At 40.5% G+C, this 72089-nt stretch overlaps 1 protein-coding gene across 1 annotated transcript; it reads right to left on the reverse strand.

Annotated features, from left to right (window-relative positions):
* Window positions 1-7789: 7789 nt before the first annotated feature.
* On the reverse strand, window positions 7790-44205 carry ABCB5 (ATP binding cassette subfamily B member 5). The gene is made up of 29 exons (XM_075417458.1): window positions 44126-44205; window positions 43362-43459; window positions 41596-41683; window positions 41437-41485; window positions 40239-40392; window positions 39719-39785; window positions 39293-39484; window positions 38026-38197; window positions 36870-36994; window positions 33298-33472; window positions 32210-32323; window positions 31228-31338; window positions 28737-28862; window positions 27266-27469; window positions 25880-26050; window positions 23156-23317; window positions 22428-22673; window positions 20600-20746; window positions 20005-20109; window positions 19139-19216; window positions 17932-18015; window positions 15724-15927; window positions 14760-14860; window positions 13296-13436; window positions 12673-12829; window positions 10793-10990; window positions 9659-9865; window positions 8506-8652; window positions 7790-7987 (listed from the first exon to the last, which is right to left on the reverse strand). The coding sequence occupies exons 2-29, from the start codon at window positions 43408-43410 to the stop codon at window positions 7790-7792; spliced, it is 3972 nt and encodes a 1323-aa protein (XP_075273573.1). The 5' UTR covers window positions 43411-43459; window positions 44126-44205.
* Window positions 44206-72089: the final 27884 nt, after the last annotated feature.

Consider the following 72089-nt stretch of genomic DNA (forward strand, 5'->3'; position numbering starts at 1 on the left):
AGTATGTGAGTCAAGAGTAATGGCTTAAGTGCCTGACTAAGCTGAAAAGAGAAATTGCATCATCAAAGCTTGATGAGTGTCAGAAGAAAAACTACTTTTGACTCTGCAAGATTGAACTAAAATGCTGAAAGCAAATGGAAATTTCCCATGATTTATTTGAATTTTTGCTTGGATTCTTTCCAAACTTCTTATCATGAAGCAATCTCTAATGTATTTAAATATATACAAATACAAATTTTATAAATATAAAACTATATAACTATTTAAGTATACTTCTATACATTGCAAAGGGTATGCTTTCCTGTCTTCCACAAATGGGAAGATCAGACATGTTGTCTTAGAAAAAGCACATCCATAACTGTTTATTTGTGAGAAACAATTAAGAAGTGATAGATGAAAGATTATTTAATGATGGTGGATGCAGACAAATTTATCAGATAATATAAATTATCACATTGTGCAGCTAAATGTATAAAAGTAAAATAATTATAGCAAGGTACTAAGATATACCAAAAAAAAAAAAAAGAGAGAGAGAAAGAAAACATTAAAATGTAACACTGGAAGAGTCCCAAAAGGATTGGCATAAATTCATGGAAAAAGTTGCTCCAGGTCTCAAAGTACGTGTGAAATAAGAAATTGAAGAAAATAGTCAAGTGAGTCTTTATTGGGAGCCTTATTTATTCCAACTAAAACTACATTACTGAATATTAAAAACTAAGTCACATTACAGATATCTCTTCACATTGCTCTAGCATCATAAAAATGGCCTATTAAATTTTAGTTTTCATATTCAGTGTTGCTGAAATACACTTCATTTACAGTAAATAAAACACATGTACTGGGTTTATAACAAAGACCATTAGTGCTGTCTAAAGTGCTAGTTGTTTTGTTGAGTTTCCTCTGAAGAAACACACACACTACATTGCCAGGTGTATGTTCATATGAATAGCAGATGTGAAAGTGGGAACTCCACTTACCATTTTTAGCATGGTTTCATAAAAAACAAGCAATGTATGGGATTGTCAGAGATACCATTTATTTTGTTTCCTGAAATGTTAACTCCTTGTTTAAAATTCCCCTCATGCCACCCAAGAGGGAAAAAAAATCCAGATTCTGCTAATTCAGTCATTATTATAAGCCATTTTGGATGCTTCTGCAACCTGTAAATTTCTTTTCCGTCTTACACATTCAGAAGAAATAATTCTTGTTTCCTGAATGTTTGCCCTTCACTCCAACCTTCTTGCACTGCTGATACCTACACGAAGAAGCTTCATCCTCCTGCACTGCAGAGGCCCCTTCTCTTCCTCAAAGCACTCCTTGTCTGCAAGAGAGCCCTCCGCAGCAGCTTTCTGGTTGAGACCTCCAAATATTATTTTCAGGGCTGATAATCTAACCCAACAAGCTCTTTAAGAAAGATGAAACATTTGGAGTGGAACTCCGTTTGCCTGATGTAAATGTATAATCTGAACAAAACCTGAAAATCCCCAGTTATATTTCTGGCGAGAAATAGGTGCTTCCCTGGTGTAGTCCACTATTCTCAGGCAGACATCTGGAAACAGATGAGTCACATCGTAGAGGCGCTTTAAAAGCAATCTGATTGATTGCTTCAGCCCTAAATGTCTGCGGTTGAGCGGTAAGCATCCTATGGCAGTGCCTGTTCCCCCTTGTTTTGGTCTTGGTAGAATACTACGTGCATTCTCTGGGAACGCAGCCTATGGTGGATGAAATACTGAGGGTATCGTTTTGCAACCAGAGTTGAACTTGAACAATTATTTCCACAAAAATAGCCGTATTCAGGTCATTCTTTCAAATCAAGGACCCTAACAAAAGGAACTATTCTAGTGGTGATTAACCGCAAGGTGGTTTTGCTCTGGACTACATAGGAAAAGGCAGTAGTCACAGATGAAGTTCTTAATGATTAGAAAGAAATGAGGGTGTTACTGCTATGGAAACAGCAGAGCAAGGAAATATATAATGGTCAATTAAAACAAGTCCACAAAATCTATTTGCTGAGCTGACGCAACTCTAAAATATCTTTCTGTGAAAGCATTCAGTGAAAATAAAGATTGGCATCTTCAGGAGAGTTACAGGAAGGCTTAGCGAGTTTGCTTTGGAGCATGTGATACTGATGTCGTTGGACAGGCTGGAGCTAACTAGAGCGGATGTGTGAGCTTCCCTAAGGGCACAGCAAATTATTATTTCCAGATGGAAAGACATGCTTCAGAAAATAGTTTCTGGACATAACTGCTGATGAGCCAGGTAGGCAATAAACTCTAAAATGAGAAGATGACTGTTAGGGTCTCAGGTAGATGCGAGCTGCCTGCAGCCTCGATGACAAAGCACAGCACAGAGGCAGAGGGAAGCAATCCAGTGGAAATGATTCACTTACTGAGAGCAATGACCAGTCTTCTGCTGAGAAATTTTTGTTAATTTTAGAAAGTAATCCTTTTGCATTGCTATTGCTTTTGGCACTTCCCCTCTCATCTCTGTCTGTCCTTTAGCATCAATCACATGGTGCAGCATCTGCTGTGTGTGCTAGGGAAGGTGCTTGAAGGAGCAAAAGCAGCCCAGGCAACTGGAAAAGAACAGTCATGGAGAGCTATAACCCTGGAAAACGTCAGGGCGATGGGTAACCTGTGATAAGGCTTAGAGGGCAGCTGGAGGCTGATAAAGAATAGTGAGGCAACTGGATTCTTCTACCTTTGCATGGAAAACTATCAGTCCTTTACAAGTACCTAGGGATCAGGACTCAACAAAATAAGAGCTTCAAGTATATTTTACAAGAAAAACTACATGTATGCTCTTTGTGGCCTCGTTGCCTACCTGTTTTCTCTTCTTGCTTGCAACTAAGTTGAAGATCTTAAAAACACCTTACTGTCTCAGGCATGAAGAAGAAAGAGGTCAAGTAATGTGCTTTCATCCACTGTCTTGACCAATTCATGCACAGTTTGTATATAGCTACAGTGATTGCCAAGCCACATTTCTCCAGTATAATCCAAGTCCATTTGCAAACAGAAGAGCTTGGAAATACCTTGGAAAAACTGTCACCTTATTTCTTTCTTCAGCAAGACACAGTCACGGCTCCAGATAAACTCTATGAACTGTTCTGCTTTTGGTTGTTTCTCTATAGAAAAAAATGAAATCCCTGGGTGGAGCGTCCATGGTAGCAGGCAGCAGGTGAGCCCTAAAGGCAGGCAGAGCTGGAGCATTTGTGTACCAAAATGCTTCTTCATCGAAGGGGAGGCACGAGCCTCACCCAGAAAAGATCTTTAACCCTTGAAATCCAAATTCCATCAGCACTAGGTTACCAGCTGTCTTACCAATATCTATCTGGTAGGGTCTAGCAGATCAAGATCTGTCTTTTTTTTGCTGGTATCTACAAGGGCAGATACTTTCCTAGAGCAGACACAGTCCAGGAGAGCAGTTTCACGTCAAACCCTCCAGCAAAGTCAGGTGAACAGACCTTAACGATCCTGCATAGTTTCATAACATTTCCCTTACTAATTAGGTGAAATAACAGACCATTAACATTTAAACAGACCCGCTCCCTAGTGTGACAGGAATTTTCCTAGAGCTCAGTGTGACAGAGCCCTGCGAGCTCTCCCTCAGCCAGACACATTCCCAATTACAAACACATATGTGAGCAGTCAGCGGTACAATGTGAGTTGACGGTAGCCAAGAAGGGACAGGTTAGGTATCGCCTGCCACAGACTGTTTAGCAGAATTTTGCAAACTCTCCAAATTTTAATTAAACTCATAAATCTAATCCAGGTGAAAAATAAATGAAAAGACATGTTGATGTAGTGTTTCCCCTGACTGTAAAAAACCTCCAGTTGTTCTTTTCTCTCCACTTTTGGAGGAAAGAACATTTCTAAAAGTACAGGGTTTGTGAAATGCAATTTTAATGAAAGCTTTCCTTCTGCCATACAACCAGCACTATTAAATAACTTCTTTATGAGGATACATACTTTACAGGTTTTAGATGAACATAAATTGAAATTTTATAGGCTGCAGAGGAAAGTAGATGTCTGGGGAAAAACACATGATGATAGATGTTATATTCATTTACTCTTTCATAAACAGCATTATTTGTGAGTTGCTGACAGGTATTTCAAACCGAAATAGCACATCCAGGAATGGGAAACACCCACACCCACCAAGACTGGTGCCCTCCAATGCTCAAAAAAAACAAGAGGACAATTAACTCTTTGAGGCCATAAAGATAATTGGGTCCTGTGCCCTCTAGTTAACATGTGTCTGTCAACTACTTATGCCATCTCTGGGGCTTCAGTCTGCATTAGTAATTAACGTTTTAACTAGACTAATGATTGCAGAGTATTAATCAAATTGAACAGTTATGTATGATACTACAGTGGGGTCAAGTGGTTAAGCCACTCTCAACCCTTTCTCCAAAATCCCTTATGAATGCTTTCTCTGAAGTCTTCACTTTCTTTTTTGGGATCATACCTTAACAATTCCATAGGCAGCTTACATCAGTGCTGGCATAAAGCAAGCGTAGGGGCTAAGTGCTTCTTTTCTAGCCAGGATCAAGGCTTTTGGTGTTCCTTGACGAGTACAGGCTGTTGTGTTTCCTTCATCACTATCCTTATGGCAGTCATTTCAGGGATGAAGTCCCCAGCGACGCCAGCAGCAACTCACCATAACGTGGGCACGTTTGAAGAACACTAGCCCCTGCTTGGACAGGGATAAAGTCAGTCTTTAACTTGGGCACCTGGGGTAGATAACAGCACAGGACAGAAAGAGATGTGGCCTCACGTGCTTTTCTTTTCTGTCAGGGCTGATCCTTTTAATCTCTGTATCAGTCTAGGGTTTGGTGCTGAAAAATGTGCTTTTACCATGCATTTGTCTCTGAATTTAGGTCTGCTTTTAATTGGAGGCAGCCTGCAAGCTGTATGGACATATGCAGCTGGGAAGGTGACTTGGATGAGGATTTGTTATTAGTGCCTAAAATCTGAGCATAAAAATCTATTTATATCTCATAGAGTCAGTAGTCATCCAGCTCAGTCAGTCTTTCAGCAGGCATGAAGCAATGTGTTTTTTTGTCATTCTTAGAGGTCACCTGTTTCCTTGCTCACCATCTCTTTTGTGTTGGGTAGGGCTTGCTTTTGCCTGGTGTTTTTCTCAGATCTACAGACTGTCTTTTACATGGGCTGCGATATGAGTGGCCTTTAGTATGTCTGTATTGAGGTAAATCAGTAAAGTATATTCTTATGTTACATAACATCTCACTTGTGAACTTTAGTAAATCAACACTATTTACTTCAACTGTGCTTTCTATTTCTCCTTTTTAATCATAAAAGAGCAAATGATGTTCCTGAGGCACATCTGTCCAGCACTGCTCTTTCCCCACTTAGCTGCCACCGCTCAGAGCAGTGCACACACTCTCCCTCCATCACAACCTCAGCACCTGCTCCTTCTGGTCGCTACCAAAACCCATGCCTACCTTTCCATAAGCACTGCTGAGCATCTTACTTCAAGACCTTAATCTGTTCATCCATAACGTACCTAGCTGGTGCTGAGTCTATCCACCTACTGCAGCATGAGAATGCTCTGTGTAAACAAGGATGAGGAACATGCCAAAAGGGATGCAAGTATAGTCACTTTTGTTTCCGTAGTAGGTAATGTTGACCTCCAAAAGGGCAAATAAGGGGAAACACAAGTCACAGAACTTATTTTTCTAGGATGACCACACTGCAGCTCTTACAGTTCCTTTCAGGTCAAATAGTGCATGTTACCTCACTACTCTTGCCTCTGTGCTAGTAAATAATTCCAAGCTGATAGAAAGGAAGTATGTTTTGGATTCTGCTCCATTATCTGCATGGATATGAATGCAGTATTTTCCACAAAGATGCTCCATTAACTATGCAGATGTTAGATAATTCATTATGTTACAGAGTCTGAGCTTAGTGACTGTTATCTCCTATTTATATATTTAAATCGATTTCCCATTTTTAATTCCTCTTACTTGTTACTGCAACAGGTCATATGAAGAGTAGTATTATAAAAATTTATTATTCATTGCAATTGTAACAAAAACCACATAATACATCTAACCCAAAAGCACAAAAATAACTTTCCCCAACAGTTTTCTGGATTAAGTAGGAAGATATTTTATTTTCAAAACAGAGAATCAAACTGTACTGCTTTTTAACTCCAGCGCTGAAACAAAACAAGGAAAAGGGAATTAACTGGAGCCCATGCTGAATAATTGGGAATGTAATGAGGTCAGCAGCTCCTATAGTATCTGCCTATCATGAGAAAATGAAGAGGTCACACAGAAGGGGTGCCTGAATGAGTAAAAACTGCTCTTGTAACAGTCCCTGAGAAAAATTGTGTCAGGGAAAGCAACTGTATTTATTTTGGCAAAGCTGAGACTGGAATTTGTTTTCCTTTATGTGTTTTATTCCCCTCATGGATCCTGATGCCGGAAAACAATTGAAATGAGCAAAGGAGATAGTCATTACTGTAAGTTTTGTCTGCTACAACTGAGCAAAATTATTTGGAAATTATAAAGTACTTCAGGTTTCTCCAGGCTATAAATCCTGACCCAAAGCCACGTGCAAAGCCTTGGAAAATTAAAGTGCTGCAATTGGATTTAACCAGCCAAAAAAACCAGCTGCTGAGTCACTCTGACTACACAGTACATGTTCTTCAACTGTTGAATGATGTATTGCAGCAGTTTTAGGAATATATCAGAGAAATAATTATTAAAGTGCACATGTAAATGAGTTTTGCCAACACTTTATACAATCTTTAAAATTATTCATAGAACCCAGAATCATTTAAGTTGGAAAAGACCCTTAGGATCATCAAGGCCAACTGCTAACCTAACACTACCAAGTCCACCACTAAACCACATCCCCTAAGCACCACGTCTATTTAAAAATAGAGGAACTCGTACTGAAAACCACTTTTTTTTTTTTTTTAAAGGAAAGCTTGTTACATGTCTGACATGAGTTCACTCCAAAAGAGGCCATCCTAGCTCCTCTGCAAGACTTTTGATATTACTCTGATGGATGCAAAGAGTGATTAAACTCTGTTAGATCAGCAATTGAAAAATACTAAATAAAACAATGATATCTTTTATGTCAGTTTATCACTATATGGAAAGCTTGTAACTTTACTATCATTGTCTGAAACAGAATATTGAATCTCCAAGAAATGTGTGAAGCATAGTAATATTATAAAAAGTGGCATAAAGCAGGGAACACACCCCAACAAATACACACATCCAACCCTTTCTCTCTAAATTTAATACAAATGCCTTTACTTGGAATCTCAGCAGTTAGTAAGAATTGACAGTCATCCTTAATTAAATAGACTTTATGGCTGCATCTGGCTGGCAAAGAAATCCAAGGGGCAAACACAAGCACCAGTTCACTGCTTATCCATGACACTTAACCACTGCCAAACTCTGGTACCACCTTGGGCTATGGCACCTGGTGTGGGCGAGGATTTAGGGGGGCAGCGAGAGCAGGGTGCCCATCTAAGCCATGGTTGAGGATGAGACTGCTCCAGGCCTGACTTCCTTCAGATCACGAGATCCCTGCCACTGCCCAGCAGATTCAGCCCCAGGGCCTGCACTGCTCACCCCCATGGGTGCCTGAGGCAAGGGCTACACCAGATACAGCAACCAGGCTGCAACACATGGTCCCTGCTCCACCAGCACAGACACAGCCAACCTTAATTCTCTGTAAAGTTTTCATATCTTCCCAGGGGAAGGAAAAAGGAAAAAAAAAAAAAAAAAAAAAGACATCTGCAAACTGCACTAATTAGAGACTTGTGCATTTACAAGGGCATAGTAGAGTCCTTCCTTTGCCAGTAACTGGCTGTGGGTGCCCTGCTCAACCACTCTGCCATTCTGGATCACTGCAATGATGTCTGCAGTCTGTACGGTCGTCAGGCGGTGAGCAATGACAATGCAGGTTCGACCTTGCCGGGCGTTATCCAGAGCTTTCTGGACGATCTGCACACAGATGTTGTGAAAACGTTGTTAGCACTTGAAAAGCCTTCACTGGTAACAGGAAACACATTTGATTTCTTAATCTTTTTTATCACCTGAATATATCTCCCACAGACATACAAGTCAATGCATATACAAGACTCTTACTCAAGAGGGTTTCTCGCTGGTGTCAGTGAGACTGAGCAAATGAGCACAAGGCATTAAGAAGTGGATTCATGGGCAGCCAGTTTGGGTAAGAACACAAATTCAGTATTTATCATCTAATACAGCTAACAGGAAGACAGCTGAAGAGTATCAGCTCCCCATACTGTTTTCTACTTAAAGTTGGGTTTTTTTCTACTTGTTTCTTTAGTAGATACACATAGCTTCCTAGAATTTTTCAGTTTGCATCTTGCAGCTGGAAAAGCTACCGTGATACACCTGTCCTGCTGTTTAACAGCTGAGCATTTTGATTTTATTCTACAGCAAGCAACTAGCCATGTACATAGACATATGTATTTCATGTAATAATCATTACTCACTTTTTCACTTTCTGTGTCAAGAGCAGAGGTAGCTTCATCCAGAAGCAGAACGGCAGGATTACGAACCAGAGCACGAGCAATGGCTATTCTTTGTTTTTGACCTCCAGAAAGTTGTGTTCCCTTCTCACCCACCTGGGTATTATATTTCTGGATGTTAAAAATTGAAAAAGAAGGCTGAAATCCAATACATTTTGCATGTGAATACTCTTAGAGAAGGAAAATTAGAGAAGTTAAGCTTTATGCTTGGCTATAAAAATGATTAGGTATTTCCATCTTGAAAGAAAAGAATAGTGCAAGTGGTTTTATAAACACCTCTAGTATAAACAGTTATGTATACAGCCACACATATTCATACCTGGTCTGAAAATTTACTTTCCCAAAGACTGGAATAGGTCTTGAATGATATCACCAGTGATACAGCAGTAAGATGCCCACAGATATCTGGCCATGAGCATACCATCATAAAAGTAACTAGAGATTTAATGTTCAGTGACATATACATGAAGAATTTGATCCTAAATTACTCGTGAAACAAAGAATCCTAAAAATCATTAGTAGTAATGAAGATGAAATATTTTTCAGTATAGTTACATCTTTTTCAAGTTACACAGAACTACAGTGAAAACAAACTATCAAAGCATTTTTTCCTTGTTAGAAACAAATTCTTGGCAGGTGTGAAGGTCAAATGCCATGTCATTCATTTTTGATTTATTGCTCCTTTGTATTCATTAAGAAACACTCCCTATGCATGGCTCACCCAATTAGAAATAGAGCATTTAGCTTTACTGAATTATTTTAGAAAAAAAAACCAGCCCATCTTTCTGAGAATAACTTGAAAAGTTTAAGCTGTCAAAGGAAAAAAAAAAAATGATTAAGGACCTGTTTATAAATCGAGTGTCCTCTTATTTTTTCTCCTTATATTCTGCTTTGTCTACTACTACATTAATTGGAACATTGACTTTTTTTGAACAACTAACAAGGATTTTAAACTTCAAACACACCAGCGTTTTAAAATATAACTTCTATGTTTTTTTCCTATTAAGGGAAACAAAAATATGTATTTTCAATTTGATTGACGTGAGCATTGCCTAGATTTTTCCATGTCGCTCCAAAAATCTAATCTCACTGTGAAGAGATGATCACTATCTCTTACCTGTGGTAGTTTTTCAATGAAGGTATGAATATTTGCTGCTTTAGCTGCTTCTTCAATTTCCTCCTGACTAACCACCCTACTGTTGTCTCCATATCGAATATTTTCAGCAATGCTGCAGTCAAACAAAATGGGCTCCTGTGACACCAGGCCTAGTTTGGACCTCAGCCATTGTAAATGCAAAGATTTGGTATCAAATCCATCTGCTAACTAGAAAAAGCAACAGAAAAATGATGTCAAGTTGACTACAGAGCTCATCCACAGATACACACTGTAAACAGGAAACACAAATTGTAAGAGGAAGCCTGCTTTATGTTAGATACCAAGCTGAAATCCAATATATTTTGCATGCAAAACGGAAAAGAACCAGCAGTATAGATTACATATTTCCTTTTATTAGTTTTTAATTTTGTGTGTGTTTTTTGCTTCCATGGCCCAGCAGACAGAAACACAGAGTGCAGATCACAGGCTATTCCTGCCGTCCTTCCAGCCCTACTGACCACAAGCAGCACTGGGAACTTCATGGGAAAGCCTATTCCTACGAAGCTGCACACAACAATAAATACTCACAGCCATAGGCCTTTAACTTGATCTTAAAACCTCCAAGGAGCTTTCCTTGGACTTTCTATACCCATTAATGGGGACTGCATCCAAAAGCCCATTATGACTCTCTAACGGTGACACAATAGCATCCCTGCGGGATTACATTTGTTTTAGCTGAAGCATGTATCTATGTCTCCAGTGTGTGAATTCATATTAATGAGATGACTTGCACACTGACAAACAAGCAACATGAACATAATGCTCATGTGCGACCAAGCTGTGAGCAGCTTTGGGGAGGAAACGCAGTCTGACCCTATCATTCTTTTCCGCAGCGAGATCGGCACCCTAAGCCACCGCACCATACCAACACAGGTGCCAGCGCTGGCATGCGTGTCTACTGCTTGGGGCAGGCAATGGCAGAGGTCTTGATGTTTTCTACAGCTCCACTGGAGCCACAACCCCAGTAACCCACACCTCTTAAAAAGGCATCTCTCCAGCAATATTGCTAGGATTGTTTAAAGCCTCTCAAACCTTGAAAGATAAACAGTTCTGTAGATTTAATTGTTATTGATAGCCACACAAATCTATTTTTACCACTTGTCCTTCCACGGGGTCATAAAATCTCTCCAAGAGCTGGATGGATGTGCTTTTGCCACAGCCGCTGCTTCCTACTAGAGCCAGAGTCTGTCCTTTGTTCACCTTCACGTTGAGTCCTTGCAAAACTTGAACTTCTGGCCTTGTTGGATACACAAAGTGGATGTTTCTGAATTCAATGTTGCCTTCAAAATTGCTCTGAAAAGTAATAGAGAGTTCACATGCTTATATCAGCATTTGTTTGCTTTAACTCTAGTAACACTTTCAAGACTTGGTTATTAAAGTGAGAGAACTGACAAGAAAGTTTGGGAAGGTATTTTCAAAACTGCTTTTGAAGTTCTTTTAAATTACATATTGGATTGAGTACAGTATCATTTATAGGATGATCTGCAGATGTAAGTCCTAGATCCTTCTGGAGAAACAGTTTTCTGCATCTCTTGTATCTATTTTTCACTTCACCTTTGAAAAGAATATCTTTAGACAAATAACATTAATATTTTTCACTTCTGACACATGTATTTGAGGCACTTCTACTCGATATAACCCACAGCATTTGCTTTCCTGATCTCACATTGCAGATAGCACAATTTGAACGAGTGTGGCACAAGGTCAAGATCAGCTTTTAAGATAGCAGAGGTAAATTCTTTGCTAGGTAATTTACAGGCACATAGGACAACCTGTATTTTAAATGGCAACGATAGTTGTCAATTAGCAATTCTAGCCAGGCTGATTTCTAAGCACAATTGGAAGGAAGCAGGCACACATTAAGACTGTTGCCTCTCTTCTCTTATGGGGTGGGAGCCAGCCCTACGTGTGTACCAGCAGCACTGGTAGTCCAGTGGTATCCCAGCAGCAGATGATCTAATTTAATAAGCTCAAAGTTTTGCTGAAGTCACCGGCATTATTAGTATTCGAGTTCAGTCTATAGAAGAAACGTTTTTGTTTAAGTTTTATTTTACCAGGAACCTTCTGTAAAATCTTTCAACGTCTGTGGCCCTGGTTCAAGAAGATACATAAGTGTGCTCATAACTTTAAAGGCTGAAAATCCTGTGTATGAGCTCAAAGTTATAGAAACTGGATTATGGCTTCCTGAGTAGGGGCTACCATCTAAAACCTACACGGGAAGTTCATTTTAAACTTAGATGGATGTGCAAATGTAATCCTTCCAGATCATGTAATGCTTTCAGTAGAAAGCATTTAATGCAGAAATTTGACAAACACTGAGGTCAGTTTCCTTAATGATAATTTTAGCTTAGAGCTGAGGGCTTTTGGATTTTTTTGAGCGTGTTTTGGTTTTCTTTTTCTTCTTGCTGGTTTCTTTCCTTGTTGTGTTCCGCCCCGCCTCGAACTTCAGAGCTAAACAGATTATTAGTTAAGTTAGTCACGATTTCACAAGAGCATATTTTGCTTGTAAGAGTTTCCACAGTTGTAACAGGATGGCTTTTGGCAAAGCTGTTCTGTCTTTGAAGGAACTAGTCTCTCTCTTATCTATAAAAAGAGTAGAAAAATGTATTTGTATTTTCTTTTTCCTGTAAAGCCTTACAAACACAACTGTTAGTGGAACCGACATTGTCAGTGTTTTGCTGAAGCCATTTAAGATGTGGGTCAGCAGAATGACAAGTATTTTTTTTAGGTCATTCAGAGCAAAACTACATTTAAGTCTACATACTTATGACTGAAAAAAACAAAATAATATGGTCCATTTAAAAAAAATTGACGACTCAGTACCACTATTTTATATGTCTGTCTTGTATGACACCCTAAAAATTATGAAGCTATGCTTACAGCTGCAGACAGTAAAACACTACTAGTTTCTTTCAACATTTTTCTGGAAAACAAAAACAAACAAAAAACCCCAAACAAAAAAAAACCACCCTTACCAATTTTTCACCTTCTTCACTGTAACTGTCAATTCGAGGTTTTCTGTCCAAAAGCTGAAAGATTCTTTGAGCTGACTTTGTAGCTTTGCCATAATCTGGTGCCAGGGATGCAGACTGACCAACATTCATAGCTGCAAATATGACAGAAGAGAAGACTCTAAAAACAAAAAAAAAGCATTATTCACTTCAGGTAGAAACCTGATACAAACCTGCAGAATAAAGTTTTTCGTGTCTTTAGGTTATGATATTTCTGGAGCTCCTCACCCCCTAAAAATGTCATCCAGTATTAGAAAGTTCTATTTGTTCCTGTAACGATTTTATAGGCGAGCAGTGGTGTTACATCACTTTTCTATGTAACATCCTCTGCCTGGAAGGAACGTCAAACAGCAAAGACTCCAGCAGAGGTGCACTGAGCACAGCCACACACTTGCTGCTTCACTACCCACATACACCCCTTTCCCTGAAACAGTCCTTCTTCCCAAACCGCACTCCCAGCCAGACTGAATTCCTGAATCGCTATCCCTCCATTAACTCTGTAATTCGAGGAAATAGTCTGTATGCATTGAATCACTAACATGTATATAGATTTTTTTTTTTTGCTACATTTTATAAAGCATACTCACATAAATACATTTTCAAAGTTGCTCAGACAATGGGCAATGAGCCATGCCCCAAATCTGAAGACCGCTGCATTAATAAAGTAGTTTGCAGACTGAGCTACTCCATAGGTAAATCCATAGAAAGGGGCTTTTGTCAGAGAATCTCTGATAAAGGAAGAGATAAGTTGTAAACAGAAACAGCAGATACTGGCCAGATTTCTGGGTTAAAGCTTTCAAGCAATAAAGTTCACTTCCCGAAAACACAACAAATTAGCTCTGAATACGTATGTGCCCACGAACAACCCCTGCCAGACCCTAAAAGCATCCTGACACGGAACCGCCCTCAGGACAGAAAGAGCAATAAGATCCTTCATCCTCTGTTATGCTATCTTGAATCTCTTCCTCTGCTTTTCTGTAGAAGGGCAGGCCACTAGAAGAGTTAAAAAAATAATAAAATTTAATAACTACCACACATGACCCATTCTACTAAGGAAACAAGCAGGCTCCAGCTCATGCTAAGGGCTGCCTGGGGCTTCTGCCAGGTCTTCCCATCTGAGCTGAGACGTTTCATCCCGATTCAGAGCAGGGACCTTTCCCTGGGTATCCCTTCAGGGATTCAGACTAAGCCTCTATTTCTCAATCTGTCCTTCTGGAGAAGTTTCATTTTGTGTAGCTAATGGAATGCACACTGAATCAGAGTCTGGAGGACTCTCTGCCCTCATGGTTTAGGATGCTCTCTGAGGAAATGGAAATCTCTTTTCTAGTTCGAGCTGTAAGTCTGAGACCTTTGACAGTCCAGGCGAGCATCCGGCCCATATCTGGGGTATAATCAGTTCACCGGACATTGAATTTTAACACTGTTTTGGCAGAGGACAGAGTACACAAAGCATAATTTTCAATTCCTTTTTTACATTAGTTACCTTCAAGGAGGAAAGAAGCAAATTAGATTAAAGGCTATTTTGTTTAAATAAAACGGAGCTAGAAATATCTGGCATCCCTGATCTGACTGCATTTCAGTGGAGACAAGTCAGTGGGATGTAGTGGGTCAAGCAAAAGAAAGGTACGAATTTCATTTCAAGGTTTCAAAGTCATATGAGGGGAATAAAACTGGTTTATGTTATAAAGGGTGTGGTATGGCAGTTAACTGCCAGTTCCTGAGTTATCTAGTATCAATCCAATACACTCAAATGGAGCGAACGTACTATATTCCAGGCATACACAAGAAAACACAATATTCTGTAACACATATGCAGAGAATACAGTTTATAAAGTGTTTGCAGAACAATAAGGCAAATCCTGCAAGTATTTTTTTCACTCTAAATTTAAGAATGTCTATTAAACTATACCACGTGAACAAATTCCAAAATTGTGTAAAATATTGATATCCTTCCCAATATTCTGGGTATTGCATAGTTTTCAAGCAATGTATTTACAATAAGTCTGAGACTAAAATGTATAAAGAAAGAATTATTAAAGAAAAAACCTCACCTATATGGACCATTCAAACTTGTAATGTATCTTTCATAAAATGCTTCTTCCCTGGTCAGTGAAGCTACAGTTCTTATGTTTTCAACTGATTCTGTTGAAATCTAAATTGGGAGATAGAACAAATAAGAGATAATACCTTTTGACTGCAATTTACAACATATCTCCTAAACACAAACACTCGATCTCTTCTCTAGCATTTATTAATTTAGATCAGAGAACGTCTTACTTATGAGAAGAGATCGAGGTCTATAACCAGGAGAAAAAAACCCTAGAGCAACGTGATTATTTATCCCACAGTCACAAGGCAACGGGGGGTGGCTGAAGCCAACAAGATATTTGAGTTCAGAACCTTGGGCCAGCATGCAGGCAATGTTAGCAGCCCCTGCCCTAACCCACGGGTTGTGATCTCAATGATTTAAACCCGATTTCATAAAACAGGAACAAACCCCAGTCATCTGGACACAGCTTGCACTTTTGCATGGACTACTTCTGTCTCCTAGACGAGTGCTATCAGGTGAATGAAGACAGTACCCCAAAACTCTTCAGCACATTAATGGTTTGCATTTCATGATGCAATAAAAAAGTAGCAACGTCAGGGCTTGGTGGGCTCAGCCCTTCAACACTTCTGGCCACAGCATAGAGCACTGCAGAGCTGTGCTGCTTGCCCTAGGCATCAGGCGCACCAGTGCCAAAGCTGCTGCTGTTACAGCTGTCCCTGCCCAGAAATCCATTATGGAGGCTTTCAAATGCATTTTTATAGCCTAGTTTACAGATGTTTTATGTTATCTGTGTTTTGCTTTTCTTCAGGATGTATAAACATTCCCTTCATCTCCCACCCCGTCCTCTCCTCTCGTCTCTCCCCGTAATTTATCTTGGATAATTGAGTCAGCTGTAATATAGCTATAGTGTTGTCCTTAGAACTGATCTCACACCATAACCCTGTAGTTAAAATTGGAGGACTTACTCTTCCAGCCTCTTCCAAAGCTTTTTGATCTTTTGCGGCGTGACCAGTCACAGAGCTAACTCTTGCAGCATTTGTAGCAATAACGAACGGAATGCAGGCCAGGATAAGCAAAGTTAACTGCCAGCCATATACAAAAGCAATAATGATGGCAGTCAGAAGGGTAAAGACAGTCATAGTCATCAGTCCAAGTCTGCTTCCAGTTGCCTAAGAAAACCCCAGAAACCCCCAGATATCCATCATTAGATTCTCTTTTTGTTACTTATGTCATCACTTCAAATTGCTGTATAGTCAAGGCCAGCGGTTCAGCTGAAAAACTAAATCACATGTGGTCATGTGCGTGGACATTATGCACCTACTTCTGTAACTGTTCCTAGATGTTCCTTGTACCTGCCAGCGCTCGGGCCTTCTAGCGAGGTTAAAGCAGTCTAAATTGTCAGTCATGGCAGTTGTTTAACAAAACATGTGTCTGGGACTTCCCGCACTACCCAAGGCACAGAAGACTGAGGCCACTGTCACAGTAGGACAGGTTGGGAGTTGGGTGCCCAGTATTAGGTAAGAGAGGCTTCGTTCCAGTGACAGCCATCCATTGACCTGTCCCACTAATGGTGGTGGAAAGTATTCATCCTCAGGTTCTCATGCACTGCTGCACCTGGGGTTGGGTTCTCGGGGGGGGGGGGGGGGGGAATAAGAAAAAAAAATCTGAATTTGGTCACCCTACAGAAATGCTTCATCTCGACAGGGATAATGACTGGGAAAGATGAACTCATACTGAAGAACTCCTGTCTCCTCCCAGCCTGCATAACATTTTAAACAAGAACTTTTGAAATGAAAGATGATTAGCATCCAGCATCCGGGTGGGCTCCGATCTGCAGAAAAAAGGTCTGAAAACAGCCCTGTGGAAATAGTTCATCTTCCAAAATTTGGCTTGATGGAAAAAAAAAAAAATCCTTGGGCGGGAAGCAAAAATTCTTTTCTCTTTTGCCAAAGACTTTCTTGCCCTGAAAAGACTTTTCTTGTTCAATAAAATTTAAAATAGTAATTATTAAACCAATGCCAAGGTGAATTGTTGCCATATGTTCTAGAGGCTGCACGTAAAGATGGATTTGGAAACTTCAGCCAGCGCAGCATGAGGCACGGTACTTACTGAAACTCTGTAGCACTCCAGAAAACACAATAGCTTTGGAGAGCAATTCATGTCCCTAGTTGGCTTTTGTAGTTAGGGGACCCTGTGCATCCCTCATTTCTACTGCCCTGACAGAGTGATCTAGAGTTCAGTGCCACTGAAGCAAACTGGAACTTTAAAAAATCAAAAAAGACTAAGTTTTGTCAAAGTCTATTTTCTCACTACAAGCCCATAATGAAGGAGGGCAGGAGATAGTAACAAAATTCTACTGGGACTGAAAAAAGTAGAAATTAAAGGGGTTTTGATGTACAAATTTTAAGGACATAAAGACATCTTAAAACAAACCAGAAAACTTTTCCCCTAAAAGTCCTACAGTGGTTTTTTTTTTTCTTTCTTTTTTCTTTTCAGGTAGAAGGAAAGAAATGACGAAACTTTTGGTAGATCATCAGGGACTGTTGGTGAGGTGAGCAGTAGGAGAAATTGTGCAGAATTTGCCATATTCTGCTGCTAGTGTCCAGTGGCCACCTCTCCCATACCAGCACCTTAAGTCTTTCTCTCCCTTGGCCATCGCCCTCCCTGATATTCTTTATTAATGCTGGGCCATTTCTTGCTGTTTGGTGTGCTCATGTGTGAAGCACATTTGGTAGGGATAGCAATACGAATTATCTTGATTAAGGTCAGTTAAAGTTTGTATCATCTGCAGATGGAACATCTTCATGGTACTCGGGTGACACCCATCATAGGGTATAAAAACCCAGGGTCCACGGATTCTGGTCCCCAGCGCCTACAGATTTCACTTTGCATGGTGAAATAGTCTACAGTTATTATATATTTAGCTTCAAGACTTGCAGGGAGGGAAGCAAAAGGCACATGAATATGTGCTGGATTTTTCATAGTTCTCAAATTACTGGCTGGGAAGCCCTTTTCAAGGTGTCAACAGCGTGCTATGTAAATGCATCTGTCAGTCTGGGGGCTAGATTTACTACCTTGTGTTCTGAAATGATTTCAGTGTCCCTTGCCAATTACAGTTAATATTTGTAAGGAAAAAAGTATTTAAAAAAGCATACACAAAAGAATGGACATACCCCTTTGACTTGGGAAGCATCTGTGGCAAGCCGAGTTAGGAGAACACCGACAGCATTTTTCTGATCATCATACCATCCAACCTCCTGCAAGAAAAGACACTACCACTAATTTTTGTTTTAAAAAATTACATGTTCTTGCCATATTTCAGATTTATCAGGATTATTCATAAAATGAACAAGCACTGCCAACTCAGGTAGTATGTGGGGAAATGGAAGTACAAGTCACGATGGCTAACTGCAACATTCTTCCTCTGTAGTCAGGGTCTTCCAAGTAAACTACATGAAAAAGCTTAAAAAGCATTATTCTGTTGTGAACGTCTAATTGTTCACAATCAAAATGTTACTAGCTGTAACATTCTTCTGAATGTGACTATTCAGAAACTTTTATTATAAACCCCTTTTACTCAGTCTTTTGTTGGGCCTGAAGAGGTTAACTACTCTGTTACTGCAAGTTACCCATTCCATTAGCCGCAAAAAAAGCAATTGCTCATCTATATTTGTACATACAGAAAGGAAATGAGTGCCTTTTACCTCTAAAGCTAAGGCTTTTTTTTTTTTTTAATCATCAATTTTCCCTCTCCTAGTCCCTTTCAGATGTTTCTATGGACACAGTTTCTTGTCCCCAGTAGGCGTTTAGGTGCCAAGTTACACATTCTCAAATCTCCTGTGCAAGTAACATGAAATCGCACAAATTAACAGGAAGGGTTTAATATAAGTAACTACTCTTCTTGTGGGTAATTCTTGATGCAATAGGGCAAATTGAATTTTTTGCAGTAAAAAATTATGAGATTGTGTACTTACTATGGATTGCAGTACGTAGATTTAAATCTAAATCACCAAACAGATTAGACTTAAATCTATGTATTACATACTTGCATCATGACCACCAAAACAAGGGGAAATTAAACTTTTTTGGTCATTCTTGCACACAGAGACAGCTGCAAACTGTGGGCATATCTGCATGTCAAAAGTGTGCACATCTGCAATGACACTCCTTCAAAAATAGACTATTTGCAGTAGTAGCACCAAACCAAGTTCCACCTGGACAGGAGACTTTCAGAAAGTTGTCTTTTTTCCCAAGTTGGTGGTAGAAGAGATTTGTTTTTGTTTTCTTTTCTCCAGACTACACAATTGAAACCCAACTTGTACCTTGTAACAGTCTGCAAAAGCCATCTGGCTCTCAATACCCTAGCGGCATAATTCATACCTGCTGAAGTAACGCTTTGAAGGACAAAGAGCGCAGTCTCATTGTTAGTATTTCCCCAGACTTCCCAAACATGAATCCCTGGGGGAGCAGAGAGTGTCACATTTTCTTATCTGGTGCTTTAACTCTGTTTATAAAGCTGCACAACAAAAGCAATGACACCAAAAAGTCTCCTACAACCCCCTGCACATATGTAAATCTTGAGAAAAGTGCCATTCCCGTTCCTAGAACCCAAAACTCTATTTTCCCACACAAAGGAAGAAACATAGCAAAGAAGGTAGGAGCTTTGTTGTAATCTCTTATTCGTATGACTCAGCAGCATCAGATGATAAATCAGACTATCTAGTCATCGTCCTCTGTAATCTGACTGCTACCTGAAACATTTACTCACAGCAATCCTATCAATGGATTTTGTGATATGGGCATCAGTGTGCAGTAACTGTTTCCTGCAAGCTGAGGAGCAGTCATAACAGGACAGTGAATAACGGAGCTTATTTGATGGTATGAAAAAGACTGTCTGCTATGGAAAGAGTCTGTATTCTACTTACTTTGGCAAGAGCCTATAGACTGTCAATGAGAAATGTCAGTTTTAACTTTGCCTTTTAATGCCAGACCCTCAACTTTGATTTCAATCATGCTGAAGCCACATTGCCTTCAGTGGCTTATTTAAACCAACAGCAAATATGGACACATATCTTTAAGTAAACACATCAATAAACCCCACATATGTCAGGCAGAACCCTGGCACTTCTGCATGTTTTTGTAAGATCTGATTGTCATTTTGCTTCTCAGACTGTATTGATGTGAGTTGTACCTGCAGCCTGCTGGGATGTTAAGAACGCCTAACATTTCAGTGTAGTGACACTTACTTGGATTATATATGTTGCTAAGGTAATCACTCCAAGTAAAAGAAACATTAAAGAAAGCACCAAAGTGTTTTTACTCCTCTTTTCTGGATCTGTTTCTTGAAAAGCCTATGCAAGAAAAAACACAAAAATTAGTAAGTAGACAACAAGTGCCAGTTACGTAAGCCAGCCTTCATCTCGAGAAACTTGTCTACTTCAATTTCTCTTCGCAAATATCCTGGATCCTGAAGTCAGTCTTGCAGTCAACTTTCTGTTGAGGGCCGGAAGACAGTCCATCTTTCCATTTAACCTACATCTAGCTAATGTGTTCCCCCAGCTCCAACTATTGTTCCTCCTTTCCTATCTGCCAGTCAGATGCAGTCCCACTGGGCTTTGCCTCTAGAAGGTCACTTCACAAGCATTCATCCATTTTTCATTGGGTCCATTTACATAAGTGAATCTCACCCAGGGTCTTACACAGGGAGAACTGAATGAGCAGGAGGGAGGCTCAGGAATGCAACATCCATTTGGAAAAAAAAAAAAAAAAAAAACACAACCCAACAAAAAACCCCTCTCCCAACCCCCAAATAACCCAAACCTACAAAACCCCCAAACTTACCCCAATGATTTTTCCAAATATAACAGCGAATGCAGGATGGACCCCACCTGAGATGGCAGCAGCAATCACTCCCAGCAGTACATACAGCCACTCGGGCTTGTTCAGAGCCAGGATTCTTGTGTAAGGCACAGCAGGGAGATTTTCTTCCTACAGGAAATGGAAAGCTGCAAGTTTTCCTTGGAAAGGTGCAGAACATGAAATTCCCCAGACAGTGGATGTTCATTAGGCTTTGAGTAGTGAACTGTTTTGGTAAACTACTGAAAGCCCTCTCTGTGCTCTCAGACAGAGCAAACGTGCTGGGTATCTGCAGCTTTGCTGTTTCATATCCTAGAACTTCAACTGCACTGTAAAAGTTTAGAGGCAAAAAACTGAACAAAAGGCTAAGTCATAAGGGGAGAAGGGCCAGGGCAATTAATTGAAAGTCAGATAGGACTGGTCACCGTGAATGCCAACTAACACTTGAATCTTTATAAAGAACTACAAGTCTCACTGTTCAGAGCACAGAAGAGATCCGTCTGGTTCAGCTAGATGCTGGTGGGCTGGCAGTAACACAACTGGGTAGAGAGGTCAGCTTGCTCTTCTGCAAATTATAGCCTATGCATCATTACAAAAAGCATGAAAAAGGCACATTTAACAGTCAGTTAGCCTGCATCTCCTTTGAAAGTACAAAAAAATGCCCTGTTCTACTTTACCAAGTTATTCATAATAGGAACGGATCCAGCTCTTTCGTAGTACTTGGAATATGTATTAGCTGGAAGCGATATTTTAGTAAGAAGGAATATAGACAGACACAAATCACACTAAGGCTTCTATAAGTATAATAATCAAATGCTGTATTACGGATGACATCCTAACTTCTATAGATTTAAAAGGATTCACGGTTTTACTTCAGAATATACATTTTATTACTTCACTTCAAATGTCCTAAAGTCAGGTTAAAAACAAATAAATATATATATATCAAACCCCAAACCAAAAAAACTACTAAATAACTCCTCCAATACATTTCATTAAAAAAATGCTGTAGTTCAAGCCGTACAAAACAGAAACTTGACTTTCTTTTTTCCTATTGAGCTGTCTACCCAAACCCTGATCCAGTCTAGAAATTTTCCACTAGAAATCTGCTCCTATTGATTTCTATGAGTTTTACTCAACTTTTCTGAAATAAAATTGTTTCTAAAACCTGAACTTCCTATACGACTTCTACTTCTACTTTTGTCAAATAAAGGGTTTTATCTGAATAAAAACCTCCAGAATTAGATGTTTAAAGCATATACTAAGACAGAGAAAGAGAGAGAGAAAATAATAGTTCTTTTATGTAGAATACACTTCAAAATGTTAGGGTTTTGATTTTTCTTTTTTTCTTTTTCCTTATTTGACATAAATGTAACATGGTATTCCAAAGCGCCTTAAAACTGATATGCACACTCAAGGTATAACATTATCCACCAGTATTTGCAACAGTGAGTACCAGGAGGTAAAGAATCCTGAAAATTAAGTCTCACTATTCATTTTAATTAGATAGAATTAAAACATCTGTAATGCTGAAATAATACACTTAATTTTATGATGTATGATGAATCAACAGCACAAGTATTTTCCAGCTACACACTAAGTCAACAGTGTTAAAATGAAGTTTTTTGGTAAGAAGTACACGATTGCCCCCATATTCCTAGAACAAATGCTGAGCCTGGTGAGTACTGACTGTAATAGCACTGGATTAAAGGTTGTACGGCAGCCAGTTACCTAGAAGTAATTAAAATTACATGCTGCGTGCTTATGCTTACATGTTATCACTAAAATTCTAAACTAAAGTTTTAATACCAACCTCCAGCTCTTTTCTTTTCTTCTTCTTTTTTCCAGAGGACTTTTTCTTAGAAGAGCACCGCTTGCTCTTATATCTGCTGGATCTTCTTCGAATGCTGCCTCTCCCAGAGATCACCGATTCTTCAACATGATCTCGAAGAGTCAGGTCCTCCACAAGATCATTTCTGTCATTTTCCTCAGATTCATCAGCCCCTGTGTCTTCACTCTCTTCCGATGTCTCATCATCTTGAACATTATTGCTACCACCCTAGTGAGAATTTAGGATATAAAATCACAAGCTATTTTGAGCAGGGAGAAGGAAGAGGAAAACTTTCCTTCACGAGTACTGCTGCTTCAGTCATGTGATCATTATTGCCTATAGGCCACACATATTTCAGTCTGTAATCGCAGAGCAGTAGACTATTTGGTCTTGATTTTTTTTCCTTCCTCTTTTCTTTTGAGCAGTCTACAGAATCCACCTGGAATCTAACAGTTCCATGGTTATGCCATAATTGTGTAGTCTGTGTCTTCAACTTAGTTACATTTTTGACATATTCAGTTGCGTAAATGTGAAACACTTTTATGGGTAAAACTCCCAAGAATTCCGAGCCTGTGTCCGTGCCCTGATTAGAATGACTGTGCAGCTGCCAGCTGGACGACATGTAGGAATTAGAGAGAAAATGGCTCCAGGTACCAGCATTTCACAACTTTGTGAAATGGAGGGGGGGGGGGGGGGGAAAAAAGCCTTACCTGCTGCATTACAAGAGAATAGTAGACTCCCTTCTGCAACATGAGTTCACCATGTGTTCCTTGTTCAACCACGACACCTCTCTCAAATCCAGCAATAGTGTCAGCGGTCCTGATGGTAGACAGTCTATGAGCAATGACAATAGTGGTACGTCCAGTACGAGCCTTTCAGAAAAACAAACGCAATTTGCATCAAAATGTGAAAGAAAACAGCACAGAAATAAAACAAGGTTATTTTAGGCATTTATAATATAAAATAATTCCAAACTTTAAAAAGAATTCTTTCTTCTAAAAATAATTTTTTTTTCCCCTGGTTTCATATCTCTTGTTTATCAGTCAGAATGTGAAGCAGGACACATTCACTTCCCTAATTCAGGCAGAGAATACCACATTAACCTTATTAGACAGGCAATGCAGGTATTAAAGGTTACAGTTAAGGTTATTTGACTTTTTACCAAACTTGAACTATTTGAGCTGAAGTTGTCCATAAAAGGTTTCCATGTGTATGCACGTGTGGGAGGGAAATGCAGTGAGCGTAGTTAGATCCCTCTCAAAATAAAGCTATGATAGCTCATATATAAAGAGAGGATATTTTCTTTATATACTGTCCATACATATTTTTGGAAGTATAACATTAACATGACTTCTGACAAGGCTTAGCAGGAAAGCCTAGAAGTGTGGAGCACATCTGGGCTCAGAAACAGCTTTTAGTCACTCCCTAAAGCTCTCTCCCGGACTTTTGAAACAAGCTGCAACTGAAGTTGTCAACTAATACATTCTCCGTGGGGGCCTGCTGGGATTTGGCAGTGAGAGCCGGCGAAGCCCCTGTCTGCAGGTTGCATGCTCGATGCCTCCCCAGCTCCCACACACAGTCCTTGTGCAGCAAACGAGCCCACGCCAGCTTCCGGCTGCTGGAGAGAGCAGCTTCCCTCCTCGCCGATGCCTGGAGCAGACGGTGGCTTGGAAGCAGAAGGAGAAGTCCAAGGGGACCTCAGGCAACAAAGACGTTCTGCAGTCAAAGATCCTGATGGAATTTGCTTGCTACAGAAGTTGTACAGCGTTTGGGCACAGGAACAAGGGTGTGGAGAAGATGAGGACAGTTCCACTAGACGAATGCTTCCACGGAGATTTGGATTCTTCCCTTACACCTGCCACCAAGTGTTCATAGATCTGATGTGAGTCACTCAAACCCCATCACAGGTGGTCTGTCTCGGTGCAGTTTTCATGCCTGTGCTCTAATGAGCAGAGGTGCGGAGCCTTCACCACTGCAGCTCCAGAACAAGCAAAATGCTCTAAGAGATGCAAAGTTATCTGAAAAACAGAAGACTACAAGCATCTGCATATGACTGCTCAGAAACTACCTGTACTTCTGAAGTTAATATCCTGCTCCTCAGCTATGAAAATAATGAACGATATTAGCACCACTTATTCCACTCAGGGAAGTTGAGAAGAAAATTGTAAATCCCATTTGGGGACTACATTGATGCACATCAAAAAGCTGTGAAAAGATGAAGAAGTTCTGATTCAGGGCCCATTTTGGTGTGTTCTGGGAACATGCTGAAGGATGAAGAAGAGTATATAGAACAGCCCCCTTAACTGAGTGATCTCCCTCTATGTTATGCACTAAATGAAGCCAAGCTTCTGGAAAAGGTTAATATTCAATCATGGAGTTAAAGAACATGCAGAAAGAAAGCTAAATCATGGCTGAAGCAGCAATATTTTAGAGCTTAACTTTGCAGCAATAGCATCAATTATATACAAATTAGGTTAGATGAATATTATTTCTGCATCCGCGTGTTACCTCAATATCAGTATAGTTGTGTGAATAGAACCAACAGCTACATTTTACCTCAGATTTAAACTGATTGGCAACGAAGGTAGTAAATTCTATATTTCCCTTGAGCCCAACTTGTAACTCATATCTCTATTCCTAACTAGTGAAAGGCAGGATTTTTCACTTAGCTTTAAAAAATACATTAAAATAAATATTAGATAAATGAAGTAACATTTCAGCCCAACCATAAGTTCTTTCTTAATTGAAGTCTCCAGGTTCCACTACATCTTGGTGGAAACTGCTGACAAAGGAGGGCTGTAAGGAAGGGACGGTGAGCTGGTGGGACAGCCACAGGTACGAGCTCCGACAGCTCTGCTCTGCAGTAGTGCCCACCCTGGAGCTGTGGGGCTGACAAAAGCCAGAAGGGGCAGACACTCAATATTTGTAACTGCCTCTGCTTTTTGTTCTGTGCAGGATCTGATTTGCACTCAGTCTCTGCAAAGAAAAAGAACTACTAAACCCCAAGAGCTTTCTGAAAATTATGAAGCCACTGTTCAATGAAGAACGAGTACTAGGAATGTTATACTACACATTTCTATTAATCTATCTGAAAAAGGCCATTCATCCCTCATTCCCTGCCTTTATAAGATGCCATCTATATTTCACCAGCAAATGAACAATAGTGATTTGCGAAAGGGAGTGCAGGAGACTTGAGTTACACACGACTGTAAGTGTCTTTGTAATTACCAATATTGTTAAAAAACCCAATAGACATTTTTCCTAAGTAAAATTTTGATCTTTCAAACTCCCTGTTAAAACCCTGAAATTGAAACATCCATCCAAATTTTATTTTCCAGGGTTCTTCCTGGGGAAATCTGCAGTGAAAATTGTACGTTAATTTTTCTTAAGTCTTGTTGTGCCTCTTCGTGCACCTTCAATAACATGACTCCTACCTTATCGAGAGCTGCTTGCACTATGGATTCACTCTGAGTATCTAGTGCAGATGTAGCTTCATCCAGAAGAAGAATCTTGGGATTTCTTGCCAGGGCACGGGCAATAGCTATTCGCTGCTTCTGTCCTCCACTCAACTGAGCTCCTCTTTCCCCTACCATGGTGTTAAATTTCTGAGGAAGTAGAAAACAAAACAGAAGTTGTGGAATGTCTCAAATGAACTCCTTACTTCTCTGTGCAATCAAAAGTATTCAGCTTCTAGACAAGAAGTAGCTTTATCTGGCTGACTTAAGCATGGGCAGAGCAAACATGCAATGACACCCAATCCATCTAGCCCTTTGCAAAGCCCTCCTACCCTCATGACATACTTCACATGCCTAACTTTGAAATTTTGGATCTTTAAAGTCTTGATCTTTACTACTTGCTCAGAGAGTGCTCCAAACCCTGAGTTTTCTCAAGGCAAGCCCATAAAAGGCATCTCTTCATTTTCTGAGAACTGCCTACCTTTCTGATAGGGTTGGGATCATACGGACCCACCTGGACCTCTAACAATGCCTCCTCCAAATACGAGACACCACCTTGGAGCCATGGCTCGGCCCCTACTGATTGTGTCACTGACTCCAAAGTGGCAGGTCTCGAAGTCCACAGTAGCCTTTTATTATGTAGCTGTTTAAGAGTAAATACGATCACATGACTCCTCCTGAGAAGAAGGAACCTTGGAGCAGACCGACACACTAGAATTGGCACATGCTGGAGAGACGGGCATCGAGCTCTCTGAGGTAGTACAAGAATTTGAAATCAAATCCCAGGTGGACACTTATCCACATCTTTTTAACTGCAGGACCAAAAGGAAGGACATATCATCCATTCCAGAGGATGCATTTTGAATGACTGATCTCACTTCCCACTCCCATCCTGAAAGAACTAAGGCATTTACTGCTAGGAGAGGGCTTAAAGCTGTGAATCTCAGGCAGAGGGAGTGCTCAAGCTCCCAGCTGTTAAAAATGGCCTTGCTTCAGATCATACCCATTTACTTCTACTTCCCACTTCCTATGGAATGTGCTGACAGCTCCCAATAAAGGATTTTGGGATCTTCTCTTTAAAAGCCTGGCTCTTCCCATGCCTTGTGAGACAGGTAGGAAAGGTGTGAAGCTTCCCTGCTCCCAAGTTAAGGCACTGACATTTTTTCCAGACTTAGACACGAATCCTTTGAGGGCAAAGAAACAAAGGCGCAATATCTATTCCAGAAAGTCCCTGAACTGAAAGCTACTGGAGGCTTTAAGAGCATTTTGGGAAGTTATACCACAGCTTGAATTCCCATGCTCTCCCTCTCAGAAACAGGACACTGGCCTAAATTTCTTACACTCAAAAGCAGTTCACGAACTCACATCAGGCAGTCTAGATATAAAGTCAAAAGCATTGGCTTCCTTGGCTGCTTGCTCAATTTCAGCATCAGAAATATCTTCTCGGCCATAGCGAATGTTCTCAGCTATTGTTGTTGCAAACAAAACAGGCTCCTGGCTCACAATACCAATATTTTCTCGTAGCCACTTTACGTTAAGTGTCCGAATATCACGACCGTCTAAGGTAATCTGAGAAGGAAAGCATATGTCAAAGAAGTTGAAGATACCTATTCTGTACATAATAAATAATTAATTACTATTACTTGATTTAATTATCAGCCACAAGGACAAAAAAAAAATCTTGTCTTTAGTAGAAAACTATGCTGGGGGAGAAGTTACAAGAGTAGTTTTTCCATCCACTGCACAAGCTGGAAAATGGCAAGGAGCAGAACAAACAGAGAAGACATCACGGGTTTTCTTTGTTGTTAGACCTCCCCTCCGCCTCCCCCCTTCCCCACCCCAATAACCATGCTGTCCAAACTGGCCTGAAGTTTTCCAACTTTCCCACATATTTTTCAGTCTTTTCTCATGTCCCTGTGCCAGTTTGCTGCCCTCACAGTTGTGGCTACACGATTGCCTCTGTGGCTGTGCTTTACACCAGATCAAGGAAATAATCCAAGCTGACTGAAAATGAAGGAAAAGTTATTTTTAACCTGTACCATTTACAACATGGTCCTTTGAACACTGACATTAGCACAGTGGAGGAACAGCACACTGAGGCATGGGGGCAGGAATGAACAGCCACAGAAGCGCTAAAGTTTGAGAAACAACTGTGTTGATAATAGACAGCTGCCTTGATACATTATGTAGCAATAGTTCAGCATTTAATGTTTGAAATGCTTACCTAGTTCCAACTAGCAGTAACCACTAAGTAGCATTCTTCAAATATTAAGTATAAAAAGAACATTTTCCTTAAAAAAAATATTGCTTATTTTTCTGCTTTTTCCTTTAGAAGTTTCTTATGAGAGGCATTTACCATTTACTAACTAGATGTAGTGTTTAGTGGTAGAGCAGATGTACAACGTGTAATGATGGAAACTTTTGCTGTGGGTTAGCAGACAGGGAAAAATGAGCCAAGAAAATAACCATTTAAAACCAGGAAAACTCTCTCCAGGTTTTAGTTTACGTTCAATGAAAAGGAAGCAAAATACAGCAGAACACATTTTGCTTCAGAAAGTTTACAGAATCTTAAAATCCAATTGTTGATGAAACTAGTTTTAAATTCAGATTTCGCATCTATTTGAAGATTTGTGATATTTATTACTTCTGGTATAGCACTGCAAGGAGAAGAAAAATAATGAAGTCAAGCCATCATTAGATTGGGGAAATGCTGAACTATACAGAGATATGCTTGAATTAAACAAAACAAAATGAAAACCCAAGGTTCAGTCAACATGGGACACCCATGCTCATCCAAATAGGTCTCAGGTTTTACAGTTCACTTGCAGTCACTCACTTCTCCCTGGACAGGATCATAGAATCTCTGCAGCAACTGAACGGTAGTGCTTTTTCCACAGCCGCTGGCACCAACTAGAGCAATGGTTTTCCCGGTTTGAACTTTCAAGTTTAGACCTTTAAGGATCTGGGGGGTGGAAAAAAAATTGTATCTTAGTTTAACAAGTTTGATTAGAGAACAGTCTGTCAAGGTAACTGTAGCAATAATCAAGGCAGTAGTAAGGGGTACAGTCTGCAGGTACAGCAATGTTAGTAAGTTAATTGTACCCGGGAATATTCTGGGGCACTGCTATGAAAGAGACTGCTTCTATGCTTGTGAGGTGTATTACGCTTAGAAACAGGATAGCTACATGCAACCTGCCTTTTGGGAATGGTCCCTGGACCCTTCTGGCTACCAAACCAAGCCTGGGAATTATCTGAGAAGATTGATAACTGAAACAGGCCAAGTTCATGCCAAGAAACATTTTAAGAGTTCCCTTGCATAGGCCATTGCATTCCAGTGCCTGGGAAAATTCCCCAGCACACTGAAATCAACTAATACGGACACAGCCCCAGTACTCTCAAGTCGATAGCTCATTTTCTCCAATTTGGGTGATCTGGTAGCAGGCTTGGGGTCTTAGGTTCTCCTGCTGTCCTGTGTTTTCCAATGCTTAGACAATGGCATAACACTTGGTTATGAAGTTCAGAGAAAAAACATTTCCAAGGTACTAAACATTATTGCTGAGAAACAAGCCTGCTTTCTTCTATTTTTAGAATATAAATGGCTATTTTGACAAGGTAACCGCTGGAAAGCCCTTAATAAATCCCAATCCTTATTGTTAACAGCCTCAGCAACCTGGGGAGTAGTTACAGATTAATGATATCTTTGTTGCCATTTTCATATTTAGGAACATTTTACCTCAAAAGACGTCCATGTCATATATCAGTAATGCTGTGTAGTTGCCAAAATATTTGGCTGCTATGGGAACTCTTCTTGTTTATACCAGGCTGATTTATAATTTTGCCTACACATATTTTTGCAATGAGAGATTAAAATAGTTGCAATATATTGCTCTCCTTTCCCTGTGTTACATCCAGCAGGGTTTGTATCTCCAAGAAGCTGATATCCTGGGGCCTGCATTATCAAGCAAGAACTATATTCTGGATATCATCCTTTCTCCAGACGCAAGTAGTCTCAAACACCTCATAGGCTATTTCTAACTCAGTTTATCAGGTAAGGTGCTGTGGAGATTAAAACTGACAAGAACTGGACTCCACAGATCTCTCTGATTTGGTTTAGCCTAGACTGGGGAAGATTACACTGTGTGCCATCAACTGCTTGACAGATTGTGGATAACTTCTGCACGTCTTTGCTGATTCCTTTCGGCTCTATTAAATAACATTGATACTCTTAGTAGGGAGAGCTGCTGACTCAGTTGATATGGGAAGGACAAGAAAATATTTGTTATTTCCCTCCCATTTGCCTTGCAGACCCATAACACAGCTCATTGGCCTGAAGAGCATTTTTAGGAAGAAAGATGAAGAGTCTGCTCTGTGGCTTCCGATTTTTGAGCCAAGAGTGAAACAAGATGCATTGCACTGACTTCGGTTTGGCAGAAAGCCTAGCTCTGGGTCCATCCTCCAGCAGCCCCAGAGTCCTGGAAACAGATGGGATAGACCTCAGATGACTGAGCTGGGAAGAGCCAGCTGAAGAAATAGCCACAGTGATATGAACTTCCCCATTCTCATCCCTTAATTGGCATGTACAGCTTTTCATTGTTGACATTTGAAACCTCTGTTTCTACCCTTTCTTCATCAAGTAACAACAGCAGTAAATCCCTTTTCCTTTCACCTTTGTCAATGTCTTCAAAAGATTATAAACTGTTGAATATGTTAGAGAGGTCAAACCAACTTTACCACCACAAAACTGGATCACCATGACACAATGTACACAGCACTGCACAACACAGTTATGAAGAGAAGTTCAACTGGCAAAGAACAGGGACATCTATTTATTGAAAAGCAATTTTAGCATCTGCCCAAAATAACATTTGATTTCCAAACGTACATTTAGGAAGATATGTTTCAGTTCATTTGATGGCATATTGTTGTAAAGCCTCTCTCAGAGGTCATTTTTCACTTGGGGTATCACAGCAACTCAGAACAAGCAAATGACTGGAAAGAGCAGCTTCCTGGTTTAACTGTGTAAGGTCTGGAAGTTTTAATGACAGATCTCGAAAAATCTTATTTGGTTTATCAGAGCTCTTGTTCACACAAATTAAGACTAGGAGCAACAAATTCTTCTTAGCTTTGTCCAGCACAAGAGATTGGTGAGCAGCTAGCCAGTAGCAGTAGATCTAGAGCTTTGACTTTTATTTTTTTCTCCAGTGGTGCACAATCTCCCAAGATCGAAATGCATTTCACTTTTAACAACAACAACAACATTAGAAAAATAATACTGACATAGGCTTCAGAATTTCAGTACAGTAGATTAATCCAAAATGAATGCTTACTTGAACATCAGGTCTGGATGGGTAACTGAAATGGATGTTTCTGAATTCAATTTCTCCTATGAGCTTGTCTGGTTTGTAGCCTTCCTTAGAACTGCTATCTATGAGCCGTTTCTGGAAAGAGGTTTTTAAAATATATTGCTGGTTATTACACTTTTGGAACTGCTATTTCAGCTGGATGTATTGTTCTCTCTTTTACTTTCCTAGATGCTGTTTTACACTGGAGAAACACCATTGTAGAGCTGCTGCGTTTTACTCGCAAGATGCTGAATGCAGGGGAACATTTAACTGTGAATTCTGCTTTGACAAATATAGCACATTTTCAAATGCAACAAAATCCATAGCAGAAAATCTGTAATTGGAGAACTTAACTGTACTATCTTGCAGCCAAAAAATGGCCCTTATTTATCCATACAGGAGGGTTTTATACTTACATAGAGAACGACGTAGCCATTTCTGCATGAACTTTCTAGTCCTACTTATTTAAAATATTTTATATACACAGATATCCATGTGCTGCATAACACCGCAAGACCAAGATAATAGCAATGTGGAAACCCCTTTTTCATGGCAATACCAGCATTTCAGCTTTACATTATTATAGCTTTCAGTAGCACTATTGGTGGCTCCTGACCGACTCCCTTCTCCCCCAAAAAACACAGCTAAGCTGAAATTGTGCATACACATACATGCATTTTTTAAAAAAATAATATCTTGCCTTACTACTTTCCCTGGGAGGTTGCAAGTCTATTAGAGAAAGACCTCATACATAAGTCTCAGATACACATGCCAGGTTTCCCTGCATTCATTGTAACAAATAAAGAGGCAGATTTCTTGATATGAATGGAAATATTACAGGTTTCGGGGTAGGCATTTATAGCATTTATGGTTTAGGGGCTTTCAGGTGTTTTTGCCAGCTCTCTCAGGGGCAGGGGAAAGGGAAAAAATCAGTCTGGTTGAAAGGTTTTTCTACTTAGCTACTTACCTTACTGATAATCTGATACACTTCATAGGCAGCTCCACGTGCATTAGCCACACTCTCCAGGTTGGGAGCTGCCTGGCCCAGGGAGAACGCTCCGATGAGCACAGAGAAGAACACCTGCAGGAGACAGAGGGAAGCACAGCAGTCAACAGTGATTACAGAGTCCCCAATACCCTGCTGTTAGACATCCAGGTCTTTCAAGTACAGCCTTTCCAGGAAAATTAAACACAAAAATGAAAGTTGCATTTCACAGCCACTCCTGTCCACTCCCCATTTTCCTGGGGTGAATGGTAACTACTGACACATGTTTTTGTGTCATGAATGGCTTTTCTTTTTGATGTTCTTGCATTTTCTGCCATCTACAAATAGAACAAACATCTTTCTCTTTTGCTTTCCAGATGTTCCCAAAGTTAAGAGGCTTACAAAATTTAGTCCAGAGTTTCTTAAATGAAATCCCACCTGTGGGACCAACACACTATTAACTTGACGTGCTGTGAGGAACCATACTGAGGAGAACTCATCAGAAGTCACTTGAGTGTGAAAGTTCAGCACATAGCCAAACTTTTAATAACAAGAAGATAGTTAAATATCCTCAAACCAATACAAACTTAGACATATTGGTAATGTATGGTAAACGCTTGCAAGTAAACAACAACACAATGCACAGAAGACGTTGTGGCCAAATGAGAGGTTGAGGACATCCCAGTACACATTCAGCACACCAGTGGGATTTGTTTAATCCTGGTGTCTAGCTAGAATTTTGTTGGCAGTCCAGGTTACTTATCTCTGCTTCCTAACCACCAGCTCTAGGCTGTTCATCCTGCCCTGCAGTAGGGTCCAAGACAAGTGAGGGAATTACAGAGATGTTTGCCTCTACATTGATTAGAGTGGGAATTCAAGGTGCCCTGTTCAAACTTGTTATATTAAAAGCTAGGCAAGATGAATACCTTCCTTTCAGTTCTTTTATACCAAGCACATTTCTAACAGCTAATTTAGTAAGTATTTGGCAATTTGACAATTATATACAGCACTTCGATAACTATTTTCTTGAAATTACAGAGCATTTTTCAAAGCTTCATTGCTGTACTTACAATTAACACACGGCCAATATCATAATTTTCGTCCTCAGCAGTGAGCTTGGTTCCATACCAAAATGCAAGTGCATAGGATCCAAAGATAAGAAATTGTGAAACACCTAGAGATGTGTTGGTGGTAATGGATTTCTTCACTCCAACACTCCTAGCCATCTCTAAGTTGGCATCATATCTGAAAGAGGATAAGGAAACCATTAATTTGACAGGTGATTAATTTGAGGTGAATTGAGAACTGGCTGAAGGGCAGAGCTCAGAAGGTTGTCATCAGCGGCACAGAGTCTAGTTGGAGGCCGGTAACTAGTGGTGTCCCACAGGGGTCAGTACTCAGCCCAGTCTCATTCAATTTCATCAAAGACCTGAAGAGTTAGAGTGTACCCTCAGCAAGTTTGCTGATAACACAGAACTGGTAGGAGTGGTAGATACATCCGAAGGGTGTGCTGCCATTCAGTGTGACCTGGACAGGCTGGAGAGTTGGGCAGAGAGGAACCTGATGAAATTCAACAAGGACAAGTGCAGGGTCCTGCACCTGGGAAGGAACAGTCCCATGCACCAGTACAGGTTTGGGGCAGACCTGCTGGAGAGCAGCTCTGCGGAGAGGGACATTGGACTGCTGGTGGATGACAGATTAACCATGAGCCAGCAGCATGCTCTGGCTGCCAAGAAGCCCAATGGGATCCCAGGGTGCATTAAGAAGACTGTGGCCAGCAGGTCTAGGGAAGAGCTACTGGAGAGAGTCCAGCGGAGGGCTACGAGAATGGTGAGGGGACTGGAGCATCTCTCCTACGAGGAAAGGCTGAGGGAGCTGGGGCTTGTTCAGCCTGAAGAGAAGGCTGAGAGGGGACTTTATAAATGCCTATAAATCTCTTAAGGGTGGGTGTTAGGAGGATGGGGCCAGACTCTTTTCAGTGGTGCCCAGTGACAGGACAAGGGGCAATGGGCACAAACTGAGGCACAGGAAGTTCCGTCTGAACATGAGGAAGAACTTCTTCCCTCTGAGGGTGATGGAGCACTGGAACAGGCTGCCCAGGGAGGTTGTGGAGTCTCCTTCTCTGGAGATATTCAAGACCCGCCTGGACAAGGTCCTGTGCAGCCTGCTGTAGGTGACCCTGCTTCGGAAGGGGGGTTGGACTAGATGAGCCACAGAGGTCCCTGCCAACCCTGAATATTCTGTGATTCTGTGTACCACAAGCCATTCTGATCAATACGACCCAGTGCCCTTTTTAATTAGAAATTTTTTTTTTGTTTGCTATGAAAGCAATTGAAGTCTCAAAGAGAATAAGATTTTTTTTGACAGAGGATTAGTAGGGATATAATTCCTTTGAATAAATCTGCTCTAATGAATGCTGACAACACTCTCATACCCTATGGAAGAAATTCATGTTATTCAGAAAATAATTCAGTTGCATGACCTTGTTATCATGATGGAAGACAAGACACTACTCGAGACATTTGTTTGCATTAGTCCTGAAAGGAAACCTTGAAAATGTTTTCTCAACATTATCTGTCAAAGGTAAGGTTTAGTCTTCCACATTTAAAAAAGTCAAAACCAAAACCAAACCCCAGGTAGTATGGATGAAGGCAGGTAAATGAATAGAAGCCAGAGCTCCCTATGATGCCATAGTTGTTCTGTTACTGCCATTCTGGGAAGTCAGGAATCTTTCCCTTAGGTTAGGTTACTGATTAATATGGCAATATAGCAAACAAGTGAACACAGAATACGAATATAAAGACTGACAAGTTCAAGGAGAGAATTATTTATCCTAAGCATAGTTTACATTCATTCATCTATGGTTTTCAGCTAATAACTTTCACTTACTCAAGCCCATTATGGAAACTACAGCCTAGGAATAGTGTATCTTTTTTACTTGTCAGCAACATGCTCAGCAGCTTGCACTTTTTTCCTAATGCATATTTTCTATACAAAAGATCCCCATAGTAGGAAGACATGAAATTCAGTCAGCTGAGAATCTTAAAACAACGTGCATTAATTTTGTTCATGTAAATTGCTCACATGCTACCAATACTGTATCTGTTAGTCAAATATATCTAAATATTTTGGCTTAGTTGTGTTCTTAAATCCAAGCTCTACCTTTGAGTCAGCAGCACCATAGTTCCTCCAGGGAAAAGAGAGCTGGATTTAAGCATTGTAACAAGTACACTTGATTGCTTGACTACAGAGGAAGAGCCAAGCCACTGCCAGAGACAGAACAGGACTGAAGGTCCCTTGCAAGCATAAACACGTGCGGTCAGTGGAGGCACAGTGGAGTGGCAGGTTGATTTTCCTAACTCTGAGGCCGTCGGTCAAGAGCTGTGTAGGAATGACAGTCCATGGTTTGCAAAATCCCCTAGTCAGTTACAGGTAGGAGTTTGCCTGTTCCTAATAGAAAATATTCCTATGACAGCCACCAGTTCCACTGTTTTTTTGTTGTTTTTTTTTATTAAATGGAGGTAGAGACGTGGAAGATGCTGACTGTTCAGCCATGGAAGAAAAACACCCTTACTGGCATGGAGCTACCCAGTTATCAGTTACTTAGTCTCTAGACCTCAAAAAAAAAAGAAAAAAATGTGGTCTGAAGCAACTCCTACCATTGGTTTTTCAGACACTGGTATTTGCAGGGACCGACAAGAAGACAGAAAGGAGGGGAAAGGGGGACAACTGACCTAGGCAATCTTAGGGCTTTTTTGTCTTTACTGTGCAAGCTGAAAATGTCTTCATATTAAGACTTAACTAAGGACAAATCCCAGTAAGCAGAATACATTGCTATAAGATAGCCAGATCTCAGCCCCTAGAGGCAGACAAATGCAGGAGCAGGCTGTGGGATCCCAAGCTAGGGCTAAGATCACCTTAGAAATTTCACACAAGACCAGAGCAGACATGACGGTTGGTAAGATAGAAAAGATTCTTGGATTGTATGGATCAGGTCTTCTGATTTGCCTTTTCCAGCTGCATGGTATTGGTGATGCCCTGCATTTGAATACTGAATGTTATTGTTTATGTTTGTTGAATTATCCAATATATATGTGAATCAATTTTTGATCAGCCATATCCACCTCACCGTTTACATGTGACTGGGGCCAACACTGGATTAGGTCAACTACAACTGTTATCTGCAAATCACTAAAGTAATAAAAGCCAGTGAGGCAATTTTACTTACGGCTGTTATCCAGTGAAGCTTAAATATAAGCTCATTAATCAGAACAACAGTGCACATGTTCTAGAAGTTAAGCAATTAATCACATGCTTTGCTGAATTTGACTGCGAGATAAAGATAACCTTCCCACCACTTTCACTTTAAATCCAACTCCAGCTCTCAATGAGAGGAGAAATTTGAGTCTATGCGGCAATGATAACACAAAATAGCCTGTATTCACTGACTAGGTCTATTTACATCTCTATTTTCAGGTGAGGTGTCCACTTATAGGATAAAATGGCACTAAGGAGAATTGCATTCCCCTGCCCTTCCAAAAAAAAAACCACAACAAATAACCCCAAAACAAATTACTAACTTAAGCCACAGTCATACTCCTTTTCTGTATTTTAAATATAGTCATCATTTCAAAAAACTTACTTTGCTAATGCCTTCTGCTGTCCATTGAAAGCCACAACAGTCCTCATGGCTGTCAAAATTTCTTCTGCCACAGCTCCTGCTTTGGCATAAGCAGACAGCTCTTTAGCAGTAAGGGATGTCAGGAGCTGAAAAGTTGAAAAACAGATGTTATTGCAGCCTACTGAAAGAGTATGCACACTGTATTGGTGAATAAGAATGATCGGAGTTCAAGTCACAAGATGAATTTTCAGGAAAGAGGAGGTCAACTCCCCTCTGTGCCCCGAATTTTCCCCAAATCCAGATTATTCTCTCATAGCATCCTCTTTAAAGTGAAAGACTACGCAAGCGTCAGACGAGCTTCATGACTGACCCGCTTTCCTCCCAAGCTGAGGACAGCCTATGAACTGTTCTGATGTGTGTGAGGTCAGGGAAGTGTGTCCAGGCTGTTTTGGGGGGTGTCTTCAGGTGTTCAGAAGCTAGACCAACAGCAGACATTGAAGTAAGCAAGGCAGTCACAATACAGCTTCTAATGCTCTTCTTCCTAGCTTATTTGAAATGCTTAAAGTAGAAAAAACCTGCTAGTATTATGTAAGTAACCACTCAGGAAAACAAGGAGTACCCATTGATGGGGCTACAACAAATCATGAGGAGAAAATGTGTTTCTATCTGAAAGGGAAACCTCTCCAGATACTTCACTAATTTGTGTGACTCCAATCTGCAGTAGCTGTATAGATGTACTCATGTCTGCCCTGTACCCAGTGTGAAAATTACTAAATTATTTGGAAGAGATGTAGTATCATATAAGGGCAGATGGAAAGAGCTTGAAAGGCATCTGTGTTAAGAGGTAAGAGCAAGGGTCATGAGGCTGTGCCTGGGCTTCCCCAGTGCTCACATCAGGATATCGCTCTGCAAGGACGATGCTCCGATGCAGATTGTCCTCCTGCCACGTGGCATGAGGACAGAGTAGGTGGACAGAAGGAATATGACACAAAAGCACTTGCCTGGGAACCCAGGGAAAAGCTACAGGAAGAGCAGAAATCATAAAGTAAGCATGGGGTCAACCTCCCAACTTAGAAACCACACTAGGTTTCTTCTGTTCTCTCTCTCCCATTTCCCTGTGCGTAAGAGTTGTCGTATTTTTCTGGTTTGATTTGTTTATTAATCCCCAAACACTTACAGTTGACCAAACTGCTGCTGATGCAGCAAGCAGAGGGCTGACTGACAAAATCACCAGTGTCAGCTTCCATCCGTGGATGAATCCTATAATAATCCCTGCCAGAAATGTGGCAAAAAACTGTACAAATATACAGATCTTGTCTCCGATGCCTTCATGGATGGTGTTGATGTCACTTTAAATAATAATAAAAAAAGATTTGTTAGCTTTGAATACCTTTCATTCTAACTCCCTCCTGCCCTGTTTCATGCTGTGTGGTCTAATGTCAGAAGCTTTGCCATTTCCTAGCTGGCACAGTGAAATTTCTAACCACAGCTACTGAACGGTACCATTAGTCTCTTGTGTGGCCAAAACATAGCAGAAACCTCTTCTTTTTTTAGGACTCATTTTCTGTATTTTCCATCTTCTCTGCTGTTTCTCTGCCCTGTCACTGGGTCGCAAATGACCTAGTTTCCTTATCCAGCATCCAAACGGAGTAATACAAGTAAACAGTCAAATCGCCTCCTCACCTCCACTGACCATCTCCAAATGATTCCTTCCACTCAGCTCTCCGACGCATTTTATGTCCTTAATTTTGGCTACAGACTCAGATCAAGGGTTATCTCCATTCTGCCAGAACAACCATTATCTGCAAGTTCCTCTGTTTCTCATACAGATTTCCATCCCCTTTTTCTCTTCCCAGCACATACAGATATTAGAGCTGAAAGTGGCTTAATTTAAGCTTTTCTTTTGAGGACACAGCTCTGTCCAAAGCTACCTTCAAATCCACCAAAAAAAAAAAAAAAAAAAATCTGTGTTCATGCATATAGTCCAATTGCATCTTGGGGCATACAGTCCTCATCCATAAATCTATTTAAGCCTACGGAAAAGCTCCAAAGACTTTAACGGACTGGATGGACTTCTGAGATCTGGCTGAACATAAATGCAAGCTCATTTCCATTCAATAAAGTGTCAGGGCTTTCAGTGTTTGTAAACTAGCTGGAGAAAGCAGAGCTGTTTATCTAGTACTGTCTGTCACTTACTTCATGGACACCAGAAAGCCAACGTCAGGCATTCCACAGCAAAAATTTTTCAGCATATATCACAGAAACTGCACAAATGAAGCTGAAATGGAAAATTAATTTCTCCCTCAGAGCTGTAATATTTCACACCACAGGTTTGGGTTTGTTTATTTGTTTTTAAACTCTCTGTAGGCTATTCCATTGAAGATAAGTGCAATTTTCTTTTAAATGTCATACTTAAAGGGCTAAAAAAGGAACAGAGCCCTCACTCTGTCAGTCTGGTGTTCAGCGTTCCTATCTGGGTAGTATCAAACCAAGCCATCTCCTGATGGAGCACAGCAAAAAAGAACTTCCGCCGGATCCTTGCTGTTTGCCTCGTAGCAGCAATTAAAAATGTCCATACTTGGATGGTGCTCAGGATCAACACAGCACAGCCAATTCCCACATAGTAGTAAGCAAACCTGTGATAAGGGAACAAAAGACCATACAACCCTACTGCATCTCGTGAGAAAAGCTAGACAAACAAAGAAACAATTAGTCCTCATTTAACTCATCAAAGTAAACACTGAAGCCTGCGATACATTATTGGGAAGCCTTTTAGAGAAGGCAAACATTTGGCTTCTCCTCCATGGGATTACACAGTAAAATAAAATCCCCCAGTACTCTCTTAACAGAATAACTACAGAAATTCTTACTTCGTCATTTCAGCTTCTATATCTATGCCTGGAATTGATGGACAGCTGGAACTATTTACTGAAATACCTGTGGGGGAAGAAAAAGTAGTAATATTTGTGAAAGTATTATGTGTAGAAGATAAATCATGGCAATCTCAGGTCATCAATTTTTGCAAAAGGGTTTTTGCAAAATACAAAATCATCTGGCAAACACACATTTATTTTTCTGAACTTCTGGTCATTACAGTGCCCGATAACTGATGATACAGAAGGTGGTCATGCTCCTTAATATCTTGACAAAGTTGAAGTTCGTTCATACAGAGCACAGCCAATGCACTGCTTTTGTCCTGTTTAAGCCATTAAAAAGATAGCTTAAAACTATCAGGTAATTTGCAGCAGAATGAGTTATCCTCATTATATACTTGTTCAGATGTATACCAGTGCATAGTCTGGGGCAAAAAAAAAAAATAAAAAAAAAAAATCTTAGCTTCTGCAGCAAAACATAACAGGTATGTAGAGAAGTCTAATTTTAGCTTTTTACCTTCTGACATGTTTGATTTCACGCCGCTTAGCACAAAGCTGTTTGTCATCTCTCCAAAGACAATGACCATAAGTGGCAATCCAACACCGTTTGCAACAGCTGCGATCAAACCAACTACCATCAAAAGAACATCCACCCGATCAGCATATCGAAACTACATGAGCATTAAAAAAAAAAGAGGAAAAAAAGAGTGAAGTTACACCTGACAGTTCACATATTTGCTACAGCACAGCAGACTCACAGAACCCGCTTTGTTTCTACCTACATACCCTAAGTAGCAGCAAGGATCTAACTGAGGGTAAACCCAAGAATGTAAGAATTTTTTAGTAGGTCCCACAAATCTTTAAACCAGTACTCGGTAAGGCTGCTAAGGGAATATTGGCAGGACACATGGTTCTCCCCTAACTCAGCAGGAAAAACACCAAAGTGCACGTCCTACATGTTTCTAAGTGATGATCTTCACTGTACAATATATTGCATTTTGTGTTCCAGTAAGTTACATATTTACTAAGATAACGCCATTGAAATATAAACAAGAGTGAGTTATTGACCAGCACCTGGGTTATATCTGCTAGTAGAAAATGTTTGCAACAGAGATTGTATCTTAAGGTTTGTCTACCCTTGAACATTTGTTTGGTTTAAAGAAGGATGTGAATTTAAACTGCAATAGCTATTCCTGGATGTAGTTAATCTGAAATCAGAACATTTTATTCCTGACTGTCCTAAACCTCTTCCAACATGTAAATGGATATGGAATAAACCAGAAGACTTAAACTTCTCTTATTCCAGAATAAATAAGTCCATGTGCAAGATTTGTTTGGGGAATAGCTGTTGTACAGAAAACTGACACAAAACCATACCACTGACTGTCTCAGACAGCAGATCCCTTAGATGTCAAACACAGGATAAATCCTGTACAAATAGAGCCAAGGCAAGGGCCTGTGCAGTATATATGTCCTAGATCATCCTCAGCAGGGGTGAGCTTCATCCTTCAACAGCACTAGGGCTGAACTGCTCTAAGTGCTACCAATACACCTAGGTGGGTATCTGACCTAACAGGTCAAGTTTTAAAGAGGTCTAGCATCAACAGGTCTCAGTCTTTTTTATTTTTTGACTGCCTACTAATTACAATTCATAAACAAACAACTCATAATGACAAATAAAGAAAACAAAGCCAGCCATCAAACTGGACACTAACCAGTTCAAAAATGCCAACCACCTTTTTCTCTGGCTTCTCATTTTCCTTTCTGGAGGAAAATACAAAGGAGTAATTAAGACGAGCTTTTTCTAGCAAAGCTGTATTAAACCCTCCACCCCCAGTAAATCAGTAGCCATTGTGTTAAGTTTAAAGACCTACGTTTTTTTTCTGGGCTTTAACTGGTCACTTTGTTCAAGATTTTCATCACATTGGAAAGAAGGGTTGTCGTATGCCTTGCTTGAAGATTCTATGAAATAAAAAACAGACTTTTTTTAAACATAATATCCCATCTTTTGTTCCAGTTTCTTGCAGCTCTCATTGCTAATTCTTTTGCATTAAAGCTTAAAGACTAGTTTTTCCTCAGTTTGTGGAACAGCGTGGTGAATTTTCCTTGAAAATTCCTTTCAATTCAGTTCATCTCTACTCCAGAAAAAAGCTTCCAGCTCCATTTCCAAGATAGAAACAAACTTCATTCTGTCATAGATTAAGTCGACAGCCAACTAGTAAACACTAGACAGCCGCTCGCACACCCTTCCACTTCCCCCCATCAGGATGTGGAGGAGAAATAGACAAAAGGTAAAACTTCTGGGTTGAGATAAAGACAGTTTAATATGGAAAAAAAGGAAACACTGATACTAATACTAAGGAATATGCAAACAAAACTATATATCATATAATTTTTCTCACCACCCCATGACTGATTCAGTCAGTCCTCGAGTGACAACTGAGGAACTCTTGAAACCATGAATTTTGGGAAATTCCCAAAGAAATTCGAACTCCTGGACAAGAGAGGGTTTGAACTCAAAGAAACTAGAAGTGCAGAACGACTCCCGCTCCTCAACCAGCTCCCATTCATCCACTGAGCATGACATGTATGGTATGGAATATTTCCACTGGTCAGCTTGGCTGTCTGGCTGGCCTTCCTCCCTCCCAGCTCCTGCACACCTGCTCATTAGCTGGATATGAGAAACTGGGAAGTCCTTGATTTTATAGCAACAACTCAAAACATCAGTGTTATCAATATTCTTCTTGTACTAAATCCAAAACACAGAAGCTACTGAGAGAAAAATTAACTCTATCCCAGCCAAAACCAGGACAATTTTTACAATTAAAATATGATTATGTAGAAAGGCTACCGAAGACTAAAAACAAGAATTAATTAATTCTGCAAATGCCTACACAACTGAATACAAACCAGAAGTCTTACAGAAAGAAGTGGAACTGCTTACAGTGAGGGTTATAATTGCTCTAGGTTACGCGGAATAGATAGGAGTTAACTGAAGAATCATGTCTTTTCTTGTAGTAATGATCTTCATTATTTCTTTGTACGGCAGTAGCTGCCACATGTCCCACTTCCTTTGTGCTAGGGGTTTTAGAAATCTAGATGAAAGAAGCACCGTACCCCAGAAAGATTATAATTCTAAATGCATAGAATGAGATGTAATAAATGGATAAAGCAACTGATGAGCAACCGCAGTAAGGAGCCAGCCATGAATTACATGGGGAGAAAAGGGCTCCATGCACCAGCCATCCTCAATTTACATTTACCTTAACTGCTGAATCACTATGAATAGAATTTTCCACATACTGTTTTTGATCTCAGTCAGTCTACAAAGACTGGTTAGACAACCACTTGAAGGCAATAATGTACCTCCACCTTACTGAGCTTAATTTAGGAGCATTTTCATGCTGAGGCTAGGACCTGCCTAAATAGTTTTACCCATGTGAATGAATTTTGTTGAACTGGGTGGTGTGACTCATGCACAAACACTGACTAGGCGGTGGCTTTAGTTCAGTGTAAACTTGTTGTGGTATCTCCTATAAAACCACTATGGCAATCAGGAAAGACTCATAATGCACCTTTAGATTTGGGGCTGTGGAGTATTTCCTCACTCACACACACCGCTTTCATGCATGCGGCTTACCAGCATCGGAGAGGTCCTTTTCTGTGGAATTTACAAAGTGGTTCTTCATTGTCGTTCTTTGCTGTGTGCTTATGAGGTAAAGTCACACTAATCAATACCTACATTAAAAAAAAGACAAAACATTTAGAAAGTGTAGCTATTTAAAGAGTTCACATCAAACTATTTGGGTTTTTTTTCAGCGGCTCATTACATTTTGATCTTAACATTGTCGTACTTAAATATAACTACTAAAAAAATACATAACAGCACATTAAAAGAACTACTTTTAATGAGATATTAAGAACAGTGCAAAGTATGGAACTTAACTCAGTAGACTGTTTTAGTAGCCTTTTATGCTGAATCCCTAGATGATTCACATAAAACTACTGTGGATGATGTATGACAGCACAGAGGATTTCCCTCATTACCGTGCATTTGATAAAAATTTAGTGAACAGCTGTAACACAATCATAATTATAGTGATAAAGACTAAAGATACACGTGTGCACTGTGCCATACACCAGCTAAGCAAGATTTAGAGGCGGCAAGTGACTGATGCTCCAAGTTCCCCCAGGCTTCTATTCCTGATGTATCACATACACAGGTTTTAAAAAAATAAAAAGCGAAAAACCAAGCATGAATTTGATGTGGGCTAAAATAGCAATGACAACAAAATGCATAATCAACCTGACATTGAAATTTTTTTTGTTTTGTTTCTTTTTAGCCATTCTTTTTGACAGATTTCTGGCTGTGTTTTTCTTCCCCTCGTGGTTGTTTCAGCTTACCTTTACAACCCAGGCTGCGCCCATAGGTTTGGGTGACTGCGGTCCCCTACGGCCGCTCCGGCCCCGCGGCCGCCGGCCCGGTGCCGGTCCCGGCCCGCCCACGCCCTGGACTTTATAGCCGCGGTCCGGCCCGCCCGCCCTCCGTCCTTCCCTCCCTCCCGGCCGCGGCTCGGGTTTCAGGCGCAGGTCGGTGCCGCGGCCGGGCAGGAGATACCGAGGGAGGAGGGGCCCGCCGGCTCCCGTCCTCAGCAGCCCCCCCGGGAACAGGTCACCGGCCCCGTTAGTAGAGCATCGCTTTCCACCTCGAGTCTCACCATCGCTATAGCTAGAAGAACTGTAGCTTGGAGAGCTCTGCTGCAGGGCAGAGGTGAGGGGGTATTTGAAGAAGAGTCATTTGCCCAGCAAAAAAAATCAGGCCTGTGAAAGCTACCTGCAAGGTCACACCAAATTTGAGGAAGTGCTTCACCCCCTTCAGTGAATTTCAGCTGAGAGTAAAGATACACTGGTGAATTTGAACTAAGAAATGTTATCAGAAGTGTTTTAATTTCCCACTTCTAAACAACATGAAGATCAAAGCTAGCTGAATTCCTTATTTTTTTTTAATTTTTTTTTTTTTTTTACAGAAGCTAAGCATCACATTTTACTCTTTTAACTCCCACCTCTTCCCTACAATTTGTGTGGGATTTTGTTTTTGCAAAAGTAAGTCTGTTTCTTGCTTTGGGTTAGCTTGGAGAATGCTTTTTTTTTTTTCCCCTCTAAATAAATCAGGTAAACAAATAAGTTTTTCTGCACAACCCTGAAAACAACAACTCTTCAACTTCCCCACCTGGACATATCTGTTTCCGGTAATGCCTTTACTGAACACTTTAAAAGTGGTTATGAAAAATACACTCAAAGTTGTTTTCCCATCCACTCAAATGCCATTGTCCCAAAGCCGAGTCCCAGACACTTGAACTAGTTACTCAGCTGAAGTCATTCTCAAGTAACAAGTTCAGTTCCCTTTTCCGCCTCCCCCACAGGATTCAGATTGTTTCACATATTGGTTTTCATGCCCTGAAAGAATCTCAGATGAAAAGGCATTATTAGGCATCATCATCTCCTGTCCACTATATGCTCACTTAGATTCTAACTCCCACATGTTGGATCTATTAAGTACTCCCTTATCTCGTCAGCATTGGTCACGGTTTGTATTACAAATTCAGCATCAGCCTGCATAACACACCTTAGTGGCTGCATTCTCTATTACAGAAAATTTATGAAAAGCTTCAGCTTCTGCAGCCGCAAAGAGTCTGCGTTCACAGATTTCAGCAGAAGAGACAGAACAGCAAGCAGAAGAACTTCACTGTCCCAGCCCCAAGGCTCGCAGCTGTATGCAGTATTTCTTTCACCAAAAGCAACAGGTTTTTTCTTATTCATCTGAAAGGGAGCAAGAACAACTCCTCACCATGCCCAGTTTTTGTTAAAACAGGTGATTAACTGTTATTTTCAGACGAAACTACCATCATATTTAAAAATTTAATCATAAGGACATCCCACATGGAAAGCAAATGCCTGGATTTGAGGGTAGGTGTGGGGCTGACAGAACACACAGAGAGCAGAGCAGAGGAACAGAGGTAGTACGAACCCAAAAAACTCTCTTGGACCATTTTTCAGAGCTGCTGACTGCCCACATGTCTTACTTAGGAGCACTGGCAGCTAGAGAGGGTTTGGTATGTCTGAAACAGGCACTTTCACTTTTCAAAACTTCATTGTCAGTTATTCACACACAGTAGCAATAAAGTGTCAGTTATGCTTCAGATCCATTGCTCCACATAGCACGTGCCTGGTAAGAAAAAGCCTCAGAGTTCTCAGTGCAGAAAAAGTGTGCCAGATGCGCAGGGCCAACAACTTGTAGTGCAGAACAGAGAAACACAGGGTGTCGAGAAGAAAGTTGTTTCCTGCTGTCTCCCCCTCCTCCCCATTTCTTCCTTTGGGAGTGATGTTATGCTCCATGCAGGTTAAGAGCATCTCTGGGGGGAACCCAAACAGATTAAAAAAGAAAATGACAAAAGAAGGAGTAAGAAATAGTCTCAAAAAAGGAGGTTCCTGATAGAACCTACTGAGAAACACGGACTCATAGGCTAATAACAGCTAACTACTCTGTGCTTAAATGAAAAATAAATTAGCACAATCTGACACTTTGGCAGAAGCAAAAGTTCTGGACTAAAACATTCATGTGTCAAGCATAGAAGACTCCCATCAATAAAAGAAGGTACAGAAGCAACACAAGAAATGGTACTTTACAGTGAAGCCCTTGTAATTTTGAGGGGACATTACAATAAAATATCATAAAGTGATTTGGAGGGGAAGTACTATTTCTTCTTTTATCCACAAATATTTGTGTAACTTTGGAAAATACTTGCTCTCTCTGAAAAGCATTCTGTTCCAAACAGACACTATTCACCCATGCTTCCATGTGTTTCGTTCATTTGTTCAAAAGCAGTCAGTGACAGGAAAAGCAAAATTAAACACAGTCAAGTATCAGTAATTAACACCAGCCATAACTGACTGAACTAGAAAAGAGATCTACTTTAAAGAATTATTAACTAGAAGCACACCATTATTAAAAACAAACAAAGAAAAAAAAACCCAAAACACAATCTGGAAATGAGAACTCATTTCCCCAGCAAAGCATTAACACTGAAAAGAAGACAATGTATGATATGCAAAAGCAGTAGACACCCAAAGTTACTCGAACATTTCCCCAAAATAACAGTGAAATAAAGAAGGTGCATTGTATTTTACAAACATCATAACTTCTTACTTCTTTTTGATTTCTGCAAAAGACCAGCAGAGCACTAGCAAGACACATCGCAAGCACCCACAAGCAGGGAGTCAGGGCTGGTACTTGACCCATTACCTTAATTGCAGCTGATCACCCACCTTTCCTGTGCAGCTGGCTTATAATTAACAGGACAAAGCTCTATAGGACCTTTATCCTTAGTTGCTGCTCTTTGGTGTTGGTTGTTTTTTGACTTCTGCATCAATTATACCTGTGATTAGACCAGAAGAGACTTGCCAGAATCACTTAAAAATAAAATTTAAAAGTCCTATATTTTTATTTATTTGTCTGAAATCAGACCAAAATGGAACACTGATACTGTAGGTCTAGTAGGCTTTGTGGGTTACTTACCGTTAGTTGTGATCAACTCCCACATTTCTACAGTAGCACAGTGTTATGGGTTGGCGTGGCAAGGTTTTGGAAGTATGTGTTGTATTCAAGCTCAACAGGAATATTATTAACAACAACCACTGGTAGTAGCTGTAGTCATGGCACAGTACTTGTAGCCTTATTCTGAGATAGGGTCATGTTTTGGTGGGCATAAAAGGAGCGGGTCATTATTATCCTAAGTTCTTCACTGAATTTACGGAGTAATAGGTTACGTATGTTGGCCTTTTGGGTTATGAATGTGGGACTTCTTAGTACATGTCCTTCATGGTTAACTTTTGTCAGTATAAAAATGAATAGAAAGATTCTGCCTAAGCTTAATTAATGTTGGGGGTGGGGCAGGGGGGAGGTAGGGTTTTCTCCATCACTCCCTGCCTGATCCAGGTTGGTCTGTATGAACTGGCACTACTGAGTACCCACAGGGAAAGAAAATGGCTCTCTTGTCGAGCAGCTGTGGGCTTCTGTGTGGGCTCTGTGCCTTTCAGAGTTGATAGTTTTTGCCCTGTTCTCTGTCACAGTGACCCACGCTAAACCTAGCTGCGGTAGTAAAAAATAGATAGCCCACAGCTTCGCAATACCAGCTGCGACAATGAGATTGGGGCAAACTCTGTTTACTACAGTAAGCTTAATTACACCATTGGCTAAACTAGTCAAAAAGTTTGGGGACATTAATCACATCTGCAAACTAGAAGTTAAAGAACTTTTCTAGTTTCTTTACAGGGAGCAGCTAACTAAAATGTTGTAATTCTCCAAACCAAAACCATGTTATATGTATACTACTGCAGAATTGGCAACTGCAGAGCTATTGGGGATGTGGTACAATGGCTGGGGAAAGTCTGGGTAGAGGTGAGTATTGGAAGAATTAAAAATCAGGTAAAGAAATATTTCACAACACTTCTTGAACTTTCTAATTAAGTCTGAGCTACATTCTCCAGGAGTCCTAGTGCTGTAACCAAGCAAAACAATTATTTGTGGTTTTCCTGAAATTAGGGAGCAGAGCCATATCTGATTCTTCTAACTAAACAGTGTTATATCAAAGTTAACAATTTATATCATAATTGTTTCTAACCAGAACCACTTGCAAGAATTTATTGAGGCTGAAATGATTTTCTAAGTTTTCTGTAGTACACATTTACTCAAAGACAAAAATAACAAATGCATTTTATTTTCTCCTATGCAGTTTGCACATCTGTTTTAGGAGAGACTTAACTGATAAGTATGAAGAATTTGCAGATTTCTCAAGTAATGACTATAATTACTCTTGTTTTTCAAAAAAAGTCAGGTCAATGTGGTTTATTGCTTTCTACAAAAGAAGATAAAACACCTATATTTTTTCTTCGAAGTAACAGAGTGAGGTAAGTAGTAAGATCGTTGAAAGCACAGAGGGCATTCATTGTGCTTAGCCCATTATATACCTTCAACAGGAAAACTTCATACGTTATTCAAAGCGGTGAGTCAGAGTGATAAAGACCTATAGAGATAATTAGTAGAACTGAATGTCAAGATATCACAGAGTTACAGAATCACAGGTATTGGAAGGGACCTCTGTGGGTCATCTAGTCCAACCCCACTGCCAAAGCAGGGTCACCTACAGCAGGCTGCACAGGACCTTGTCCAGGCGGGTCTTGAATATCTCCAGAGAAGGAGAATCCACAACCTCCCTGGGCAGCCTGTTCCAGGGCTCTGTCACCCTCAGAGTAAAGACGTTCTTCCTCATGTTCAGACGGAACTTCCTGTGCTTCATTTTATGCCCATTGCCCCTTGTCCTGTTGCTGGGCACCACTGAAAGGAGTCTGGCCTCATTCTCCTGACACCCACCCTTAAGAGATTTATAGGCATTTACAAGGTCCCCTCGCAGCCTTCTCTTCTTCAGGCTGAACAAGGCCATCTCCCTCAGCCTCTCTTCATAGGAGAGATGCTCCAGTCCCCTTATCATCCTTGTAGCCCTCCACTGGACTCTCTTCAGTAGCTCTTCATCTTTCTTGAACTGGGGAGCCCAGAACTGGACACAGGACTCCAGATGAGGCCTCACTAGGGCAGTGTAGAGGGGAAGGAGAACCTCCCTCGACCTGCTGGCCACACTCTTCTTGATGCACCCCAGGATCCCATTGGCCTTCTTGGCAACAAGGGCACACTGCTGGCTCATGGTTAACTTGTCATCCACCAGGACACCCAGGTCCCTTTCTTCAGAGCTGCTGTCCAGAATGTCAGCCTTGAGCCTGTACTGGTGCATTGAGTTGTTCCTCCATAGGTGCAGGACCCTGCACTTGCCCTTGTTGATTTTCATCAGGTTTCTCTGTGTCCAACTCTCCAGCCTGTCCAGGTCATGCTGAATGGCAGCACAGCCTTCTGTTGTATCCACCACTCCTCCCAGTTTTGTGTTATCAGCAAACTTGCTGAGAGTACACTCTATCTCTTCATCCAGGTCATTGATGAAGAAGTTGAAAGAGACTGGGCCAAGTACTGAGCCCTGTGGGACACCACTAGTTACCGGCCTCCAACTAGACTCAGCGCCGCTGATGACAACCCTCTGAGTTCTGCCATTCAGCCAGTTCTCAATCCACCTCACTGACCACTCATCCAGCCCACACTTCCTGAGTTTCCCTAGGAGGATGTTATGGGAGACAGTTTCAAAAGCCTTGCTGAAGTCGAGGTAGACAACATCCACAGCTCTCCCCTCATGTACCCATCCGGTCATGCCATCGTAGAAAGCTATCAGATTGGTCAGGCATGATTTTCCCTTGGTGAATCCGTGCTGACTACTCCTGATAACCTTCTTTTCTTCCACTTGCTTCATGATGACTTCCAGAATGAGCTGCTCCACCATCTTTCCCAGGATGGAGGTGAGGCTGACCGGCTTGTAGTTCCCTGGGTCCTCCTTCTTGCCCTTTTTGAAGACTGGAGTGACACTGGCTTTCCTCCAGTCCTTGAGCACCTCTCCTATCCTCCAAGACCTCTCAAAGATGATGGAAAGTGGCTCAGAAATGACATCTGGCAGCTCCCTCAGCACTCGTGGGTGCATTCCATTGGGGCCCATGGATTTGTGGGTGTCCAGAGTGCTTAAATAATCTCCCACACAATCCTCCTCAATCAAGGGAAGGTCATCCTTTCTGCAGGGTTCCTCTCTTACCTCCAGGGCCTGGGATTCCTGAGGGTCAGCCTTAGCAGTGAAGACTGAGGCAAAGCAGGCGTTGAGTAATCCTGCCTTCTCTGTATCCTCTGTCACCAAGGGACCCACCTAGTTCAGCAGCGGCCCCACATTTTCCCTAGTCTTCCGTTTGCTGCTGATGTAGTTGAAGAAGCCCTTCTTGTTGTCTTTGATGTCCCTTGCCAGATTTAATTCCGTGTGGACCTTAGTCTTCCTTGTTGCATCCCTGCATGCTCTGACAACATTCCTGTATTCCTCCCAAGACTTACCCTTATGTCAGAAAGACAGGGAGGAAAGAAAAGGAAAAGAAGGAGGAATTGCCTTATGTAAGCAAATTACTTATTCTAAGGCCTTCCTTCTATCAGGAGACATGGTTTTTGGTCCATCAGACCAGGAATAATAGGAACATGAAATAAAATTTTCTTTTAAGAGGTGAGAGAATTAACTGGAGATGGGCTTTTCTACATTTCATCCTGAGAAGCAGAATGCAATCAAGTAGGAAAATTTGTATGAAAGTGCTGGAGAAATTTTGAAGTTCATGATTCTTCAGAAAAAAAGAGAGGAAAGACAACAGAGTAGAGATAACATATTTGAATATAAGAAGATTATTGTCATTCATGGAAAGGCAGTCTAAGGGCAAAGGGAATAAAAAGAGTTGGCAATTAATACAAACTTGTTATGGACTTGAAACACAAACAAGAGGTTATTCTTTCATGCAGAAGAACAGGATACTGTCTTTGTGTAGAATAATCCATCTATCAAAAAGTAGAGGTTGGGAATGACTTTGTAGGCAACTTTTTTGCAGAACAGCATCTAGGAGATATACTGGATGGAAAACTGAACAGAAGCCAACAATTTCAAACTGTTGTGAAAAAAAGCAAAATTAACTAAAGCACAGGAAAGTCATATGTGAAACACATGGAGTAGTGTTTTCTCTGCTTAGCGCTGTTGAGTCCTGAGCTGGAGTGCTGTGTCTAATTTTGGTTATTTCAAGAAAGATGTGGGTGATAGGAATTATGGAAGAAAGCAAAATTAAGCGGTATAAAAGACTTGACCTCTGAGGAAAGGCAGATGGAATTGCGTTTGGTGTAGTGGAAAATATGCAATTCTGTTTAGAAAAATATGAGGGACTGTTGCAAAACCGATATAATCCAGTGTCTTTCATACCTACTGTGGCACTGATTTACGATAAGAAAGACAAAAAGTAGATATTAGGAAAGTGCATTTACTCTATGCTAGTTAAATACTGGGTCAGATTTCTGATGGAGGTCTTAGCATCTAGATTTTTGTTTTTATTGTTTTCTTTTCTTTTTTTTCAGGTCAAGTCAAGAAATTGTCTACAAGGAAAAGTCTGGTATAGATAATTTTGCCCTAAGGCTTGGGGAAAGATAACATTGTCTTCTAAGATTCTCATGAGCTCTATTTTCTCTTTTTTCCTGATAAGGATAATGAAGGACAAAAAGGAACAAAGCTGATACATCTTGTATTTTGAGGTCTCTTTAAACTGAGTCTGTGGAACAACTGGCAACAGTTTTGGCAAAGGTTTCTTCTGGTGAGAGATGAGAAATCGGGCAAATGGCAGAGCACTCGGAAAAGGTGATGTAGAAGTGAAACCACCTCAGAGGACATCGTGGTTTTCAGGGATGGATTCATAACATCGTTTTCTGCAGCTTCTTCTAGCATGTGTCTGACAGGTGCCGTCTCTAGCACTGTCAAATGACTTCGCTACCTAGTCCATAACCTGGGGCGGGTCATCAACATGGCATACATTTTAATTAACTTCCAAGTTTTTTTTTTGTAGTGAACCAATTAGTTCACTTTCAGATGAATGTGGGGTTTGGTTTTGAGAATAGTTCATTCCTGTGTTTGGTCTCAAAAACTACTTTCTATAGGACAGTCTTGGTTCTTTCCATATTCTGTAGTCCTGGATCATGGTCCTTGTGCCCTCATTTCTGCATACCATCATGCCATATCCTAGTGCATGCAATCTGTATCTTTCACTATGGACTATAAAAATACCTCTCTGTGGTTTTGCTTTCTGTGTAACACCACTGTGACACAGCTCAGCAGTCATACACAGTGCTATGGACTATTCAAAGATGAGAAGTAATCAGTGTGTCTTAGGGTTTGGGTGCACCACATGAGATGCAAAGGAAACAGATTAAGTGGTAGACTGTACATATGTGGCAAGTTCACTTCAGAGAGGATATTTCTGAGCTGTTAAAACCATGAAGGCCACGGAATTCTTCAGGAGTTAGGTATTTTTGCAGCATAGACGTGGGTACTGAAATGGTTTGTTCACTGGTAGGATTTCATTGTGTTTTACTAACCTAGCCCTGGGATGAATGAAGTTATGTGGGTAGAAACTGCATATTCTGTTTCTGAAACGTCTTATTCAAGGACTCACTCCACTACATCAAAAAGTTAGGTGATGGTGAATTATCAACAGTTCACATATGAAGACGTAAAGGAAATATCAGATGTCTTTACTACAAGGGTAGCACCAGCCAAGCCCCTTTCTTTGACCTGAACAACATTTTGAATGTGCTGTTCAGCACTGGGCAAGGTGTGGGCAACACAGAGAATTTCAGTTCATTTATTCTTCAGTCCCAGACCTTAAGAGGAAATTAACAAGTGACAACTAGTTTCTTTTAAATATTTGTATTTCTCAAGGCAATGACAAATCTTGAGGGCAAGGACCTCTCTCTTTTGCTGTAGCCCCTCCCCCTCCAATAATCTTTGTAGATTTTGTTTATATTTATATACAAAAGTAAACATATATGTTGTATTTAAATAACATGACTGAATCAAACAGGTGTTATTCATACAGGTAGCATGTGTTTAGTACCGAATGGTGTTCTCATTAAATGTTTATATGCTCCCAAGGGTCAGCAAATGCAGTACTTTTCATCTGAAGGAAGCAGCGTAAACATCCCTCCTCACCGAGCATGCACTTCATAACTCTCATAAGAACATCAGTGAGTGTTCCCCTTGCCAGGACCGATCACGGTTGAAATGGAATGGTTTCTTTGCAAAGATGTGTGCGGACAGTGACCTTCCACTGACACTATTTAATCTAGGAAAAGGAAAGTTTAAAAAGCAGAGGCAGAAGATATTTGAAGATACACATGAAGCATTTAACCCTAACTAAAATAAAACTCTTAAGAAGGCAAGTAAAAATGGGGTCCCTATTTAAATAGCATGTATGGAGATGTTCTGACTGATGGAAAGGGTGGCTGTATCAGGACTGGGCTGGAGGTGGTACCAAGCGGTTCAGGAGCACAGTTGTTCCTAAATCACTTGCTACAACACCCTCCTGCCCGGTGCTCCACACCATGGTTGTCCTCTCTTCTGAGAGCTGCAGCACCTGCCCGTGTGGCTGGTATCACCACTTCCCTCAACTCGAACCCCCATTTTTCCTTTGTTTAGAAGTTCCCAATCCTTTTTCCATGCCTCATGTGCTGAAAATCCTAGCTATCCCCTAACATTACACCTCTCGGCCACCTCTAAGTTACACGGTCCCTGAGGGCACGAATGGGAAAAGGCATCCTAGGGTTAATGAGGATTTATCTTGGAACAGGGGAGATGAGGCAAATTTCTGAAGACAGCTGCCTTGTACTACTTATGCACAAACTACAACTGATCATAAGAATAAATTATTCCAATCGTAAAACTGTCTTCACTCTCTAGGGCTAGAGGAGAGGTTACTTCTGCTCATAAAGTTGCATTATGTGGTCAAAATATTGTTTTGCCTTGGGGTAGCTGGGTTTTTCCCATGACAGCCCATTCACACATGCTTGTCCATATTCTCTTCTGAGGAAAAATGTTTTGGCACTTCAGAAAACAAGGTAGGATTTCTGCCAACTGGTGGTTCCGGCATCTCAGACTGCTGTGTCCATGGTGGCCAGTCCTGATGCTGGCTTCCACAGCATGGAGTTCTGGTTCAGAAGCAACAAGACTGACTGGCAGGGCAGAGGCGAGGAACAAAATGCTACACCTCACTGTGCATAGATAGCTTATGAGGAAAACCAGAGCAAGAACTCCATGTCCCAAGGCTGACTTAGTCAAACCCCAGTGCTTAAAAGGAAGATGCTGGCATCTTCTAAATATCCTTCCCCTTTGAATACCATGGGGTAGACTCTCAGTTATCACTACAATCTCCTTTTTCTGCTTCTTCCTTCTTCCGCTTGAGAAGTAACAGTATTCCTGACCTTAGTTATCCGCATGCTCTGCAGGTCGGGATCTAAAACTACCTCCTTTTCCCATAAGTTCCTGACCCAACCCTTCAGCTGACAGGTGAGCAGTGTTTAGGAACATGTTTTGTCCAGTGTAATCTTTAACAATTTATGTTTATGAGAGTGGAGGAAAGCCTTCACGTGGACTGAGGAGTGTTCAGGCAACTAAGGGAGCTAGTAAGATACGGATCCTGGGTTTTGTCCTGCTGACATAAACCCTGGATCAGGACTGTCTGTACCACTTTCATGCAGTGCTGAACTCTTAGCTCTAACTGTGTTTGCAATATTAAACCAGTTATGTAAGTTTACCTTTCTGTATGCATCACTGCACAGTCATGCTTAGGCTTTCACCAAACTTTCCTTCTGTTTTGCTGCTTTCTAAACAGATTTACAAGAACTCAAATGAACTTCTGATTGGACCTAAATTAACATGGGCATTAAAAAGGTCTGATGAAGGATATTTCCTTATAAGGAGGAGTTCGTGCTTCCAAGGTATGTACAAGAACATACCTGAATAGCTCTTAAAGATTCAGGAAACAATTAGGTTTTTCTAGTTAGCAATAGCCTGCCAAAAAAAATTAGACTACCAGACTGGCTTTCAAAATATATTGATCTTCCTTTATGTGCCTGTGATTATGAGATTTCTCATAACCATAGACAGGAACATTGAAATCATAGGTAGGAACATGAAAAATACCTGTAACTGCTGCCAAGTATTTTTTAATTCTCTTTTATTCTTTTCAAAAGTATGTCAAATTACCTGTGCTATACTATCAAAATCTATTTGAATCTCCTGAATGGTCTCATAATGTTCTAATGAATGACTTAGTACAGGAATGAATTCAGGTAGCACATTGGTTAATTCACTGGACCATAAAATAACTTATGTTCAGAGAAGCAATACTTCATTTTCAGGTATCTTTAGCTGCACTGCAGAATGATAGTAAAATAGACATTCTGAAAAGTAACTATTTGGGATTAGTTTCACCAAAAGTAAAATCAAAGGAAAAGAAGAAATTCAGTTTTAAAACGGTTGTTGCGCAAATATTACTTTGATTTATTAATGGATACAAATTTATTTAGATCAAAGAAAAAGGAAAAAAATAATTTTTCCTCCTTTTCCTACTTATAACCGTTTATGTCATTCACAAGCACCCAGCTGTACTACTCTGATCAGCCAATACTTACGGAAATAATTAGAAGATCCCAGCTGCACAACTCACTACTAAATATCCTTGAAGTCAATATGCACTGCGTGTTTCCCTTTTTGATGGCATTCAGAAAAGCTTTTAATTAATTACAAGTAAATTCATACCATATGTCCAAGACAGCAATCAGGAGGAGCTTTCAGATAGTATCACTGTGAATGCATTGAGATCTTTGTTCTGTTTATACTGGATGCTGTCCTATAACCAATAAGAAGACATAATCTGAACATTTATCATTCATTTTCACACCTCCAACCCATTTGTATTGTAATGCTGTGGAACAGCAGCATTCTGCAATGTTCCTCTGCCTATAAACCTGGTAAAAATGAATCTAGGCTCAGAAACAACTTATTTCTCCTGAGAGCTGAGAGATTTTTTTATTTTTTAATCAAGAAAGCTATTATTGTCTCTCTTCCAGCCCCGGACCCCAATGTGAGTTTATGATAGCTTTAACCAGAGTCCAGCAAGGAACAATCCCTACCTCGCCAAAAGCACATAAAAGTTCAGCTATGTAAGAGGACAAAGCCAAGATTTACTAAAGTGCTAAAAACCATCAAGAGGGAGGGAGAGAAACCCTCCTCCTCCAGCAGCTCAGAACGCTGAAGGATGCACAACTTTCAAATTCCTGTTCTGCTGGACACGGGTCTGGCTAGGAGTCTCCCAGACAGAAATGGTGCCACTGTGCCAGGACACAGGTCCTGCTGCAACAGCCGAGAGGAGACGCAGCCATACTGGTGGGATGTCCAACAGCTGGCAGAGCACCTCAAATCCTGCTTTTGGTTCAGTTAATGCTGAGTTATCTACACAGCATGAAATGGTTTTACAGGTGAGATTAGACACCTGGGGATTAGCAAACTCTCCTTGTTAGTGAGGGAGGATTAAAATTCTCTTGGGAAAATTATGAGACTGCACTTGGCTCTTCTACAGCCCACACCGGGAATGGGATTCAGCTGACAGACTCAGATACGTACATTTATGTGACTACATGTTGATGTCTGTGTATGAGCTATATGTCCAAATTCCTATTGGGGCCAATAGGAGACTAGTCAATAATGTAGATATCTACTTCAGGGTGAGCTGACAATATATCTGCACTCTGGATGTCTCACTCATTCTATAGAATAGATCTTTGTTGACAGTAACCAGAACTGTACACCTTCTTTACAAGCAGACATCTAAAATGATGTTTCTGAATGTGGGAACTGTATCCCAACTTGAATGTAAGGGGTACATCAGGATGTTCTTTGCAGATGTCAAACCGTTCTTTCCCCAAGTGAGAGCCTGTAAAGAAGATGGTTCAGGATGATCAAAGCTTTCAGTAAGCATGTTATTTATTTAAATAAACAAAATACAGAATCCATTCATCTCTAACATCCTCTTGAGATGTTGCACTGGAGGAGTCACAGCAGTCTTAACTGACATTCTCTTGGAGACCAAAAAATTATGCTGAGTTTAGGATAAGAGTGCTCTTGCTGTCTGAGACTCAGTACATAATCTCGCTCTTTCAAAAAAGAACATCTGACCTAGCTGGACCTTGCCTTATAAAAAGCCATGCTTGTGGTTGTTTCCTTTCTATGATTTTCATTTCACATGTGAACATGTGTTTTGAAAATATAGAAGTTTACAGTAATCAACAGCACTGAAGAATTTGGTAAATATTATGGACTTGTATTTAATGACTTGAGTATTCACATGAAGAAAAGTTGTGTGGCTTGTTGTGTCATTGGTCGCACACATGAAAAGAGACTAACTAAAATTCACAGTTTTTAAACCATATGTATTAATTTCTTCTGCTTTGATGGTCTATTTTCTATAAAGCCAGGAACGTTACTGTGTTGGATAAAATTCGCTGTTACTGACGTCCTCATTGAAATTTCTTCACTGAAGAAGAAAGACTCCAGTATCACAGGCAAGACTTATCCTACCCATTAAGGCACATTTAATACAAGAAAATAAAATAATGACATTTATCTGCACCAACGTATCATAATATTGTCACTGTAACTGGCAAGGAAGAGTTACAAATCGAGTAGAGAGTCAAGGGGAGACGTGTACCTTGTTTTCCTTTGTTTTATTTCTAGGCATCACAGGGACAGCGGAAAGGATGTTATAACTTTAAAATTCCATATAGATGAACAGTAGGAGTGAGTAGGAACTGTGACGTATTTCTGAAACACTGCTGTCATGACAGCCTCAATATTTCTGTGGTGTTGAATAGATCTCCAGTTATTTCCTGGTGGTTGTCACCTCCACGAAGAAGGAATCTCTTCCCATGGATTTCAGTAGGAAGAGCACCTTGCACTAAATATAGCATTAAGGGAAGATTTCAAAACATATTTAAAATTATTTTGTGCAAATTAATTTTTGTATAGCTACAGAAAGGCAATGGCTTTTCATATATAGTTTTATTAAATAAGATTCTTCAAATGGCTAGATTATTTTTATACTCTCCAAAATACTACGCTCCAAAAGCTTTCATAAAAATATTGCAAAATGAAGGTTCAATGTGTCTTCCTTAAAAGAGTATTTGAAACTTTGAGTACTGAGGAGACATGAACGTGGAAGTTAAGGAGTGTTATTGTACTACCAGAAGCTGCTTTTATGTGCATGTCCTGAATTAAACTAGACTGAAGTTATTCCACCAGAAGCTAGAGGGTTCACAGAAGAGGCAAATCAGACACCAAAGTGGTTGATTCAACCTTGATTCAAGGAAGTCAATGTGGAGAATTAAACTGATATTCCACACAAAACCTTCCTTATGTTATATCCCTTATGCCTGTTATTACATCACTCTCCTGGGCTTAGAATAGCAACTTTGCTCTGAATCTTTTTAGAAAACAATTGTTAGAGATGACATGATCTGGAAAGTTAGGATTTGTTTTCTGTTTTGCTCTCAGCACTAACTCCCATGATCTTGGGTAGAAAATTTTCTCCCCTCATTTATAGAAAAAAAAAGGATTGTACTGAAGTTATTAAATATTTATCTATTTATGAAATGGAATTTATGAAATACACCTTTCCTGATCCACAAATGTAATGTAAGAATGCAAAGAAAGTGTGAGGTGCCCAGGCTGCACAGACAGAAAAGTCAGATGTGTACAAAACCATAGGCAACGAATGCAAAAAAAAAAAAAAAGATGTGGAAGAGCTACTATTGCATTTGATGAAAAAGCCACCTTCCATCCTTCATTTGCTCTCTTGTATGATGAATCTAAAAGACATGAAAAAGATCTCAGTAGCTAAAGCCAGCACTGTTTCTTTCTGTGGTAACAACGCTGCCATGACAGTAAACCAGTAAGGGCATACCAGTGGAAACACTGTAAGACAAAGCTGAACAAGTTTGCAAATCATCAGTATGCAGGGACACGCGCAAGTACGAGCACGCTCAGCCTGGCTTTGCAGCAACCAGCATTCGCGGCCTGGACTCCAGCTGAAACAAGTGATAGAAATGTGAAGGGCAATCTAATTAAAAAACTTGAAACCTGCCCTCTCTTGCATGCTGTGTAGTAATAAACAACCCTACAGAAGGGCATTGTCAATAGCTCCTGCCCTAACTCCCAGGGCTATTCTTTCTCCCCTCTGTCCTCAGCCTTGACTAACTCCTCCTTTCTGCCACCACCGGCCTCAGCACCCTTCTTGGGCACGTACGGGCAAGGCTCAGCGGTGCTTGTCCCTGCTTTGTGCCTCTCAATGGTCACTGAGGACAGGTGCCCTTGCCTCTGCTCTGTGTGGCACCAGCGAGAAAAGGCAGTCGGAGGCCAAACCTTTGCTCTGTAACAACTTGCAAAACAAATTAACAAATTGCTGGGCATCAAAAGAAAATGCAGATGTTTCCCTCCCCTCTCTGCTTACGCTTGGTATTTACCCATTGCTCCCTCACAGCAGGAACGATTTTATTGTTGGAGCTGTTATTACTTAACATCCTTAAATTAGTAATATCTTGAGTTTTGATAGTGATTGTCATCTGAGACTAAAGATGTTTTGTAAGCAGTACATTATTGGCTGGGCTTCAACTCCCTAGTGAAGCAGCAAAACCTTTTATCTTCCCCATTTTATATCAAGAAACTGGGGAACAGTGTCCAAATACATGATCGGTTAAGTCAATCATAGTAAAGTAAACCTAGCCAAGGCATACTGAGCCCTGGCATTGAGATCCAGCTACAAAATCAAACATTAAAATCTGGAAAGTGGTGGTTAAAATATAATTTGAAATAGACAAGTGAAATTTTGGGATATGAAGTGTGCTTCTTGCACAAGGCCCTTGAAGGTTATGGGCAGGTGTGGGATATGCCGATGGGCTATATTTAGTGACTGGCTTGACCAGTGTGTAGTCTGAACTTTGCTACTAAATCTCATCTCCATTTAAGGTGACAGTTGTCAGAATCAAATTACACTTAAAGCTTTTGATAACAAATTACTAGCAAATAGACTGGAAGTTTATACAGTGGCATGCAGGTAACTGCTATAACCGCTAACAGAAAGAGAGATAAAATGCCTTCCTCCATCAAAGAGGCCATAACTAGGCAGGGAAAGCACCACTGATTTGTTGGAGGAGTCTGAAAATGCTAAAATAAAACCAGAGGTCCTGTTTCTTCTTGTCACTTAGAATTTGTAATTGTTAAGCAGGAGGTGCAGTACCCATAGACCTTCCCTCTGTTACCGTTATTCTCTCCCCTGCAGACTGATTTTGGATGCATGGAGCAGAAACTTCCCTTGAGCCAGATACAAAACTTTAAGTCAGGTTTCTTAATTGCCTTATCTGTTCTGCAACCCCCTTACAAAATGCACAGTCACTGCTTATCAGAGGGTGGTTTCTGTTTAATATTTTCAAGTGATAAAAAGGTTATGAATGAGGAACCTTCTCTTGACATTCATACAAGGTGACAGCAACAGGGAGTGAGGTTAATTTCAGCTTACCTGTTGGTATAGAACAGCCGCCTCTTGCCACGCACATCATACCATAATGAACAGTCATAGCAAGACATTGTGATGAGTAGGACACATCCCTTTCAAATGTTAGCTAATAAATCCAAACACCACAGGCAGAGGGGCTAGGCAAGCTGCACAGCTGCTTAGCTGTGCAGAAGATGAAAGAGTTACCCTGGTGTACAAGACCAATATTTAGAAGCCAGTCATTACTGGGTACAGCTCAGCAGATCTTATATTTTACCAGGTTGATGTGTGCCAACAGGCAGAGAACTCAAAGAACAATCTTCCCATTGCATTGGATTTTGCTGTGTTGGAAGTCAGCCCAGAGGAAGTACACTTACGGCCTTATAGGCAGAACAGAGCCTATAACATCAAAACAAGGTGTTGTAAGGAACTAAGTAAAAGGGGACAAAAGGCTGTAAAAACATTAGAGGTATAAGTTCATCTTTTGTCTCAGTTATTTTCATTGTAAAAAGAAGTTTTACACACTTTTCTAAATTTGTGTCTGTCACAGGCCACGGTTTTAGCTGACACACACATGCTCTTGTCCAGGAACAAGCACAGGGATGTGCTTTGGGAGGGGGGGAGATCAACATTTCACTTTTAAATTTTGGAAAGCAGTCTAATTTCTCAAAAATAAAACAAAAACTTCAAATCTTCTTCTTCTACAAAAATCACACTGTTTTTAGGGACGTGAACACATAATATTGGTAAATTGCCACCAATTTCATACCAAAAAATTTATTTTCCATACCATACAGAACATTTCCAGCCTTAGTAATGTTTTTTGGGTAGAAATGTAATGAAAATTATAAATTGCTTTCTGATAAAATGGTTTGCCACAAAAGTGTCAAGTTCTTGTCGTATAATTTAATATTTATAAGGATAAGGATTATTATTTACTTCTTCGTGATCAAGTGTTCTATATATTCCTACATGTCTGTGCTTAAAAAATGGAAGTCTGAAATACATAATACATATGAATTTTCTATCATTTACCCCAGTGCCTGGGAAAACCATTCTCAGGAAAGTTGGAATTGTTTCATGTTTCCCTAGAAGGGATCCACAAAGCTGTGTCTTCCACGCCTTAAAAAGTATCAGTTCCCAGTTGTCCTTCTGACCTATCTTCACTGTACCAGACTCCAGCCAAATTTGACATCTGCTGTATAACATTTGAAAGATTTTTCCTATCAGTGTGGCATTTCTGCTGGAGTTTTCCAAGTGACATTAAAATTTATTTCTCAGATTATCCCAGTGTCTCATTTCCTTGTTATTTCCAATGCCTGGGTTAGCAGGATCTTATCTGTAAGACAGTGAGGTTGACCTTATTGTCAAAACATCATTAAAATGACAGCGTCTCCAGACAGTGGACTGCTGAAATGCATGTCACTTCCTGAGAAATCAATATCAACAGAGGTAAATTTATAATTTTCACCTGAAAGACTTTAGATGTTTTCAGAAAACTTCTATGAGCCACTGAGGTCTCCTTTATTCTATTTTATATGTATTTCAATTATTACATTGTATATATTTCAGTTCTCTCTTCAGAGGCTTGCAAGAACCAGTCCTTTAATAAAGGATTTTTATAGAACATTTAATGAGGAAAGGCCTAAAGAGGAGGAAGACAACTGAAGGCTGTGACCAGGTTTGCACAGGTCTCGCAGACAAACGTGTTAGAATCAGTTTTTACTCCGGGGCTACATGAACTATGAATACAGGAAATTCTTTGGCAAAGGGAAAGCAGGGTACAATGTCTTCCTGAAGTTGACGAATTTTCATGATTAGACCACTGATTTCTTATGTGAGGAAGATGTCTTTGTTCCAGAGTACCTGCCATTCCTTCATGCATTTGCACACTACATGGAGAAGTGTAAATTAAACTGGAGCAGGTGCAGATTTGCACAAATATTGTGAAGCAATAACTGGGCAAGCAAAGGAGATCAGTATGAGGCTTTGTTCGAAGAAAAAAAAATTAATGTGAAGGGAGAATTTTCTCCAGGATCTGTTTGCATTGTGGAGGCAGCCTGCCCTAAACATGGCTGGATTGCAAGTTGACTTTAAGCCACGCAAAGTTTGGGTGAATGTTTCCCTGCTGGTCAGAAACTTTTTCTTGCTTCAAGTTCCTTTTCCAGGTGGATCTTTAGGCTCCAAAGCAAAATCCTTATGGATGACTGTGGCTTTAGCGATAACTTTCAATTGTCGTTGTTAGAGGCTCTGTGACAGATCTAAACACAAGTGCTAGTTGGAAATAAGTGCTGCTCAAAATTCAGTTGCCTCCTGATCCAGCTTACTGGACTAATGAAGGTGGGCTTGATATGTACATGAAACAAAACAGTCAGGCTTTTTAGCTAAGCTTGAAACTCACGTATTTGACTTTAAGTAGAGCAGGACTGTATGCCTTTTTCTCTCCCACACATGTAGTTTGCTTAATTTTTGTCCATAAGCTGTTATGAGTAATTGGCACTACTGTATTCATCAGTTTCAGTATATCAACCAAAAAAAATAAAATGTTCATTTACCCTTGGGAATACAAAGCACAACCATTCACATAAAGCATTAAAACATGGTTTGCTTCATTTACTGCGTGCAGTTCCTGTCTCATGGAACATTTGTTTCTTAGCATTTCATGCCCCATGTGGCAGGTTAATCACATGAGACCTCACTGGCACTGCGAAAATCATGTGGATTTCTAACTTTGTATTTATTATATGTTCAATACCTGAAAGAAGATAAAAACCATGGAAAACAGACCCCACTGTGTAAGTCACGTGAAGAGGAGATGGCCAGTTCAGAGAACTTGCAAACACCCTTCACACTTTCAGTAAACTAGTAAAAACCTATGTAGCCAAGGGAGGAGAAAAAACCCAACCCCAAACAAAACAAAACCAATGGTCCAGAAACATTAAAGCAGATAGCACTTTTCCTGGAAGTGAACTATTTAGTGCTGTTACCTTCACTGAAATGAGGATTTCTTTCTGATGTCAGATAATGGAATTGGATGACATAAAAAAATGTATTTGGGTTTATCCCAAGCTCAGTAGCCAGCATTTTTTGAGATTTGCTCAAGTTGGCTCTCTTCTTAGCAAAGTTTACTTTTCATATCTGCTTATCTCAAAATCGAAGGACCCAGCTGGGACTGCAAGTAGAAAAGCCAAAATGCTGTCAGAGAAAATAATGCTTCTAGTATTTCTATATCACAGAGTGCAGTTAAATCTCTAAAGGAATATTGCTTTGGAAAAGTATAGCCTCCATTTGCAACCTGAAGATGTCTGGTTAGAAGTGCTTTCCAGCTTGCACTACAGTTCATGTTACAATTCCGTAATTACATTAATTTAGGAAGGATTTTTTTTTATGCTGACATCTGTTGAGGGAGAACAGAAAAATGCAAAATATTCTTGGGGCGGGAGGGGGGGGAGGAGGAAGGGTCTTCCTTCATAACTTAAGTGATTCAAGCCTACATAGTCACAGTTGGCCTTCTACTTAGGTATTTCTGAGAGGAAGAGAAACCAAACCCTGCAAAGACTGGTCTAGGAAGGACCCCACTAACAGCGTCTGGGTAGCTCAGTCTAGCAATTCTGCCACCGAAGTTGCAGCTGCAGAGACAACTGCATCCAAATTGCCACGCGAACAATTTTTAGACTGCATTAAAATAACAAATTCCATGGCATTGTAAATTTCAGCCAGATATCAATCTGTCCTACATTACTGCAGAAAGCATTGTTGGACATACTTGCACTTGCAGAGTGGTCCACCTGACAGCAGTAGGGGTATTGAAGTATACTGTGCTCTGTGTGATTAATGAAAGAGGCTGAGGTTATCAATACTGCAGAAAATATTCTGTTAGATAATGAGCATATATGAAAATTTCTTAAGTACTTTGTCATATCTAGACTGATGCTTCTGCAGATGATTTTTGGGCTTGTTTTCTTAAAGGGAGACCACTAATCCAATAAGCATGTAGGGAGCTAATATGAGGAAGAGGTGGGCATTACAGCTGCAGGGAGGAGGAGAGGAGTACTGCTGCTGTGCAGAGAGGAGAGCTGTGTAGCTTCAAGGGCAGTGGCAGCTGGTCAACGTGGCAGCTGTGTTGGGGCTGCCTTTTGGTATAAGTAGTCTTGTCAGGTTATGCATTTCCCATTGCAGGCAGAGGATGCTTGGGATACTCTGCCTTGGTTTGTGTAGCTTAAGCCATTCCAAATATGCACTTCGTCATAGAATTTTCGTTACATTTTGAAAGCTCATTAAATTGACCAAAAATATTAGAAAATACTATGATCTGATGGCTTTCATAAATTGCTTAGCTTGAGGTAATATTTACTTCATGCTATCTGATCTGATACAGCACTTAATGAGAAAACAAAAGTGCAGGCTGCTTTGAATTAGTCATTAAAGTATGCACAAATTTAAAGAAAGAAGCTATCATTTGGTCTAATTGGTTTGTCTAGTACCAACTGGAAGCCTCTGAGGGATTCCCAGAAGTAAAGTGGGAAAAAGAAGGTTTGCCATAATAGAAGGCTTATCTTTTCATGTTGAGTTAAGAACTCCAGATCTGCAGATTAAGTATTATTTAAAATGAGAATTGACTGGTATTTCACATTGACTGGATTTTGGGCCGTAAAAGTCGATCAAGTAATTTGCTTCAAAAGCATACAGAGGACATGCAGAAACAGCCAGGCTGTCTAGCTTTTGTTGGATGAGTAAAATGGAAAAAAAAAGTGGAAGCTTTAAGAGGGGAAAACAGTCCAGCCCACTTACTGGGGAAAGTTTAGAAAACAAACAGATCTTCAGTCAGAATTTCTAGTTTCTTATTTCAGAATAAGCTCACTGCCATAACTGGAAACCATGACTTGAAAATACGAATGGGACTACATCTGCAAAGGAACAACACAAAATCATATAAAACTTTTCACCCATTCTGGTAATTTTTACTTTAGTATTAACAAGTATCAATACCATTTGAAGACCAGAGTTTTCCCAAAGCCTTCCAGTGCTTCCAAAGAATAACAGGATTTGTTCTCTTTGATGAGGGTGGGTAGAAAGAAAATTGCACAGCTGAGCAGTGAGAGGACCAAGCCTTGTGTTTCTCTGAGGTTCGGACCCTTGCTGGGTGGCACTGATGCTCTGGAGCCCCACCACTGCTCTGGACTCTGCTGATTGAACTTAAAATATAAATGCAGAAGCTGGAAGCAAAGGATAGCATGTAGGACTCTGCCTTCCTGTACTGGTAGCCTGGGAGTACAGCCGATGATACCAGTACTGGAGAGGAGCAGCCAGGCATAGTTCACATGTTCCTTTTACTGACAAAGCTGGCTGGGGCAGCTCCAGTAGCTAAGAGCTTATCCAAATTGAAAGCAACTCTTCTCTTCCAAGGAAAAATGAAGCTTCCTACTGGCCAAAACAGTTTTTAAGCTTTTACCAAATCTTACATGTACTTCTGGTCAAAAAAAAAAAGGGAAAAAAATCAAAACTGGGGTTTCAAAAGTAGTATTTTGATTTTCTTCACTTCTGAATTATAACTTCTTACATTTTTTCCTCTGACTTTTTAGAAATAGATTTCTCCTTTCCTTTTTCTCCTCAAATATAGCACTCCAATATTTTGTTATGGGGAATAAAGTTTAAATTTTCATTCCCCCCAAACAAAACATTTTTTTTCTTTTTCTGGGTTGTTTTGATGAGAGAACATAAATTCGTTTTGGCCCCCAAACCCAGTTATTTCCCCAAGCCTGTTACTGCACTTTATCTAAATGGAAAGAATGAGGAAAATTCCATCGTAAGGGTATTTTCCAAAGTAACTTATCAAGAACTTATTCAGTAACTGTGGAGAGCAAGGCTGGGAATCAATTCACTGTTGAATATGATGCTTGGTGAGGAAGAAGAACACTTCATGAAAACAAATCGTTTTTTCAAGTGGCCGTTGACTAACAGCTTCTGGGTGGTGAACACTGGAAAACATCACCTTATGCTTGGGAGCAGACACATCTGTCAACATTTGTCACTGGTACCTACAAATGCACTTTGTACAGGCACAGCAGACCGTATTGTCCAGTACGAACGGCTGCATTTTTCTTTAGAGCTCATAAATTCAGCATCAGTGGTGTAGGAGAGGAGGGCTTCTTGCCCAGCTGGTCTTCCAGTCCTACAAACCAAACTACCTTCAACTCTGGAAATATCTGCAATAAGAAGCAGCAATGATGTGGGAATAAGCTCCACGTCTGCTTGAACTCAGTGTTTAATCCATCCTAAGGCAGGCAGGAACATATCTGCTCACTGACAGCAAAGCCACATCCCTGCAGCTGGCCTTAGACAAGTGCTTGTTCTTGGGTATCCCCGTCACAACTTCTTTGCTGTCTTGCCCTAATTTCCTTATTTTCTCTCCCTAAAATTAAGCACACCATTTTCCTACCCTATCCTAACAGATTTATTTCAGTCATACAACTTCACGTACTGCATGGAAGGGCTGGATGTTGGTTAGGGCGTCTGTGCCACTTTAACAGAAATAAAGAAAATACAGCAATGCAGTTCCATTGTCCTCAGCAAAAGACAACAGGATTGCTAAGCTGTAGCGTTCTATCTGGTATCGTCGGTTCCCAGATCCTGCCAGCAAACACTTCGCAAAAGCCTTTGTTCTAGTTTATAGAAAGAAATTAAGGCAGCCTGTTGAATAATAATGAAAAAGTAAATGAATAACCAATTAAGTCATCACAAGTTCCTAAGTCTGTGATTTTATCTCAGAAAAAGCTGGCAATGGTTCTGTGCCCATTTTATTTTACAAAAGGAATCTGGAATTATAAACTCCCTTAGAACTTGCTCAGTCTATTTTTGGAGGGAGCAAACTTCCAGCCAAATTTTGTTCAACCTGTTTCTGCACATGCATTTTGTGATAGTGACATGACAGAAACTCCAAGAGATCATAGGCAAACTGAGCTATAATGATGTAATGCTACTCTGCCCTGAAGCTTTGCTCTCTCATCTCAATGCTGGCCTGGTGGTGAGGTCTAGCAAATTGCCTGTGACCAATTTTAATTTACAGGATCAGGGTGGAATGTCTGTCTGGACAGAGGACCTCCCAGTGATTTGGAAGGGAACTGCAATAAAGGGGAATTCATATCTGTGCAATTGTGGGTGATGTCTGCCTTATTCAACACTTAATTGTTTTCATCTTAATTCACTTTTGATTCATGGTAAGAACGAATTCACCTGGGAATTCCTACAGTAAGTTGAGCTAAAATTTATATTAACCTTGCTCTTTAGTGCCCTGTTTCTCTTTTTACTCTGCTGACCTCATCTCAGAAAAACTTTATTTTTCTGCCCTTCATCTTCAAGTTCTCTGAATTCTTTCCACGCTGGTACTCTCCACACTGGTACTCTCAGTGTTTTGGACTAAAGCAAATTAAAGCCTTTTGATGACTTAAAGTGCACTTACAGAAAAAGACCTGTTTTCCACATTGCTCTGTCCCCGCCCTGACAGCCTTATCCCTGTACGTGGTGTGACACTCTCCGTGGGGCACGGGGCCTCTCTTCCCCACTGGTGATGCAGCTTCTTGTGCGGTGGTGTGTGCCAGTGCACATTTGCCCTGCAGCTGGGCGCTTCTTGGATGACCACAGAAGACTCGCTTGCATTTTGCTCATATTAGCATGAGGACCTTGTCGTGAGTTTTCCCCAAGTGGGACAGAGATATTTCCACAAATGTCTCCTGCAAAAGCTGTAAGAAATGGTAGCAAACTCTTTAAGAACAAAACAAAAATCAAACCCACCAAAATCAAGAATTATTCATCAAATCAACAAAAATCAGGCAGAAATGAATCCTGGGAGCTTTCAACAGAAGAAATGTTTTATCAGAAGCCATGTAAGCCACAGCACTGCTGCAGCTACATTGATCGGTACGTTACACTACGTGCGGTTGTTATTAACATTGACTGAGGATCAACTCTTCCAATTAGAGTTCATGCCACTTGTAACCTTTCATAATGAGCTGCCTTATTAGTAACTTTACCGGTCACCAGACAATGTATGTTTATGACCCATCATGGTTAGGTATGTACAAAAACCACATCCTGAGCCAACACATGCACACCAGAGGTGGTTGGGGCAGAGGAATGGTTTTGAGGAAACCACTTTAAAATCTCCTTCCCAATCTCCTTCCCATGTCATAAGAACACCAGTGCCAGATATGGTGGGCAAAAACATGTACCTTTCAACTCTATCAATATTTTAAAAGTCCACAGCTTGTCTGCTTAATCATTCTGCTTCCTCCCCAATAGGTTAATGATGTAGATGTGGAAGAAGACAGCGAGTGAATGTGAAGTTCTGGAAGCAACTTCATGAAAAATTAAGGTCAGGTAGCCTCTTACAAATAAGGACTATCCTTCAGGTAGTCTGTTTCTCCTTACAGTTATATTATATAAACCCGAAATCACAGTAACAGAAATACTCCCAGGAAAACAGGAATGTCAGAATTTGGAGAACTGTTGTGTCTACAAGATTCTGCATCAGTAATGAAAGCAGGCAATAACTGCTGACTGGACCCCAAGCTTTTGATGCAACATATTACTGAAGACTTTTAAAGTAAAACCTTAATTAGTCTAAAAGTGAACACGAATTCCTAAGACAAGAGAGTCTCACACATGAAAAGTCCACTGGAAAACATATCAGGAGAATGACACACGGTATGACAGCAGTAAAAAGGAGCAAAAAGTCTGTTTACCGTAACCTTAGATGGTGCGAAAAGATGAGTGAAAACAGGTTACCAAGTATCTGTACATCTGGATGCAAACACAAAATGGAGCAGCCAAAAGCAAACTTGTTGCTGAATTCTGGTAGTTTACTCCTGACGCTGCCTCGCTGTCTGAAGTTTTAAGCATCAGAGTTGCAATTTGTACACGTGTTTGTTACTTCTGACTAATGAGACAGCACAAAAAGAGGTTTGGCATTCTCCACTGGGTGGTGACCACTCAGGCTGCGAGAGAAATTAATTATCAAGAGCAATTTGTGTCAGAGTAGCTCACAAATACTACTGCTGCAGAAGAATTCCTAGCTGGAAGAAAACAGAGAACCATATCTGGTGATTGCTTTTGACTAAGTTTTCCTGACAAACTTGGTATCATGGCAATTGCTTTCTATGATAAATGAAAATGACCATTTAACACTATTAATAAAAATGTCCCAAGAAGAGGTCAGGCTTGGTTGTTATCTTCTGCTATAGATAAGCGGTAGATGGGGCAAACACACAGTCCTAAAAAGCATGAGCCTGACTCATCATTTCATTTCTGCTTTTATGGAGCACCCCCTGGAAAGTGGCCAGGGCATACCAAAACTATCAGAGATTAGCTTTAACTTCAACACGAGTTTGTGCCTGCACAGGCAAGAGCTCCCTGAGAAAGAGGCACAGGCAGCCGGGCTTAGGAAGGCAAAAATGAATGGGAAAGGAGTAGAGGGACTTAATTAGGGAACCATGAAAACCCATCACGTGGGAATCTGAATGCAGTGGAATAACTGAAGCCACACATGCCTCAGTGGCCTGAAAGCTCAGCCCAGTGACCACTGTCTTGTTTGCAGGTCCAGTCTTTCCATTAACAGGGCGAGTTTTCCAGGCGGAGGATATTCAGCATGCCTCCTTCCCCTTCCACCTCCTCATCACCAGGCTCACAATTCATCTGCTGCCAGTGCACAGCCATGAGTGACCACGCCAGGTCAGGGCCCCAGTCCCAGCTCAGAGCCCATATTCTCAATGCCTTCCACACCTAAACGCTCTCGCTGGTGCCAGCCTGCAGCAGAGGGCTCTCTCGATGTGGGGAGCAGAGGCATTGCTGGGAGAAGAAGGGGTGCATGTTTTTCGTCTGACCTGACAGCTCCCGTGGAAGAAGTCAGCTCAAATCTTCTCAAAGGTTGCAGTGTGGCAGAGTGCATTGGGGTCTCGTGGTGAAAAGCACTGGGTTTCTGGGGTGTGTGTGGCACGTTCCTGTGAAAACTACCAAAAGTCTCACCCCAGCTGTTTTGAAATCCCTGGGACTTCAGCACAGTTAAGGAACTTAGATGAATGAGCTACTCCAGGGTGGAGAAGCAAGGTTTTGAAAACCATCAGGTGCCGCTGAAGGAGCAGCTTTGAATATCTTCTGGTTTATACATACTATGAGGAAGTTTTGAAAACTCCAAAATCCCTTGCATGCCTTTGAAAATCTCTCTGCCACCAAGTCTAATGCTCAGGAGTTCATGCAAATTGGAAAGCTACTGTAACAGCCTCTGAGAGGAAGACTTGCTCTAGCTAATGATCATGGCCTTATCTCCTTCCTACTCGGATTTGACTTAAAAAGCTGCGCTAACACTCCTAGCAATATAGCGAGAATGGAAAAATATCTGTACCATTACTTCATTTGGCTCATTATTAACTACATGGCAAGAATATTAGCCATGTTAAAGCGCTAATAATTCTGTCTTCTCTTTGCGTTAAATATAAGGACTGCAGTTTACTATAAAGCCATAAAATATTCATTTAGGCTGTAAGAAACTTTTAAGTTTTCCTAGACCACACTAGGTCATCTATTCATTTAAATTTCTTCAGTAAAAATTCAATAATGTTTCTTCAAGAGGGCTCAAAGTGAACATTTTTCTCCTTTGATCCAAAGCATGGTCATCGCAGCAATGCTGATCTCAGCCACAGATCTGTATCCACACCTGGCCCCAACCTCAGCTGGATTTGATCAATGGGATCCATGCAGGAGGGGTGGCAGAGGTCTGCCCGGCAGACACACACTCAGTGGGAGTGAAATAGTGACGACTGTCAGCACTTTACTCCTTCAAAGGGCCTCAGAACAGTGAATTCTTGATGTGCTTTGGGAGGCTGGGTCTTGTTTTTGGAGAGGATTATTTTTTTTTTCCACAAATATTCAAAGTTTTCATCTGGTCCCCTTAGAGTTGCTCCATTAAGAAGCTGAAAAAAAAAGTTGGCTTGGGAAGCTCTTGCTTCTCCATCCCTCCTGACCTCTGGATGATAGGTTTTGTGATTTTTTTTGGTTTTGTTCTGATCTTTTTTTCTTTTTTAAACTAATCAGTTCTTTATAACAATTTTGAAAAGAAATCCGCTAGCAGAGAACTTCTGCATTTCAAAGTTTTTCATCTCTATTCTGATAATAGATTTGTATATATTATAAATAATACGATAAACATAGCACAATATGAAACCATATAATATATGATACAGCATAACATTACATAGCATAACATAATATAAATAATCTA

Source organism: Opisthocomus hoazin, chromosome 4 (genome assembly GCF_030867145.1).
Source record: "Opisthocomus hoazin isolate bOpiHoa1 chromosome 4, bOpiHoa1.hap1, whole genome shotgun sequence".
In the NCBI taxonomy this organism is placed as follows: Eukaryota; Metazoa; Chordata; class Aves; order Opisthocomiformes; family Opisthocomidae; genus Opisthocomus; species Opisthocomus hoazin.

What these genes read in the sequence shown, in the direction of transcription:
- ABCB5 (XM_075417458.1), bottom strand. Translation starts at nt 43,410, where the DNA reads ATGAAGAACCACTTTGTAAATTCCACAGAAAAGGACCTCTCCGATGCT. An exon ending in AAAGGACCTCTCCGATGCTG is followed by an intron (nt 41,684 to 43,361) that starts GTAAGCCGCATG and finishes TTTATTTCATAG; the next exon opens with AATCTTCAAGCAAGGCATAC. An exon ending in TTAAAGCCCAGAAAAAAAAC is followed by an intron (nt 41,486 to 41,595) that starts GTAGGTCTTTAA and finishes ATTTTCCTCCAG; the next exon opens with AAAGGAAAATGAGAAGCCAG.